Raw genomic sequence first — 72,089 nt, 5'->3', positions numbered from 1 at the left:
GCTCCCCTCCCCCTCTGGAGCCTAGCAGGCTAGGGTTCATGGTTGCTAGGGACCTTATTACACAGTGGGGTCAGCCAATCACAAGATGTCATCTTGGGTCACAGATCCCCAATTCCTGTCCCCCCCTCTCAGCCTCCTTCAAGTAGTCACAGAGAGAGCAGCAAGCTCATCTCTGTCCTGCACAATAACAGCTGGACTCATATCTCTGGGCTTGTGGGATGGTGTGCATTTGTATATTGTTCTTCATAGTTAGTTGTTACTATTGATGTATGCTGCCTCGCAGAACGTGATCCGCACATGCACAGAAGCTTCGGGAAGCTCCGGAAAAGTTACATTTACGTAATTTTGCAGACATTCTTATCCAGAGCGACTTACAGTAGTGAGTGCGTACATTTTCATACTGTTCCCCCGTGGAAATAAAATCCACAACCTTGGTGTTGCAACCGCCATGCTCTACCAACTGAGCCACACAGGACCAGTTATCTGTGCCAGAAGGGCGTGGGCCGGAATCAAACCCACGCCGACATTATAGACCTATATGTGGGCGCTGAAGGCAGTGGCCCTAACCACTAGACCACCCCAGGCCACTATTGAACTAAGTGTTGACAGTTCAATCGTAACCTTAGGATACACATGACACTTGTATGTCGTAGCCTAGTGGAGACCAATATCTAGCTTGTGTCATTAAGCTATATAAAACGATGGTTGTTGATGTGTATGGCTGCATTTCAGATACATTTCTGTACATTTGAATGTTGTACTAATAGGACCTAGGCCTACCGTTTGAGTGAGCGAGAGAGAATATTATTTTGATAGCAAGCCATGATCCCAATGACTCAACTGCCCCCACATGGAGAGAAAGAGAACTGCTCATTTTCAGAGAATCACAAGGCTCATTTCAATTTCCTGATGCATCAGGAAAATTCTCTGTGACAAAAGAGTGATCAAGTTAAGATCCGACATCTGTAGCCTACTTCAACAAGGGACTACCGTTATATATTTTTTGTTGCTAAATGTGGTACGTGGCTAAAGTATGTGGCTAAAGAGGCGGTGGCAATATTGTCTGTTTACAAGGGGCTGTTAATGACCTCGCAATAGCAGCAGCCTCTGTAGCCTCTTTAAATGAGGGCAGTGGTGTGAAGAGTTTGGTAGGCCACTGGGCTCATCATTACAACCTTTAAATGTGTGTAATTGTTTGACTCTTTGAGGTGTTCTGCTTGACTTGCATCAGTATAGGCCTAACATGATTAAGAATTCAAGAGTACATATGTGTGCAATTGCACATTTAATAGCCTCGTTAAGAATGTTGCCTAAGCAGATAAAATGTGTTTGCAGGGTAAACACCAACGCACTGAGGGGGGTTGTTAAATTCATTTGTCATTGATTGGGTTTCAGTATGTATTGGATTTATCCGGTCCATCTGGTGGATGTAAACAAAGCATTAGGGATGATCTTTTCTCTATACAGATGTGGTATCTTCATTTCATCACATCATTTTCATGTGCGGCAGGAAATTCAAATAAGCCTTGTGTTTTACCAAAATTCACTGAAAACCTCCAGTTCTCTTTCTCTCTTGCTCGCTTAAATGCTAAAGCACCAGACAGAAAAAATGTCCTACTACTTTAGATCCTACTACTGCCACATTCAAATGTAAAATGTTTTGTCTGAAATGCCAGCCTTGTCTCATAGACTAGACATAACATAGTAAATGTAAATGTGGGACACTTAAATTAGTATTATACAGTATGCTATGTTTGGTATGGTTACATAAGACAGAAGATTACTTAAGGCAAAAACGAAAGTAAGGTTGTTTGGTCGGGGTGGATGGGTGGCCATATAACACGAACGTCTAGCATCCCAAAGGTTGCATGTTTGAATCTCATCACGGACAACTTTAGCAACTACTTACTACTTTTTAACTACTTTACAACTGCTTAGCATGTTAGCTAACGCTTCCCCTAACCTTAACCCTTTAACATAACTCCTAACCTTAACCCCCTAACCCTAACCACTAGCCTAGCTAACGTTAGCCACCTAGCTAACGTTAGCCACAACAAAATTGGAATTCATAACATATCATACGTTTTGCAAATTCGTAACATATACATCAACAATTGTAGTTTTATATAGCTTAATAACACAAAATAAATACACTCCTCTCTTTATATATTGGGACAGTGAAGCTAAAACTTTTAATTTGGCTCTATACTCCAGCATTTGGATTTTTACTTTGTGAGAAAGTTACAGAGGGATAAATATCATACCACCCAAAAATGCTAACCTCCCTGTTATTGGTAATGGTGAGAGGCTAGCATGGTTTGGCAGAATGATCTTTGTGCCTCTAACTTTCTCACTTATCGTTATTTACGATTCATTCATGATTATCCGTAATCATAGTAGCATTCACATGAATGTAGATGTGTTCAGAAACATATTATATTCTTATTTACAATAAAAGTGAGTCCAAAATGACACAATACACTATTTACCATTCATTTCTATTTGGCACAACATAATCCAAAACACAACCCAAACTAACTGCAAATGCATCCAACAAGTTTGTAGAGTCACAAGCTTGATGTAGTCATTGCGTGCTAGGAATATGGGACCAAATACTACACTTTTGACTATTTTAATACACTATAAGTGAATTTGTCAAAATACTTATGACACCTTAAAATGGGGGGACTAGATACATAAAGTGATCTCAAATCCAAAAAGCTGGAATATAGAGCCAAATTAAAAGTTGTAGCTTCACTGTCCAAATACATATAGAAGGCAGTGTATTGGTCTCCACTACGACATACAAGTGTATCCGAAATGCAGCGGTAGGCTACACCTAATACAGTGAGGGAAAAACGTATTTGATCCCTTGCTGATTTTGTACGTTTGCCCACTGACAAAGACATGATCAGTCTATAATTTTAATGGTAGGTTTATTTGAACAGTGAGAGACAGAAAAATGCATGTCAAAAATGGTATAAATTGATTTGTATTTTAATGAGGGAAATAAGTATTTGACCCCTCTGCAAAACATGACTTAGTACTTGGTGGCAAAACCCTTGTTGGCAATCACAGAGGTCAGACGTTTCTTGTAGTTGGCCACCAGGTTTGCACACATCTCAGGAGGGATTTTGTCCCACTCCTCTTTGCAGATCTTCTTCAAGTCATTAAGGTTTCGAGGCTGACGTTTGGCAACTCGAACCTTCAGCTCCCTCCACAGATTTTCTATGGGATTAAGGTCTGGAGATTGGCTAGGCCACTCCAGGACCTTAATGTGCTTCTTCTTGAGCCACTCCTTTGTTGCCTTGGCCGTGTGTTTTGGGTCATTGTCATGCTGGAATACCCATCCACAACCCATTTTTAATGCCCTAGCTGAGGGAAGGAGGTTCTCACCCAAGATTTGACGGTACATGGCCCGTCCATCGTCCCTTTGATGCGGTGAAGTTGTCCTCTCCCCTTAGCAGAAAAACACCCCCAAAGCATAATGTTTCCACCTCCATGTTTGACGGTGGGGATGGTGTTCTTGGGGTCATAGGCAGCATTCCTCCTCCTCCAAACACGGCGAGTTGAGTTGATGCCAAAGAGCTCGATTTTGGTCTCATCTGACCACAACACTTTCACCCAGTTCTCCTCTGAATCATTCAGATGTTCATTGGCAAACTTCAGACGGGCCTGTATATGTGCTTTCTTGAGCAGGGGGACCTTGCGGGCACTGCAGGATTTCAGTCCTTCACGGCGTAGCATGTTACCAATTGTTTTCTTGGGGACTATGGTCCCAGCTGCCTTGAGATCATTGACAAGATCCTCCCGTGTAGTTCTAGGCTGATTCCTCACCGTTCTCATGATCATTACAACTCCACGAGGTGAGATCTTGAATGGAGCCCCAGCCCGAGGGAGATTGACAGTTATTTTGTGTTTCTTACATTTGCGAATAATCGCACCAACTGTTGTCACCTTCTCACCAAGCTGCTTGGCGATGGTCTTGTAGCCCATTCCAGCCTTGTGTAGGTCTACAATCTTGTCCGTGACATCCTTGGAGAGCTCTTTGGTCTTGGCCATGGTGGAGAGTTTGGAATCTGATTGATTGATTGCTTCTGTGGACTGGTGTCTTGTATACAGGTAATAAACTGAGATTAGGAGCACTCCCTTTAAGAGGTGCTCCTAATCTCAACTCGTTACCTGTATAAAAGACATCTGGGAGCCAGAAATCTTTCATATTACGAGGGGGTCAAATACTTATTTCACTCATTAAAATGCAATTCAATTTATAACATTTTTGACAAGGGTTTTTCTGGATTTTGTTGTTGTTATTCTGTCTCTCACTGTTCAAATAAACCTACCATTAAAATTATAGACTGATCATTTCTTTGTCAGTGGGCATACGTACAAAATCAGCAGGGGATCAAATACTTTTTTTCCCTCACTGTAGCCTACTGTAGCCTATGAAAACTAATTTCCCGTTAGAAAAAATGATTAAAAAAAAAATCAAATCAAATCCTCCTGCTGCAGGATTATTTTACTCCTGTTACGAAACTGGTCAAATTAAGATCCTACATCTGTAGGTTGAAAAGGGAATATGCTATGCATGCACATTGTACCGGTTTCTTTTGCAATAAATATTTTTTAAAATTATTAGTACACTCCACTGACCTAAAATACTTCCCCTAGGGCCAAGTGTATGAATGAACAATATTAAGGCAGAATGAGTTTGTAATAGATTGCAGATGATGTGTAAGTTGGACACCTCTTACCTTCCTGTGTCTGTCTTTGGTGGAGTTGATGTCATCCTGAAGGAACTGGGACTGGATCTGAAACTCCAGGTTCCTCAGCAGGGCATAGTCAGCCTCCTAGGAGAGGAGAGGAGAGGAGAGGAGAGGAGAGGAGAGGAGAGGAGAGGAGAGGAGAGGAGAGGAGAGGAGAGGAGAGGAGCAAAAGAGAGGAGAGAGAGGCGAGTCGATAGGTAGATATCCACTCCTCATAAAGCCTCACAAAGTATTACACTGCGGTTATTATTCATCTGAACACCACACAAAGCCTTTTCTTCACTAGTACATTCCTTCATTATGTCTAAAGCCTCTGAGATCAATTGCTTTGATTACACTAACCCAGAAAGATAGAGATATGAGAAGCAATTTTAATTCAGTTCCATCATCTCACTGTATTGTCCTGATCTCATAAACTTTGTCTCTCAGACCCAAAGTCCTATCAGGATTGCAGTTAAATGATATAATAATAATATTATAATAATATGCCATTTAGCAGACACTTTTATCCAAAGCGACTTACAGTCATGTGTGCATACATTTTTTCGTATGGGTGGTCCCGGGGATCGAACCCACTACCCTGGCGTTACAAGCACCATGCTCTACCAATTGAGCTACAGAGGACCACATAATTGTGGTTGTACCACTCTGGACAAAGCTTGTAGATTATTGACCAGACAGATTATTTATTACATATTTTTTGTTGTGCCGCATTGCAAAGCCCCTTTCATGCACAGGTGGTATGCAGAAAACTCTACTCACAAGTTGAGTTCACAACCTGTTTTTTATGGTTAGGCCGCTAACAATGCAGCATGACAGTTTAGCAGTTGTATTACAGTTTAACATATGGGGTGGTTTCCCGTGAACAGATTAGGCCTAGTCCTTGACTAAAAACCAAGTTCAATGGAGAATGTCCATAAAATTATTTTAAGTCAGGACTAGGCTTAATTTAGGTTTTTACCTTAATTTAAACAGAGGAAATTGTCATAGGACTCACACACATACCTTGTTGAGTTGTTCCAATGTACCTCGCAGCTGTTCTTGATACTCACATTCGTTTCTGTATCTTTGGAGGACAAAAACATAATCACAAAACATAAATTCAGGAATTCCACATTTATGTGTGGCCTACCTTGTATTGCTCTGTCATTTACATGAGTTTGTGTATTGAGCACATTGAGAGGATCCATTTTTCTCTATAGGCTTTTCTGACTTTACAATGTCTGTAAAACAAAACATGTCACTGCACCTATCCATGTGACAATAAAACATATTTTTTTCGTTTTTATTAACTCTTCATTGTCCTTAATCAACCTGCCTACCCCTGAGAGCACTTGAAAGGGCTGTTGGTTGTCTTTTTTCAGCACACAACCACCTGTGCAGCATTCCTCTGAGTACTGTCTTGGTGTTAGAAGGTAGAAATCCATGACACTTACCATGACTGAACTCACAGCACATGCTCATTTCCATGACAATAAACCCCTTTATTGAAGACAGACTTTCAACAGGTGGACAATGTATCACAGTGGTACAGTCAGATTATCTGGGAAACGCAGCCTTCACCAACATACAAACCGTTTACACTGCATCTGGTCTAGAGAAGGGCACCTCACCACTGCACTGTTTACGCACAGGCGGTGGCCCATGCGCACTTTCCTTCTCTCTGACCCACACATCAGTTTCAAAAACACACTAGCCCTACTGACGCACGCACGCACACAAACACACGCACCTTCAAAAGCACGAACATCACTTACTTGTTAGTGAACTCGTCCAGCATGCGGCATGAGTCCTTCAGCTCGCGCTCAAGCTTGCCACGGTCAGCGGAGAGCTCGCGGATGCGCTGCCGGTTCAGGCCGATCTGTTCGGTAAAGGCCTCCTCGAGCCCGCTAGCCTCCTCCATCCGCTGCAGCGTCTCTAGCTGTTTGCGAAACACGGCATTGCGCTGCTCCAGCACGCGTGCCCGGTTGATGTAGCGGGCGAAGCGGCTGTTGAGTTCCTGCAGGCTCTCCCAGCCCTGGATGGCCGAGGCGCCCGCAGACGCGTCAGGGCCGTATGGTTCCTCGAAGACATCGGAGCGCTCATACTTCTCCTTGCGCACCTCGTGCAGGTAAGTGAACTGGTGCATGGTGGTGGTTGTCGCTATCCCGCTGCCTCGGTTGGTGTTATTCCCGGAGTGCGTTCTCCACTGCGGCACCTTTAGTGTGTGAAAACTCAGGTGCTCACCCTCGGCTGTCTCATGCTAGACTGAAGGCTGCCCGGCCCCTGCCGGCTGCGAAATAGACCCACACAAATCTCCTGCTGGCCTGATCCCATGCAAGCTGCGCGCATGGGGCCTTCCAGAGTTTGAAGCCTTTGTGGCTGACATTACAAAAGCTCTGCCAATGATGATCGGGCAAAAATACAAAAACAAACAGCAGACAGGCGAGGGGGGATATTGCTGTGTCAAATGGACCATTATGAGAAGCCTCATTGTTTCCAATCAAACGTTTTTCTAGATCTCAGTTTGATTTATGAGGAATTTTGGACTATGGCCTAGCTTTACCACATGACAAAGTGGAAAGAGCATGCTGTGCAGGTTTTTGTTACAGGCCATAGACAATTACTAATGTGCCAAAAGTACCCTAGTAACCCCGAGAGCAGACTCTAGCTATTTTGTTCTCCTACTGGTTATTATACAAATTGGCAAGCCCTGTCACATCATTCATCACACAAGTGAATTGAATATTCATAGATGTCCGCAAACATTCAATTATTACACACAATAACCCACAGAAAGCATTGGCCAAGATCCAGCTCAAATAATGAAAATGGTCAGTCAGACATTATGCAAACCGGTCCAATTGCATAAAGATTATATGAAATTACAATCACACTGATGGGAGTCACAATAATTGACTGACTGCCCCATGGGGCAAAATACATTTTTATCAACTGCATGAGAAAAATATATAACAGACCGAAGGGCTTGGTCTTATGTAAACTGCAGATGATCTTGGAAGTTTTGGGTTAGCTCTCAACTGCTGAATATTCTGAATGTATTGACTGTACACAAATCGACAGCCTGCTTCTTTTTCACATATGGGGATTGGTGTTACTGTAATTCCTCTGTGGAATTAGCAGATTCAAGGCTAGGAGCAGCCACAGTAACACTAGGATCTGTACAAATGAGCTTTTGTTGCATCCACCCTCACCTCACAACAAAAGACCAAAAGCCACAGAGCTCTCTCTCTTCTAAGTTTATATGAGGATGGTGTTGCTGCACCCTTGAGGAAAGCTCTCAACCTGAAATACCTCAGAAAGTCAGTGAATGTTTACATAAATCGTAGAAATGTCAAATAAAACCCAGACAGCAGCTTTTTTCAGGGAGGCTCTCTGGACACTGATAATGCTTTTGCATCAAGCAACTGTATTTAAGCTGTGTGTGTGTGTGTGTGTGTGTGTGTGACCTCACATTGCAGCAGACCAGTGTTGGTTGAGTAGCACAGGTTGAGTGCATAAATGACTCATCTTGCTCAAGGGCGATAGCTGTGCTCTGCTATATGTACGTTTACATGACTTCATGACCTCAAGACCTAACCCAGCTGTGTCAGTGTATGTGTTTACATATATTGTATGTGTATATTGTTCATATGGTGTGTGTGTTTGTGCATTAGGACATTGTCCTGTGTGGTGGGTGTTCACACTCGACAGATCTAGAGGGGCGGTCTGCCCATATAAGGCTGAATGGAGCACATGCCACAATGTATTACATCAGCACTTCTGACCCTAGAAAAGCCAGTGGTCCAGAGGAAAAAACAGTTCTGTAGTGCAGGCAGCTTGAACTGGACATAGGCTCTGAGTTCTGGAAAAGATAAGTGTGTTTTACTGAGTTATAGTTCATAGAAGAAAATCAGTCAATTGAAATAAATAAATTAGGCCCTAATCTACAGTGCATTCAGAAAATATTCAGACCCCTTGACTATTTCCACATTTTGTTATGTTACAGACTTATTCTAAAATTGATGAAACAGTTTTTTCCCCCTCTCAAATCTACACACAATAACCCATAATGACAAAGCAAAAACAGGTTTTTAGACATTTTTGCAAATGTATTAAAAATAAAAAACGGAAATGTCACATTTACACAAGTATGCAGACCCTTTACTCAGTACTTTGTTGAAGCACCTTTGGCAGCGATTACAGCCTCAAGTCTTCTTGGGTATGATGCTATAAGCTTGGCACACCTGTATTTGGGGAGGTTCTCCCATTTTTCTCTGCAGATCCTCTCAAGCTCTGTCAGGTTGGATGGGGAGCGTCGCTGCACAGCTATTTCCAGGTCTCTCCAGAGATGTTCGATCAGGTTCAAGTCCGGGCTCTGAATGGGAAACTCAACGATATTCAGAGACTTGTCCCGAAGCCACTCCTGCATTGTCTTGGCTGTGTGCTTAGGGTCGTTGTCCTGTTGGAAGATGAACCTTTGGCACAGTCTGAGGTCCTGAGCTCTCTGGAGTAGGTTTTCATCAAGGGTCTCTCTGTACTTTGCTCCACTAATCTTTCCCTCGATCCTGACTAGTCTCCCAGTTCCTGCCACTGAAAAACATCCCCAAAGCATGATGCTGCCACCACCATGCTTTACCGTAGGGATGGTGCCAGGTTTCCTCCAGACATGACGCTTGGCATTCAGGCCAAAGAGTTAAATCTTGGTTTCATCAGACCAGGGAATCTTGTTTCTCATGGTCTGAGAGTCCTTTAGGTGCCTTTTGGCAAACTCCAAGTGGGCTATCATGTGCCCTTTACTGAGGAGTGGCTTCTGTCTGGCCACTCTACCATAAAGTCCTGATTGGTGGAGTGCTGCAGAGATGGTTGTCCTTCTGGAAGGTTCTCCCATCTCTACAGAGGAACTCTGGAGCTCTGTCAGAGTGACCATCGGGTTCTAGGAAGAGTCTTGGTGGTTCCAAACTTCTTCCATTTAAGAATTATGGAAGCCACTGTGTTCTTGGGGACCTTCAATGTTGCAGACATTTTTTGGTACCCTTCCCCAGATCTGTGCCTTGACACAATCCTGTCTCAGAGCTCTACGGACAATTCCTTCAACCTCATGGCTTGGTTTTTTCTCTGACATTACTGGCAAAAGTGGGACCTTATATAGACAAGTGTGTGCCTTTCCAAATCATGTCCAATCAATTGAATTTACCACAGGTGGACTCTACTCAAGTTGTAGAAACATCTCAAGGATGATCAATGGAAACATGATGCACCTGAGCTCAATTTCGAGTCTCTTTTCAAAGGGTCTGAATACTTATGTAAATAAGGTATTTTTGTTTTTAATACATTTGCAAACATTTCTAAAAACGTGTTTTCGCTTTGTCATTATGGGGTATTGTGTGTAGATAGATGAGAATTTGCATTTATTTAATCCATTTTAGAATAAGACTGTAATGTAACAAAATGTGGAAAAAGGGAAGGGGTCTGAATACTTTCTGAATACACTGTATGTATTTCACATGACTGGGCAGGGGCTCAGCCATGGGTGGGCCTAGGAGGGCATAGGCCACCCACTGGGAGCCAGGTCCACCTACTGGGGAGCCAGGCCCAGCCAATCAGAATGAGGTTTTCGCCACAAAAGGGCTTAATTACGGACAGAAATAATCCTGAGAAATCTCCCCCAGACTTGTAAATAGCAGAAACTTCCAAAGGAAGAAAACGTTCAAATGACTTTTTTTTTTAAAATTCTGACCTGATCGTCTACTGTATCGCCACACTTACATGGAGCCTATGTATCTTTAGTGCTGATTCATTCAGCTGTTGACCATTTTATCAAATGTCTACTTTCACATGTAAATGTCCCAGAGGGTTTGTAAATTGGGTAAGTAAAGAGGAAAGAGTAAAAAATATGTTATAATTTGTCTGAAAAGGAAATAATGACACAAAACACTGAACGGTGGCATATGACTCATTCCTAATGGTTAATCATCCAAAATTATGCTCTTCCCACCTTATGAAGAGTATTCTCCTCAGTCCAACGCAACCTCCAAAGAAAACTACTGGCAACAGATACTGTATATAGTGTGTATTGTCCTTTTAATTATGGCGTATTTTGCCATGTTAGCTGTCAGTCAAACTGTGCAAAAGTGAAACCGAAACATAAGTTTAGGCATACATTCCCACTAGTGAAGGTTAGCGTTAAGGTTTGGTTATAGGGGTAAACCAATCTATATATGGGTGTGCTGCTTCAGCCGCTATTTGTTAGAGTTTCATTCTCCTCTGGTCACCAATTGGATCTTCAGCCTCTGTCAGAAGGAAATTCGCACTTACGTTATACCTCTTACCTGCAGAGAGAGAGAGAGAGAGAGAGAGAGATGATGTTCAGGTCATCCAGGCACTAAATAGGACTTCACAGAGAAGGACACTCACACACAATCCAATATAGTCACCGGTCACCACACATATACTTATAGTGCACGCACACACACGAATGAGAAGACACACACAAACTCTGCATACACTCCCAAGGTGTGCCAATTGCAAAAAGATGAAAACTGATTGTCATTAACAGCGCATTGCAAAATCAGCATCCCAGAACAAAACAAAAGCCAAGCCAACAGGCTGCACAGAGCCACAGATTGGTCATTTTTACACTGGATATACTGTATATCTGTGTACACCACTGATCTCTATCCTCAAAGTGGCCATAAATGCACAAACTATCCGCAGGATTCATTTCAGAAGTAATTTATGTTGTTTGCATAATGCGTCCACGGGTGAGCAATGGGATAAGGTGCAGGCTAAGGTCCCGGACAATTGTTCTTCATATATATTAGATAACAGTAGTAGTAAATCCAGAGCCTTGCCTGAGATTAGAGAGCTGTCTGAGGTGGAAATGAGAGCCTTGTGTTTATCCTGCCCGTCAGGCCTGCTTGGCTCTAACAACAAACTGGACCTGAGGCTTTGGCTGTGTTAGTGGTGCTGTAAATGTCAAGGGTGATAAAATTAATAGAAACAGCCAGAGGCTACTTTCTTATCGTGCGTCAGGCCTTAAAAACAGTATTTCACAATACAAGAACATGACCAGAATAGGTAAGTGCACCTAAAAAGGAATCATAAAATGCTTTACTCTATAGTTGACACCCTTGTATTTTCCCCTCCTTGACTGTCCCTTGGCTTGAGAAGTCGATAAATCCAAAGGAATACGATTTCAGAGAAGGCGGCCTGCAGCTCTTGACGTCTGAGAGAGGGAGAGAGCATGATGAGCAAAGTGGGGACAGTTACAATGGCTCTCCTTCACAATCACGATTGATCTTCAAATCCCACAGCTGCCATCTGTCCGTCTGTTTACTATAGTTAAACTGCTGTTAAGGTTTTCTACAGCTTGGTCGATGCCATGCCTCCAGAGAATCAGAAAAGTTCCATAAAATATGGTATTGCAGCGAAGTCATGCATGGGGTAGTGTAGCTATATCTGGCTGGCATTGGATGTTTGGCAAAAGGCTAGCACATGAACTAATGTAATATTGTGTAAAATATAAAGGGTATTCTTACTGGAGGACCAAAATTGTCCATAACACCTGTCATCAAAAGAATGCATACAAAATATATTGTGAAACAACCTTGTGTTTACAGTTTGTATCTATTCAGATACATGTTGCTGAGGACAAGTTGAGAAAAACAGGAAGGAATATTGAAAACAGGAAACAAGACATTATCACACAGTAAAAAAAAAAAAGCTTATTTCTCTCCAATTGTGTGCACAATTTGGTTTACATCCCTGTTAGTGAGCATTTCTCATTTTCCAAGATAATCCATCCACCTGACAGGTGTGGCATATCAAGAAGCTGATTAAACAGAATGATTTTTACACAGGTGGACCTTGTGCTGGGGACAATAAAAGGCCACTAAAATGTGCAATTTTGTCACACAACACAATGCCACAGATATCTCAAGGTTTGAGGGAGCATGCAATTGGCATGCTGACTGCAGCAATGTCCACCAGAGCTGTTGCCAGAGAACTGAATGTTAGTTTCTCTACCATTAGCCGCCTCCAACGTAATTTTAGAGAATTTGGCAGGACGTCCAACTGGCCTCACAACCGCAGACCACGTGTAACCACGCCAGCCCAGACTAGCCTCCCGGACAGCTGATTAAACTGAGGAGTATTTCTGTCTGTAATATAGCCCTTTTGTATAAAAACTCATTCTGATTGGCTGGCGCTGGCTCCCGAGTGGGTGGGCCTGGCTCCCAAGTGGGTGGCCTATGCCCTCCCTGGCCCACCCATGGAAGCGCCTCTGCCCAGTCATGTGAAAGCCATAGATTAGGGCCTAATGAATTTATTTCAATTAACTGATTTCCTTATATGAACTGTAACTCAGTAAAATCTTTGAAATTGTTGCATGTTGCGTTTATATTTTTGTTCAGTATATTTTACAGGACACAGAACAAAGCAGAGAATCTAACAACAACCCACACAGAAACCAATCAGACAGTATCAGAGTTCTAAAGTAGCTCATTTCAATTTCTGAAAATGATCGCGTCCTCATTCATCAAAGCCTGATAGAGTCAGACATCCCAAAAGTAACTTATTTGCATTCCAATTCATATGACTACTTTTACGCCTCAGTATAAATGGAAAATGTGGAAAGAAGTGGAAGCCCCTCAATCAATGTGATGTCTCAGTAGAAAGGCAGAATCATTTGTTTTGGTCTGATTTGAGTCAGCAATTATATGTTCTCTGTTGAAGAACAAGATAAATAAGGAAGTGCATGAATGAACTTAAAGCTCTGCTATTGTAATTAAATCACTGCAGTAGTCATGAAAAGAAAACTTTAAAATCAAGACATAGTTACAGGACTGTAAATAGCTTGTAGCTCGCGTAGAACTTGGTAAACTGGTGCAGGCTATAGATGTGTACTTAATTCCACTTAACTACTTAATTAAACATAAGTTGAAGGTTTCTGACCCCTATATCTACTACTGTCATGTTCCAGCACAACTTATATATAATGATGGCAGCATTTCCTCGTCAAATACAGTACTTTACAGGCTTCAACCTAACCCTGAACCTGGTAGAATGAAAAATTAAGAAATGGATCATCTGGGATGACAGTAAAGTCAGACTTACAAGAACCAACATAAGACCCACTGGGCACACACTGGTTGAATCAACATTGTTTTCACGTCATTTCAATGAAATTACGTTGAACCAACGCAGAATAAACGTTGAATTGACTTCTGTGCCCAGTGGGGACAGAATCAAGCTGTTGTCCAACACAGTGAAGATGAAGACATTTACAGAGGAGCCCATGTACAGCCTCTTGAGGTATAAAGAAAGCCCTCTGGCCATCAACCAACTCCTTTGTAAACTCATGTTTGCCATTCTCTCACATCCATCATGTTCTCCAGACTGAATCTATACACCATCTAAGAGGGTGACAAACAATCCTGTTTGTCGAGTCAACAACCTTTGTGGGGGTGTAAAATATTGACCACGGTTCTTGAGTTTAAAGTGAGGTTTTAAGGGTTTCAGGGAGAGTTCACGGTCAAAACAAATTATGGCCCTCTGGCTTCACACCAAACATACATCTAACAATCAGGCCCTGGGTCATTGGTATGGATCTATTCAACTCATACAGAGCACCCTTTGACACACGTTCAATAAGGGTAAACAGCACTGGTATTGACTATAGAGAAAGACAAATTCATCAATGTGACAGTGCACATTCAGCGCTTGCCGATAAACATACATTTCATCCGTGTTAGCAAGGTGTTCCACTAAATTAAGCCTGGTTAACATAATCCTGTTCTAGTGACACAGGAAGACAAACAGCAGTGTTAACACTGGTGTCCATCAGTGGCACCGCTGATGATGATGCTGGTACCTAAAGACATTGATCCATTGGCATACTGTTGTAAAGGATCAATACCCATTGTGCACAGACATCAATTCAACGTCTATTCCACGATGGTTCAACGTCATTTCATTGAAATGACGTGGAAACCATGTTGATTCAACCAGTGTGTGCCCAGTGGATAGAGGCTGATTGTGATTGTAATCAGAGTGAATGATAGGGGGATTGAGAGAGCTTGAGAAAGGTGTTCCTAGAATAGACTTTCCTCTGCGTGTCAGTGTGGGTTAACATGGCAAAGCAGCAGGAAAGGTGTTCCTAAAATAGACTTTCCTCTGCGTGTCAGTGTGGGTTAACATGGCAAAGCAGCAGGAAAGGTGTTCCTAAAATAGACTTTCCTCTGGGTGTCAGTGTGGGTTAACATGGCAAAGCAGCAGGAAAGGGAAAGACATATTAGCATGCAGTGACTCGATCCACTTGATGGCAAGCTTAGTTAAATGAGAAGATCTCATGGACAGCCTTGCAAGCTTTGCTAGCAAGGCTCATCCCAAATCCTCCCTTTCTTTCAATCACGTTTATATCTTCTACACTAGATTTTATTTAGATTTATTAGGATCCCCACAAATAAAATAATTTTTTATTTTTACGAGAATACATGAAAGACAGTTAAAATTCCCGAAAGATGACATTTAACATTCAATGAGAGGGATCAGTATCTGTCCAGGCATATGATCGATCTCATAGATATGCTTTTAATGTTTTCTTGAATGTGAATTTACTTTTCACTTGGGAAATATGAGTTGGTAAGGAGTTACATTCAGTGATGGCTCTGTATATAACTGTTGATTTGAGGAGATTTTTCCTTAGCCTGGGTGGTATCAGATAACCCAAACTTGCCTGTCTGGTTTGGTGATTATGTCTATTGCCGGTATACACTAATTGGTCTGAGAATAATGGGGTTTCTACAGTGCATTCGGAAAGTATTCAGACCCCTTGACTTTTTCCACATTTTGTTACATTACAGCCTTATTCTAAAAATGATTAAAATGTTTTTTCCCCTTATCAATCTACACACAATACCCAAAATGACAAAGCAAAAAACGTTTTTTAGATAAAAATTTTTTGACACTTTTGGCAGTGATTACAGCCTCGAGTCTTCTTGGGTATGACACTACAAGCTTGGCACACCTGTATTTGGGGAGTTTCTCCCATTCTTCTCAGCAGATCCTCTCAAACTCTGTCAGGTTGGATGGGGAGTGTCGCTGCACAGCTATTTTCAGGTCTCTCGATCGGGTTCAAGTCCAGGCTCTGGCTGGGCAACTCAAGGACATTCAGAGACTTGTCCTAAAGCCACTTCTGCGTTGTCTTGGCTGTGGGCTTAGGGTAGTTGTCCTGTTGTAAGGTGAACCTTCGCCCCAGTCTGAGGTCCTGGAGCAGGTTTTCATCAAGTATCTTTCTGTATTTGCGCCATTTCCATCCTGACTAGTCTCCCAGTCCCTCCCTCCAAAAAACATCCCCACAGCATGATGCTGCCCCCACAATGCTTCACCGTAGGGATGGTGCCAGGTTTCCTCCAGATGTGACGCTTGGTATTCAGGCCAAACTGTTCCATCTTGGTTTCATCAGACCAGAGAATCTTGTTTCTCATGGTCTGAGAGTGCTTTAGGTGCCTTTTGGCTGTCATGTGCCTTTTACTGAGGAGTGGCATCCGTCTGGCCACTCTACCATAAAGGCCTGATTGGTGGAGTGCTGCAGATATGTTTGTCCTTCTGGAAGGTTCTCCCATCTCCACAGAGGAACTCTGGAGCTCTGTCAGAGTGACCATCGGGTTCTTGGTAACCTCCCTGACCAAGGCCCTTCTCCACCGATTGCTCAGTTTGGCCGAGTGGCCAGCTCTAGGAAGAGGTTCCAAACTTCTTCCATTTAAGAATGATGGAGGCCACTGTGTTCTTGGGGACCTTCAATATTGCAGACATTTTTTGGTCCCTTCCCCAGATCTGTGCCTCGACACAATCCTGTCTCGGAGCTCTACGGACAATTCCTTCGGCCTCATGGCTTGGTTTATGCTCTGACATGCACTGTCAACTGTGGGACCTTATATAGACAGGTGTGTGCCTTTCCAAATCATGTAGAATCATTTGAATTGACCACAGGTGGACTCCAATCCAGTTGTAGAAAAATCTCAAGGGTGATCAATGGAAACAGGATGCACCTGAACTCCATTTTGAGTCTCATAGCAAAGGATCTAAATACTTATGTAAATAAGTTATTTCCGTTTTTTATTTTTTAAACATTTGTAAAAGTGTTTAAAAACCTGTTTTCACTTTGTCATTATGGGGTATTGTGTGTGGAATGATGAGGAAAACACTTAATTTAATCCATTTTAGAACAAGGCTATAATGTCACAAAATGTGCAAAAAGTAAAGGGGTCTGAATACTTTCCGAATGCACTGTATATCTCCTAAGCCAACACTATTCATTTCCCTGTGAGCATACTTTTCCAGCATTGCAGATTGAGATTAGGGCTACAAAGGGACGTAATCATCTTTATCTCAACCTGTTTGTTCACTCATCACAAGTACAAAGGAAAAATAATACCCTCACTAACTTGCTTTCCAAACAAGATGAATCACATATGAGCTGAACATGTGAAAAACATTTAGCAAAGAGGACAATGGAAGTTGACTTTAAAGATGCAAATTCATTATCGAAACCAATGTATTACGATGTATGTGTATAATGCCAAGAGTGTGCAAAGCTGTCATCAAGGCAAAGGGTGGATATTTGAAGAATATCAAATATAAAATACATTTTGATTCGTTTCACACTTTTTGGTTACTGCATGATTCCATGTGTTATTTAATAGTTTTGATGTCTTCACTATTATTCTACAATGTAAAAAAAATTAAAAATAAAGAAAAACTCTTGAATGAGTACGTCCAAACGTTTGACCGGTAGTGTATATACAGTGGGAAAAAAAAGTATTTAGTCAGCCACCAATTGTGCAAGTTCTCCCCCCAAAAAAATCCAGAAAATAACATTGTAGGATTTTTTATGAATTTATTTGCAAATTATCGTGGAAAATAAGTATTTGGTCACCTACAAACAAGCAAGATTTCTGGCTCTCACAGACCTGTCACTTCCTCTTTAAGAGGCTCCTCTGTCCTCCACTCGTTACCTGTATTACTGGCACCTGTTTGAACTTGTTATCAGTATAAAAGACACCTGTCCACAACCTCAAACAGTCACACTCCAAACTCCACTATGGCCAAGACCAAAGAGCTGTCAAAGGACACCAGAAACAAAATTGTAGACCTGCACCAGGCTGGGAAGACTGAATCTGCAATAGGTAAGCAGCTTGGTTTGAAGAAATCAACTGTGGGAGCAATTATTAGGAAATGGAAGACATACAAGACCACTGATCATCTCCCTCGATCTGGGGCTCCACGCAAGATCTCACCCCGTGGGGTCAAAATGATCACAAGAACGGTGAGCAAAAATCCCAGAACCACACGGGGGGACCTAGTGAATGACCTGCAGAGAGCTGGGACCAAAGTAACAAAGCCTACCATCAGTAACACATTACGCCGCCAGGAACTCAAATCCTGCAGTGCCAGACGTGTCCCCCTGCTTAAGCCAGTACATGTCCAGGCCCGTCTGAAGTTTGCTAGAGTGCATTTGGATGATCCAGAAGAGGATTGGGAGAATGTCATATGGTCAGATGAAACCAAAATAGAACTTTTTGGTAAAAACTCAACTCGTCGTGTTTGGAGGACAAATAATGCTGAGTTGCATCCAAAGAACACCATACCTACTGTGAAGCATGGGGGTGGAAACATCATGCTTTGGGGCTGTTTTTCTGCAAAGGGACCAGGTCGACTGATCTGTGTAAAGGAAAGAATGAATGGGGCCATGTATCGTGAGATTTTGAGTGAAAACCTCCTTCCATCAGCAAGGGCATTGAAGATGAAACGTGGCTGGGTCTTTCAGCATGACAATGATCCCAAACACACCGCCCGGGCAACAAAGGAGTGGCTTTGTAAGAAGCATTTCAAGGTCCTGGAGTGGCCTAGCCAGTCTCCAGATCTCAACCCCATAGAAAATCTTTGGAGGGAGTTGAAAGTCTGTGTTGCCCAGCGACAGCCCCAAAACATCACTGCTCTACAGGAGATCTTCATGGAGGAATGGGCCAAAATACCAGCAACAGTGTGTGAAAACCTTGTGAAGACTTACAGAAAACGTTTGACCTGTGTCATTGCCAACAAAGGGTATATAACAAAGTATTGAGAAACTTTTGTTATTGACCAAATACTTATTTTCCACCATAATTTGCAAATAAATTCATTAAAAATCCTACAATCTGATTTTCTGGATTTTATTTTCTCATTTTGTCTGTCATAGTTGATGTGTACCTATGATGAAAATTACAGGCCTCTCTCATCTTTTTAAGTGGGAGAACTTGCACAATTGGTGGCTGACTAAATACTTTTTCCCCCACTGTGTATATATATATATATATATATATATATATATATATATATATATATATATATACACTGTATACATCTGTATATTTTCACATTTATTCAAACACTCAACACCAGTGCATGTATTTCTAATGGAAAACAATAGAATTGCTTCCAGGGGTAACATGCAGTCTGGCCATTGACATAACTGATTGCTAAAAGCTCTAATGCCATAGCGTTAAATGGAAGGACATTTTGTGATTATTCAAACTAGCTAATTTGTTAAAATGTCAGTTAGTGAATAGAAATGTCACCAACTAGGCCTATGAATAGTCTTCAATTTGTCTTTTAGAAAACATATTAAACAGTGTGGCCCCGTGAGTGAGTGAACTGTGACCTCTGCCAAGATACTGGCAAATCTCCTCATTATGTAGGCTACAAAATTATAACAGGTGCAGCACAATTCAATTAGCAAAGCCAGTGATGTCATGCTAGCTGTCAATGCATGGAACAGGACATGCCGTATCCAACTAGTGACTGAGTGAACAACATCACACATACATTACACTCATCCCGCATTCAAGACTTGAGACAGGACACCTTTATAAAACACCCTCTCAGCTAGAGCGGGAGCCTCTCCTCCGCTAGATAGGAAGAAACATTATGTGTCATATTGCCACAAGAGGGAGAGGAGGAGGAAACATTTTTTATTTATTCTCTAGGAGCACGTTGGTGGAGAGGATAAAACAGCAGGGAGGAGAGGAGCGACAGTGCATTGGGAGTGATGAAGAGGAGAGGACCTGTTGTTTTCTTACAATAGCCTACAGAAAGTAATTGCCTGGGGACGTTGGCTTCATGTTAAATACATGAACTGCTCAAGATGAGGTTGATAATGCGAGATGATGACAATTCCTGGGATCTTCTGAAAGCAAGTCAGTATTCTGGATATATTTTCAGTTTTTTATGTATCAAAGTGGTGGTCTTTTTGAGAAACAAGTTAAAATGTTACTTTCCGCAATGGTAAATCTTTGCAAAATGTAATTTACAATGCTTAGTTGAATAACGTACCCACAGTGACAGATTTATTTGGTTTTCTCTAGCCCACGTCCACTTGCTTATTTAAATCGAAAAGGTTTAATGGAATCGAATCCATTTCACATGTTGAAAATGCATATAGGAAAATAACCTGTGCGTGAGTAATCGGGTGTTTGTAGCCTATCAGTAAGGATAACTCTCCCCAACACAGTGGTGCAACTTCAGCTCATTAAATACTAAATAGGCCAATACACATTTTAAAGTTAAATCTTGAATCTTAACATTTCTGTGTGATGCTTGATTGGAAAGTGCATAAGTCCTAATTAATACTTTTTTCCATTGGGGTGAGAATGAGATCGGATGTTTTCTGCACTTGATAATTCGACATAGCCTAACAGTCTAATCATGGAAGAGCACAGATGTAAATTTATTCAGTTGGAACTCCAAAGGGGACAGGTATGCCATGGTTCATTATAAAGTAAGGCTAAATTATTCAATCTAGTCCCAGTGGTTTGGTAAATAGAGACGCGCTGGTTTGTTTAAGAAGCCCTTTCATTTAATGCAATATTCCACTTCCTCACTTTTTCTAGGTGCAATTAGTGAACTCAATTTGTATTTAATTGCATTAAGTGATTATTTAATTTGTTGATTTGCCTATATGTGTGCATGATTGTTTCTTTATTTACCCAACAGCTTTAAATTGTATTATTTGCTTGAATAAACTCTCTCTCTCTCTCTGTCCCTCTCTCGCTCTCTCACCCTCTCTCGCTCTGTCCCTCTCTCGCTCTCTCACCCTCTCTCTCTCTCTCGTTCTCTCACCCCCTCTCTCTCAATCTCGCTCTGTCCCTCTCTCGCTCTCTCACTCGCTCTCTCTCACTCTGTCCCTCTCTCGCTCTGTCCCTCTCTCGCTCTCTCTCGCTCTGTCCCTCTCTTTCTCTCCCTCCCTCGCTCTCTATCTCCCTCTCTCTCTCTCATACAATTTATATTTCTTCCCCCAACCTCTGTCACTTGCTTTCTGTCCTCCCCCCTCCACACACACTCTCTCTCCCTTACCAAGAGTGTTGCTGTTGTTTGTGGAGGGCTTGTCTATTGAGTCAGTGTTAAGCCTTTTTTCTGAATGTTTCATAACACTCTATTGTGCGTTGGATGGTGTCCAGGTTATTACAGCTGGCTCTTATTCCACGTTAATATTCTAACCCTGATGCAATGTCCATTCATGTGGATTGAAGTGAATAATTTTACAGCTCATTTGTTAGGTCTTTAACCCAAGGTTTCTCTTCGACAGAGAGCAGACTAGAGGCATGAATCTGTCATTGACCAATAATAAAACTGATGAGCAGAAAATAAATGTGTATAGCGGTTTTCATCATTATTTTACCATCTCTGCAATGTCAACAACAGCACCCACAAGATGCTACATTTATTCATGCTTATTTGATCCAGCGAGCATGTTCACTTCTGAAATCTATATTTAATTACATTCTCTGGTCTCTCTGTGAGTCATGCTAAGTTGAGAACAACTGTGTTCCAGGTCAGGTGAAGATGTTCTCTTGGCTGTCTGAGTGAAAAGTGGGATCTTCTCTTCACTCCAAAAGACCCTCCCTCATCCACCTGCATAGTTCCTGCAAGACACTGACACCATGACCCAAACACCTTATGAAATGGTTCCTGGAAGACACTAAAATAACTTATAAAGAAAACGCAAAGTATAACAAGAAACCTAAAACTTATTGTGAATTCACCATGGGAGATCACAACATCAGCCACCTGTCGGCAGTGTACGCTGAGACCCCTGACCATGTGCTGGGAGGAAGCGAGCTGGACCCGTTTACGGATAACTACTACACAGACTATGGTGTTCCCGACAACGAGATGCCCGACACTACGCAGGGTACAGCCTTCTTCGTCGCCACCATCGTCATCGCCGTGGTGCTCATCTGCATTATGCTCGTCTGCGGTGTTGGCAACTTCCTGTTTATCGCTACTTTGGCACGGTACAAGAAGCTGCGTAACCTCACTAACCTGCTCATAGCTAACCTGGCTATATCAGACTTCATAGTGTCAGTGGTGTGCTGCCCGTTCCTGGTGGATTACTATGTGGTGAAGCAGCTGTCCTGGGACCATGGTTTGGTGCTGTGTGCCTCCGTCAACTACATCAGGACTGTGTCTCTCTACGTGTCCACTAACGCACTGCTGGCTATCGCTGCAGACAGGTGGGTGGGTGCCTTATCCCCTTTTATTGGTTTCTTTCAATGACGTGTGTGTGTGAGCGTGCACGTGTGTGTGTGTCCACTAATTGCCTTGCAGTTGTATCTTTTTGAGGGCACCTTGCCCCTTGTGTCAGTCTTGTAGCAATCAATAAGGGACTTAGCTAGCATAGTCTGCCATCAAAGTCAGTGCCAATGTCTCTAAATTGTCCCCTGTACGTGTCTTCCTTCCATTGTTGCACTGACCTGAAAAAGTTGTGTAAGGTTTGACGCTCGTTCCTACTTCACAGGACAGCCTTTAAAAAAAACTTGAATGTAGTCTGTAAATATGAATCAAAATGTTAAATTACGAGCCTAGTTTAGCCAAGGAGAAAGCACTGAGCTATATAGGTAGTGTCGTGTCGCGTCGCGTCGGCTGCTGGTGGCTATTGCTGTCAACCAAAGAGTCTGCTTAAGCTGCACCGTGTTCAAAGGCTTTTATTAAAATCACGAGGTTACAACATAAGTTACAGACACGCGAAGTCTGGAGAAGCAGTCCCAAATGAATCTCAATGCTTTCTGACCCTCCTTCGTTTTTCCCCCAGTATATATAAATTCCCAAGATGTGGGTGGCTCCCTCTACGGTCCAATCCCCTGTCTGCAACCCACTTCCTGTCTGTTGTATGTGGCGTTACACTAAAACATTCCCTCTTGATACTAAAATCAACATTCTTTCAGTTCCATTTAAAAACATTTAACACCTTCATAATCTCAATACACTACATTCCCCCCTTCGAGACAAACTAAAAGTCTCGAAAACAAACAGAATAGGATTATGACAAGTAACAATTTATCTTATTGAGTATCTTTAACATTAAACCAAAATCATTTTCCTCTAGAGTGTAAATACCTTTCTTATGAAATATGAACAACTGTTTATGAAGTGTGAATACATTACTATGACATACGAACAAATCTTTATGGAGTGTAAGAGCGAAAAACTGTCCGGCAGCCATCTTTTCAGATATCCATCCATCAATCAAGACAGTAAAATTCTCTCACGGTCCTACTGCCCCAGGCAACCACCTCGGTACTCCTGATAAACTCATAAACCATGTAAATGCATTTGAAACTATGATGCAATTAAATACACATGTAAGCCCCTGCAAACAAAATCCTATCCAATAAATATCCATTGTAAGGCTGGTCAACCCATTGGACCCTACAGTGAACCTCTCCCTGCCTAAATTCCCTGTCCCTAAACATTCACGAAATAAACAAAAACATCTAAGATCCTCACATGTATTCAATAACATCAAACATCATTCTACAAAAATTAATACCTAAGAATATGACACAATTATGTATTATACATCAAATATGTCTATATTTCATAGCAGACACTGGAATGTAGTCCACTACACTTCATCTCCCCGTAGTCTCGACTTCCAATTGATTTGTTGATGATGGAATCGGCCACACCCTCCTTGTTTCATCTCCTCCAGTCATATTGTCCCTTCCCATGTTCCCCCAAATGCTTCTGGAAGAAAAGAAAAAACCAAACAGTATCTTTTGCAAAACAACACTTTCAAATTAAACATGAATATCAACTAAGAATATAAAAATGCTATATAAATGATATCAACTAAGAATATAAAAATGATATATAAATGATATATGAATCACATTATCCTCTTCCCCCCCTTGATTCATAAAATCATACTAAAAATCACACTACGATTGAAAAAATTGAAACATAATCAAATAATCAAAAAGGATATTTATCCATCAATACTCCATCCAGACCCCCTTGTCCATCTTCATCCAGATCCGGAACAATCAACAACGGCATCTGAGTGTTGTCTCCAGGCATCACAACACCAACCCATCTTAATATCATAGCTTTTGCAAAGGTCAGTAACAAAGTACAAAAGCAAAACATGACACACAACGCTATCAGAGCTGCGACTAAAATCTGAACCATCACTGCTCCTATTGGGCCTCACTGATCTTGCAACCAAGACTTCGCTGACCATCCAGCTTTCTCAGATCTCCCAAATGCATCCCTTATATTCTTCAACGCATCTATAACACTCGTGATATTATCGGAACTATCTGGGATCAAAGTATAACAATCATCCCCCGTCAGATTCATAGCCAAACATAAGCCACCTTGTTTTGCCAAAATATAATCAAGAGCCATGTCATGTTTCAACAGCATCAGTCTGTGACTTCTTTGAGTATTTGACAGAAGGTGAAACCCTCTTATTGTTTCATTCGCAAAGCCCTGCAACGTATATGTAATATTATCAATATGATCTGCTAAAAATGTTACACCATACCATGGAAAAAGACCAAGTCCCCACTTCTCTCCCAGACTTATTCTCCAATGGTAGGCTTCAAGATTATTAAATGTAGCCATGTCTCTTTTCACCCTATTTTCAACAGTAGTTTCAGATTGATCTGTGTTCGGTGCTACTCCTCTTCTAATGGTAAAAACCTCATATGGAAGCTTCAACGTTGACATGTAACAACATCCCTTCCATCCATAGGGTAAGAATATATATGCTTTATCACCACAAACCCACCAAATATCTCTAAAATTCCCAATAGTTACATTGACAGGCAAAAGGTGATCTCTCACCATCAAAGTCTTGCTCTTCTTACTACCTGGTACATAAAAAGTTACATCATATTTGTCCTCTCTAACCTTTTGTCCGTGCTTATCCAAAGTCATCATATAATCATCACAATCTGATATTCCCATGAACATACCATTCACATCATCTGTTTTATTAGAACAAAAACAATTTTTTTAGCCCTCACTGCTTTCACCTCAAATGCTTCAGGGATCGCTGTTACCTGACTCTCTTTACCATCCAACATATTCACATAGGGAAATTCATTTAACCAAGAACACTTATACCTAGGCTTAAACAAATGTTGTGACAACGACATTCCTTTATCTGTCAATGCTCGTTGATGATACAACAACCATCTCAACGCATAGGACTGACACCCACTTGATAAGGGTTGAGCGACCGTCTGTAAAATTGAACCCCACGTCTCTGGTGCTGGAATTCTCAACAGATATGGACCCTCAAGATTCCTCACTGATCTTACAGAATGAGTTAACTGCTGGAACCAAAGATTTCTCCCTGCCCATTGATCTTTAATCTTCAAAACAGACGAATCAAATCCAAATGCTTTCCATTTAGCGTCTCTTTTCCCTAACGAGCGGTATTGATCAGATGTATCTTCTGATGTTAGGTTGAACCCAAAGAACTCATCCTGTACTTCCATTATATTATCCTGTACTATTTCAGATGAACCTATATTGTTCTCTACCACTATTTGCTGAGTCATTTCTGTTACATCGTTTACTTTTAGAAAAGTTGGTGTCGGTATCATACCTCCTACATTTGTTATTGCCGTCGTACCATTAAATCCTTCCAAAGTTACCATTAAAGTAGTTGATTTAGTTGATGTATTAACCTTAATAACAGTCTTTTGTTCTAAAATTGGTGCTGGCACTATTGGTTCCCTTGTAATCGAATGCGATATATTTATGGCTTTAATAACTATCAATGTTGAAAGAGTTAAAATGCTTCCCACTGTTGTTATAACAGACTGAAGTGTTGGTGTTATCGCTGTAACTTCATCCCTAGTTTTCGTAACGTTTTGGTCTGACTTTCCTCCTAACTGGTCTAGGCCTACTTTGTCCAACTGAATCACTAGCTTCTCCTGTAACAGAGTTGCCCTTGGTGGTCTTTGCTGCTTCACATCCCACTGAAATATTCCCTGTTGCTTCTGGGACGTATTGAAAATCAATTTCCCCAAATCCCCTTTCCTTTCCATCCCCTGCATAGTCATCTCTGGCATCATCAGCAGTGTCACCATTATCAATGTTAACCCCAACATTGACAATCTCTCCCTCTTCCTGTTCTCCCCTATCTCCATCCTCTCTCTCTGCGCGTGGCACCTCTTCTGTAGGTGCTTTAACACAATGTGACAAATGATACCACGTAGGAGATCCCTTAACCTGGACAGCTGTTCCAGTACTACGAACCACTTCAAATGGTCCTTCACGACGTTCGTTATACCACTTCCTTCTGAATACCTTTACGAATACTTTGTCTCCCGGTTGTACTGTATTCCTCTTATCCTCCTCAGGCGCCTTCTGCACCTCTTCTTGTCTTTGCCTGTCAGAAACATATGTGGACAACTTTTTATGAAAATTGGCCATATATGTAACGTACGCTCTCATTTCATCTTCCAACAGGGCCAAGCTTGGACCCTTTCCGCTTGTTCGCAAACAAGGCGTAGGCATCCTTCTTCCTGTTACCAACTCATGGGGTGTCATACGTAGATCACGTAACTCACTTGAGCGACACACCATTAGTGCTAAAGGAAGCGCCGCTATCCAGTTTAGACCTGTATGTTGACAAATTTTCACAATGCGATTTTTTCAAGACACCGTTCATTCTTTCACACATCCCTTGACTTTGTGGGTGATAAACTGCTCCAAGACGTTGCTTAATTCCCAATTTTTGCAACATCAATTTAACTGATTTATCCACAAATTCACTTCCATTGTCTGAGGATATTCGATCGGGTAATCCCCACCTGCTTATGACTTCTTTACACAAGAACTTGGCAACCGACTGAGCATCCTTACGCTTGGTTGGACAAGCTTCTGTCCATCGTGAAAATCTATCTACAACCACCAACATGTATCTTTTCCCATCAACTGGTTGTATCATATCAACAAAGTCAATGACCAACTCACGCATAGGACCCCTTGGTGTAGGAATGTAACCTGGATGAACAGGTATCCCTCTTCGAACATTATTTTTAAGACAGATAGTGCACCTTCCTATCAAATAATCAATTTGTTCAAACAAATATGGAGCCCAAAAACCATATTCCTTTGTGATCTTTCTGTTAACCTCCCCCCTCGCAACATGAGCTAACCCATGTGCTTCTTGAATCATCAGACCTAAGAGGTCTAGAGGCGCTACTATCAACCCCTCATGGTTTCTCCACAGACCAGTAGCATCTTTGACCGCTCCTCGGTCTAGCCATAGCTGTTTGTCGATCATAGAAGCGGCTTCTTGCATCAAAATTACATCCCGAAGCGTAATTTTGTCTTCCAAGTCCACTACATGAGTGACCAGCAAAACTTTTCCCAATTTATCCGCTCCTGCGACGGCTTTTGCAGCTTCATCAGCAGCTTTGTTCCCTTGTGTCACTCTTGACATATCTGTCTTGTGAGCTGCACACTTAGCTATCGCTATCTCTGTAGGCTTCATCATAGCATGCAACAGTTTCATTATTTGTGCATGATGTTGTATCGGAGAACCATCCGTTTTCTTAAACCCTCGACCTTTCCATACCGCCCCAAACAAATGACATACACTATGTGCATATGCTGAATCAGTGTATATGGTTACTCGCTTTCCTTCTGCTAACAAACATGCTTCTGTTAGTCCCACAAGTTCAGCAAGTTGTGCAGATGCAGGCTGTGGTATTACTTCAGCCTTTTCAACAACAAATCCCGTCCCTCTGCCTCTAACTACTGCATAACCAGCACATAATTTATCTCCCACCCGATAGCAAGACCCATCAGTCCAATACTCCAGGTCTGCCTCACGTAATGGAAAGGCTTGTAAATCTGATCTGAGCCTCGAATATCTCTCTGCTTCTTGGACACAATCATGTGGCTCACCATCCTCTGAAGTTGGTAAACTCTCGGCTGGATTTACTGTATCACATCTCACTAGGGTGACATCCTCCTGCTCTAAGAGCCTATGATAGTCTCTGAGCCTAGGCATAGTCAATGTATATCTCCCATAGTTCAGAAGATTTCTGAGACTATGATGGGTAAGAATTGTCACTGGGTAGCCCATCGTGACCGATGATGCTTTGTCATACATTGAATATACTCCCACCATTGCTCTGTAGCACAGTGGTAACCCTAGTTCTACCTCTGAATAAGCAGTAGAGTAGTAGGAAATAGGCTGAGGATTCGTCCCCGTGCCTGTCGGTTGACAAAGAACCGCACACGCATATCTACCTCCAGTAGAAGTAGACACATATAGCAAAAAGTTATTCGAGTAATCTGGTAGTGCAAGTGCAGGTGCCTCCTGCAACCTCTGTTTGATCGTTTCAAATGCCACATGGCCTTCCTGTGTCCAAGAAAGATTGCTATGGAGTTGACCACTCTCAGTACCCCTAACCATAGCTCTCAATGGTGCCATCAAACTAGTATAACCCTCTACCCAAGCTGAGGAATAACCAGCAATACCCAGAAATGTCATCATTTCTCTGACTGTTCTAGGTTTTGGAGCCTTACGAATAGTTTCCACCTGCCTGTCCGAAATGTTTCTGTGGCCATGAGTTATGTTTTGACCTAAATATACAACTTTCTCCTGACAATATTGCAGCTTTTTCTGTGACACCTTATGCCCCTTTTCTGCCAATACCTGTAGTAATTTAATTGAGTCCCTATGACATGTTTCCTTATTTTGTGAGCAAACCATTATATCATCCACGTACTGAATGACAGTGCTCTGCAATATCTGATCTATCCCTACCAAATCTTTCTTCAGTACTTTATTGAAGATAAGCGGCGAATGCCGGTACCCCTGTGGCATTCTACTGTACTCATAGAACTGTCCCTTATATGTGAACCCAAATAAATTCTGACTCTCTACACTAAGTGGAACACTGAAAAATGCTCCACATAAGTCTAGTACTGTAAAATGTGTCGCATCAGGAGGAACTTGAGCTAACAAGGTATGAGGGTCTGGCACTTCTGCTGGAAAGTCAGTTACTACCTCATTTACTGCTCTCAAATCATGAACTACACGATAAGTTCCATCTGGTTTTTCTACAGGCCACAAAGGCGTGTTACTCCGAGGGTTTTTTGTTGTCCTTAAAACACCTGCTTCTGAAAGTCCTTCAATTTGTGGTTCAATTCCTTTGATTGCTTCATCTTTCAATGGATACTGATTTTTACATGGAGGTCTGGCTCCTGGTCGAAGTTCAACCTTCACAGGTTGGGCTGATTTCACAAGTCCAATATCAGTACTATGTTGAGACCACAACCCTTCTGGAACTTGTTGCAACATCTCCTCTTTCATAGGGTCTGAATCAATTTTCATATTGCAAATAGATTCATGTGTCATTCCTACAGCCTGTGGCTCTCCTTGTCCTTGAGCCGAAATCATTATTTTAAGAAATTGTTGATCTTCACTTCTCCAGATCGCCAAATTCTCTTTCATTGGTCTGAAACTAAGTTTCTCTGCTTCTGTCATCATTTCTCCTATTTGCTTTTGCTCATAGCCTTCCGAAACCAACAAGGTAACATGTGGCACACTCTTCTCAATATCAAATTCTCTATTCAGATAATCGTCTGTGTTTATCTTCATAGCTGCTCCTTGTGGTCCTAAAATAATGCAACTTGAGCTAAGTTGAACATTCTTCGGTTGATGACTCAACCATTCCTCTGAGTGTGGTTGAGCAGCATTCTTGAAATACTTGAGCGTACAATGGAATGGATATTCCGGAAGCTTCGCATCCGGCATATTTGCAACAATAAATCTTTCCCATATCTTAGCCTGCTTCATAAAATCTTCACTGAGATTTCCAATCCAGAATACTGAAGACGAATCCATCTCCGTCATCATCGACAATTGGTAAACCTTTTCCTTTGGCATTTCTATCAGACAGCCGTCTGGTGTACATCTTATTGTACAGTTCAACTTACACAATGCATCTCTTCCCAATAATGCAACAGGTGTATGTTCTGATACCAGTATGGGTATTGTAATTTTCTGATCTTTATAGCATAGCTCAATTGGTTCCGTAAGAGGAATCAGCTGTTTTACTCCCTCAAATCCGATTGTCCTAACGAGTTGATTGGACATAGGGAGATGTGTAGCATCTTCAGGTCGAACACAGGTGAACGCAGCTCCGCTATCCGCCATCACTTCCAATGGTCGGTTGTTTATTTTCACCTCAATTGTTGGATCTCTTTCCGGTCCTGATGCTACCAGCTGACACCCCCCTTTCGGATCATCTAGGCACCTCTATAATCCTTGCTCCGGACCCCTGTAGGGGTTCACCGGTCCTCCAGATGATCTTGACTGGCCCCTGTATCTTCCTCTAAAATTCCCTCTAATGTTTCCTCCTGACCAATTGCACTCACGGGAAAAGTGACCAACCTGTCCACAATTATAACACACCTCTGGAGACTGCGGGAAGTATGGCTTAAATCTTCCTCCCCTTTCTAATCCTTCTCGTCCTCTTCCTCTCCAATTCTGTGTCTGTCCAGAAATTGGCTGTGGATATGAACCAACTGGTGCCGCCATTGGTGGCTGGTACACTTGCGGTTGGAACTGTTCTGGTTGAAGCTGTGGCAGTGATTGTTGGTTTGGTGCACACTGACTCTGCATAACCAAAGCTTGTTTCTTATCCTTTTTATTCTCCCCCAGTTGTATTTGATTTAGTTTTCTGAGAGTTTCTTCGTCCTGCTCTTTCTGGTTGAGTTCCTTCTTCCTGTACAGATCCACTTGATGAGCTATGTGATCTGTATAGACACCTTTTGTCATGCTTCCAAGTCCAACCACTTCTGCCAGTTTGCTCCTTACTGGTGAGGGCAGTCCCATTTGCAGTTTAGCTCTCAAAATTGACTGCTCAATTTGACTCACATCTGGATCATTTCCAGTAATATTTCTCCACACTTGATGAACTCTTGACACATAGGCTCTCGGATTTTCTTGTTGTCCTAGCGGGTCAATCAAAATATTATCAGGATGCACATTTGTTGGAAATGTATCTTTCAATGCTCTCCACAGACGATTCCTACTTGCAGCCAACAATTCAGGATCGTTCACTGCAGTCCCTACATATCTAATGAGTCCAGCTCTCTGAAAGACTTCTTCCATATCTGGAATCCCAATGAGATTAGCCAACAGTCTCTTAACGTCTCCTATGGCAGACTGTGTTCCCACCGTAATTTCTTCCAATTTCGAAATCCAAGGATAGGCCCCATTTTGAAGAATAGGCAACTTCTCAAGTATATTTGACATATCGGTATTTTGCAACGGCTTATATTCAAAGTTTTGACCTCGAATGATAACTGGTATCATTTTGCTCGTGGTATCTTTCCTTGACCTTAATGCATATTTTGTCTCACCTTTTTTAGATTCTTTTTTCAGCTGTTTCTCCTTCTGTATGGTCAGCGTCCGGAGTTCTTCCTCTAGCTCTCTTACCTCTTCTGCAGTTCTTGCATTCTTCAGTTCTGATAAGCATCGGTCTATATCTCCTTCTATTTCTTCTGTGCCAGTCTTTGCAGGATAAACTCCTTTCGAATACACAGCACCTTCAGTCTCCTCTTTATCGCTGTCTTCATCTTTGCTTTCCTCAGCACTCGAATATATTGTATCCTTCTTCTTCAAACCTTCCTCAGCACTGTAATATCTTGTATCCTTCTTCTTCAAACCTTCCTTACCCCTTCTCTCCGTTCTGGCCAACCTCCGTTTGATGACAGGATCATATCCACCCATGATCCCCTCTAAATCACTCTGATCATCATCGTCCTCATCCAGTTCCATCCTACTTAACCTCATTCCACCCTTAGTTTTCAGACTTCTCGTTTTCTTTTTACCTTTGGAGCTTGGATGCATATTTTATGGTCGTTTCTGCTTGTCCTCTCTCTATTATTTGTTCATCTTCATCTCTGATGTAATAATCACCCTGCTGGAGGATCACTGGAAGCTGAGGATAAGCATCCCTAAGCTCTACTTCCTTCTCATAAGGTGGGGGTCTTTTCGCCGAATCCGTATGTGAGAAAGGTATACCGACTTCTACCCTTAGTTTCTCTGTCGACGTCTCTTCCTTTAGCCTTTTCTCCATACCTTTGCTTCCCTTGTCGTTGGTATCTTTCATCAGTTTTTGTCCTTCATCTTCAAACAGTTTAAGAACACCCAGCTCCCTTTGTCTCTTCTCTTTACGTCGTTCCTTTTGTTTTCCCTTCTTCTGATCTGCCTTGTAAATTGACAGAAGCACTTTCATGATGTTGATGACGTCAGGGTTAAGAGTCCCTTCCACTGGCCATGGTTGTTCAATGTCAGGCCAACGTTTGTTCCATTTGCCGGATAATGTCGCAATACCCTTAACTAAAGGATTACTATGTTCCACTATATCAACCGGTGTAATAACTTTCATAGCCTTGCTATCCTTTCTCCCCATTGTAACTACTGTTTTATATTCCTTTATTGTGACCTATTTTATTTTAGCCTATATAGCCTATGGCTTCCCCCCCTATAATTATTAATATAACCTAAACAACCCGAAAAAAAAAAAAAAAATCAACAAAAATATGAATCTTAAAAATGTAATCAAAAAAAAAAAATGTATTCAATTTTTTTTTTTAAATTAAAAATAAAAACCCAATTAAAAAAATTCAATTAATTTTTATTCAAAAATTATTTTTAAATAAAAAATAAAAAACATCAATTAAAATATCAATTAAAAATCAATTAAAAATTATGAATAATTAACACCAATCTTTTATTTCTACACCTATTTTACCAATTTATCAATTAGTGGCCCACTTACCTTAACGAATCCGGAAAGTGAATACCAGTAGTCAACTTCACAGCAATCACAAAAACAAGGACTTCCAATCTACAACACTACCACACCAATAAATTCCATTGTTTAATATACACCCAAGTATTTTAATATCACAGAATAATGTCAGTACCTGCTTTCCAACCGAGCCCCCAATCAAGCCCAGTAATGCACAGAGACACCAAAATGCAAATTTTATTCAAATGATCAGTCCGTTGCCAAGCGTCTGAGAGAGTGTCATTGCATCCAACATCCTATAGGGAAGATTTGTAGACAAAAAAGCACTAGCCTGATTTTGAATGATCCTCTGCCTGCGTCACACCTTGTCACGTCACGCACACGTTAGCCCCTCCTCTCTCTCCTTTGCTCTCGTTCTATAGCCTCATATGACAAGGGAACAAAACGGTACAGACAAGCATTTAAAGTTTATACACTTAACCAAGTTATCCACATTCAATATTCCCCCACTCATATTTGCTATAAGACTGAACCCAGGACTAAATAGATCGCTCAAAACATTTTTATTTTATTTTAATCCGTCATTTAATTCAATGCATTATACTCCGTCAACATATATTTAATTTATAAATTTACTACATGTCAACAAATAGTTTCATGTTCGAATAACAGTTACTTTAACGATTTAGAAGATTCGTGTCCACCTTCCCCTTATCTGTGGCTATTTCTCCCCTGCAGGGTAACCCCAAAGACCTATGACCCTTACCCACAATGCCGTGTTTTGTAGGCTTAGCACAACCGCATGTCGTAGTTTTAGCCCCGTAAAATCAAGCACATGCGCACATCCATTCAAAAATACTTTTTCACCGTGGAAGGGAGATTTTAGACCTCTCCCCAACCCAAATAAACGGTTAACAGTCCAGCTGTACCTCCCGTTTCCCCCCCGTTTCCTACAACATTTAACAGCGCTCACAAAACATATAACCTGACTTACACACACAGAGACAAGTTTAAGAGACTTTAATCCATCGCAATGGGGTCTCTAAGGATATCCGTTAGCATGTAGCATGCAACACAATTAGCATTTAGCATTAGCATTAGCCGCTATGTACAATGTAGCATGACCCACACTCCAGCATTTAGAATTAGCCTTAGCCGCTATGTACCACGTGGCCTGAAACACAATCAAGCATTTAGAATTAGCCTTAGCCTTTAGCTAATTGCGGCCTACCACACAAATAAATATCCTGCATTGTGCCCAAATCATTATCCATATCTCCGTCTAACTTTATGCTGCCTTGAGCCATGAATATCATATCGAGCGGTTACCCCCAACATATCTCCCGTCGGCTATAAGAGGAGTATAACATAGAATATAATCGTTCACGTCATAGTTCCCAGAACCAACCTGACAAAGTCTAATACGTCGCCCAGGATTTGTAGCCCACTCCTGCGAGTCGCCCCATTTCGAGGTCTTTAACAGATTCACAATGCCATAAATATGTATACGTATTCCAGCTTTTATTCACTACCAATCCATTGTTCTAGACTTCCTATTATTTACCGTTTACCCATCAACCAAATTTAGAATATTTATTTCAGCCTCCTAGTCAACAGCAATCACACCACACCAGCCCAAAATTCACACTGTACATACTATCCCATTCCCCTTATGAGCAATCGACACAACTAATGCCCAAATTGGGAGAAATCTCACCTTAGCCGGCTTGAGCAGTAGTCAACTCGACACTCAGAAAAGGAACAAAGAACGATGTAATCAGTACCCGTACTGGCCACCATTTGTCGTGTCGCGTCGGCTGCTGGTGGCTATTGCTGTCAACCAAAGAGTCTGCTTAAGCTGCACCGTGTTCAAAGGTTTTTATTAAAATCACGAGGTTACAACATAAGTTACAGACACGCGAAGTCTGGAGAAGCAGTCCCAAATGAATCTCAATGCTTTCTGACCCTCCTTCGTTTTTCCCCCAGTATATATAAATTCCCAAGATGTGGGTGGCTCCCTCTACGGTCCAATCCCCTGTCTGCAACCCACTTCCTGTCTGTTGTATGTGGCGTTACACTAAAACATTCCCTCTTGATACTAAAATCAACATTCTTTCAGTTCCATTTAAAAACATTTAACACCTTCATAATCTCAATACACTACAGTAGAAAGACAGGATCCCTCCTTGGTAGCCATTAATTGGCTGAGATAATGGACGGGCTGGACATGCAAAGAGATGAGTCCTGATTGGTCTGTCATGTCCAAGGGTTCTGTCTATAACAGAATTGGGGCTTCCCTGGTCAGTATATGGAATATTTTTGCTACTGCAGATTTTTTTAAAGATATACTGTAGCTATGGACAACTGCAAAATAGTTGCTACAACATTGCTGAATTTATCTGGTGGTATTGACAAAGCTCAGTGGGAGAAAGTGCTGTGAGACTACTTTCTGGAGGACAATGCCATGCAGACTGTCTTACTCCTGCATATTCATACTGCATCATTTCATGCATGGTGGCTTGCTAAGTGTATGACAATCAATTTGTATTGGGTTGTGGGTTCGATTCCCACGGGGGGGCAGTATGAAAAATGTATGCACTCACTAACTGTGAGTCGCTCTGGATAAGAGTGTCTGCTAAAATGACTAAAATGTAAAATGTTTAGCTAGCTAGCTAGCTACATGTCTAAACATCCACTTAGCTAGATGCTTATATGACCCATCAATTTAGCTTGGTGTGTCTGAGGGGTGATAATGGCCAGCTATTGTGGTTTATGAACTTGTTTACATGTCAAAACAAAAGAGACCCATTGACTTAACTAGATGATATCATGAACCATCAATTTAGCAGGACCAGGTTTCAGCTGATGTGAAGAGATGGGTGGGGCTAAGGCTTAAGAGGGTGTGAATGATGCTGAATGGGTGTAAACAAAGAAGAGCACTAGCACGTGTGAAAATTTAAGCAAAATCTATGAAGGGCTTTTTCTCCTACTTCTCTCCTTAATGGGTTTATAAATAGTTTATATATTTTCGAAGCTGCATTCTTTCCAATTTTTCCTCCAGTTGCAGTGTATGATATATAATTTTGAAACATTGAGTCTGTTCTTGTAAAGAAGAGTTTTTGTCAAAAAGCCTAGGATTCTGTATTATGTCACATATACAAACTTTCCACAAACCACAGGTTGGTTTGGTGGAGTTTCTTACATGCAGTTTCCACCTTTCAAATATTTTCAAAACACGTTTAGTGTTTGCCAAAAGCCATGTGGGAGACTCCCCAAACATATGGAAGAAGGTACTCTGGTCCAAACATATGGAAGAAGGTACTCTGGTCAGATGAGACTAAAATGTAGCTTTTTGGCCATCAAGGAAAACGCTATGTCTGGCGCAAACCCAACACTTCTCATCACCCCGAGAACACCATCCCCACAGTGAAGCATGGTGGTGGCAGCATCATGCTGTGGGCATGTTTTTCATCGTCAGGGACTGGGTAAAATACTATTGTATATTGTTGTATGGGTGAAATTAAACATATTTTGTGTCATCTCTGCTTTGCCCTGCCCCATTGAATAAAATGTATTTCTTATAGCCCTTTCTTTCTTTCTTTCTTTCTTTCTTTCTTTCTTTCTTTCTTTCTTTCTTTCTTTCTTTCTTTCTTTCTTTCTTTCTTTCTTTCTTTCTTTCACAGTTTAAACACATTTAGCATAGACATTGCAATTGTTATGGTAGTCTTAGGCAAACCATCTTCATTATCACAGTGACACCACGTCAGCGGAGGCTGCTGAGGGGAAGACGGCTCATAATAATGGCTGGAACGGAGCGAATAGAATGGCATCGAACACATAGAAACCATGTATTTGATGTATTTGATAACATTCTACCTATCCTGCTCCAGCCATTACCACGAGCCCATCCTCCCCAAATAAGGTGCCACCAACCTCCTGTGCTCCACGTAACACACAGACCTTCTCGGAGAAAAGTATGGCATTGAATTTGGTGGTAGTAATAGTAGTTGTGTGCATGTTTTAAGCTAAGGATCCCTTCATCTCCTGCTTCCAGACATTTCACCACCTAGATTACAAGGGTTGGATTTGCACTAAACAATTTCATGTCAGCACAAGGCATGTACAATATCTAGCATAATGATATGCCTCATGTACATTGTCTACTGGTATCGTTTTTAAATTGAGAACATATAGCTCAACAAAATGTAAACAATGTGTGAGTTAAGCTACCCACCGCACACCACCCACCGCTTCCAAGTATACTACTCGCTAGTGTTCAGTCTTTGGTTAACAAGATCGACAAACTCCGGGCAAGGATTTCTTTCCAGAGAGACATCAAGGCCAGTAACATACTTTGTTTCACGGAAACATGGCTCTCTTGGGATATTCTGTCGAAATCAGTCCAGCCAGAGGTTTTCTCAGTTCATCGCGCAGACAGGAATAAATATCTCTCCGGGAAGCAGAAGGGCAGAGGTGTGTGTTTCATGATTAACAACTCATGGTTGTAGACCTACACAAGGCTGGAATGGGCTACAAGACCATCGCCAAGCAGCTTGGTGAGAAGGTGACAACAGTTGGTGCGATTATTCGCAAATGGAAGAAACACAAAATAACTGTCAATCTCCATGCAAGATCTCACCTCGTGGAGTTGCAATGATCATGAGAACAGTGAGGAATCAGCCCAGAACTACACGGGAGGATCTTGTCAATGATCTCAAGGCAGCTGGGACCATAGTCACCAAGAAAACAATTGGTAACACACTACGCCGTGAAGGACTGAAATCCTGCAGCACCCGCAAGGTCCCCCTGCTCAAGAAAGCACATATACAGGGCCGGCTGAAGTTTACCAATGAACATCTGAATGATTCAGAGGAGAACTGGGTGAAAGTGTTGTGGTCAGATGAGACCAAAATCGAGCTCTTTGGCATCAACTCAACTCACCATGTTTGGAGGAGGAGGAATGCTGCCTATGACCCCAAGAACACCATCCCCACCGTCAAACATGGAGGTGGAAACATTATGCTTTGGGGGTGTTTTTCTGCTAAGGGGACAGGACAACTTCACAGCATCAAAGGGACGATGGACGGGGCCATGTACCGTCAAATCTTGGGTGAGAACCTCCTTCCCTCAGCCAGGGCATTGAAAATGGGTCGTGGATGGGTATTCCAGCATGAATGACCCAAAACACACGGCCAAGGCAACAAAGGAGTGTCTCAAGAAGAAGCACATTAAGGTCCTGGAGTGGCCTAGCCAGTCTCCAGACCTTAATCCCATAGAAAATCTGTGGAGGGAGCTGAAGGTTCGAGTTGCCAAACGTCAGCCTGGAAACCTTAATGACTTGGAGAAGATCTGCAAAGAGGAGTGGGACAAAATCCCTCCTGAGATGTGTGCAAACCTGGTGGCCAACTACAAGAAACGTCTGACCTCTGTGATTGCCAACAAGGGTTTTGCCACCAAGTACTGAGTCATGTTTTGCAGAGGGGTCAAATACTTATTTCCATCATTAAAATACAACATTTTTTACATGTTTTTTTCTGGATTTTTGTTGTTGTTATTCTGTCTCTCACTGTTCAAATAAACCTACCATTAAAATTATAGACTGATCATTTCTTTGTCAGTGGGCAAACGTACAAAATCAGCAGGGGATCAAATACTTTTTTCCCTCACTGTAGCTACAAATGCATTTCGATATAAGGGAGTTATACATACACTACATGACCAAAAGTATGTGGACAACTGCTCGTCGAACATCTAATTCCAAAATCATGGGCATTAATATGAAGTTAGTCCACCCTTTGTTACTATAACAGCTTCCACTCTTCTGGGAAGGTTTTCCACTAGATGTTGGAACATTGCTTCTGGGACTTGCTTCCATTCAGCCACAAGAGCATTAGTGAGGTCGGGCACTAATGTTGGGTGATTTAATCCTGGCTCGCAGTCAGTGTTCCAATTCATCCCAAAGGTGTTCGATGGGGTTGAGGTCAGGGCTCAGTGCAGGCCAGTCAAGTTTGTGGTCCTCTGTAGCTCAATTGGTAGAGCATGGCGCTTGTAACGCCAGGGTAGTGGGTTTGATTCCCGAGACCACCCATACGTAAAAATATATGCACACATGACTGTAAGTCGCTTTGGATAAAAGCGTCTGCTAAATGGCATATTATTATATTATAAGTTCTTCCACACTGATCTCGACAAATCATTTCTGTATGGACCTGGGGGCATTGCAAGGGGGCTTTGTCATGTTGAAACAGGAAAGGGCCTTCCCCAAACTGTTGCCACAAAGTTGGAAGCACAGAATCTTCTAGAATGTCATTGTATGCTGTAGCGTTAAGATTTCCCTTCATTGGAACTAAGGGGCCTAGCCCGAACCATAAAAAACTGCTCCAGACCATTATTCCTCCTCCACTAAACTATGCATTGGAGCAGGTAGCATTCTCCTGGCATCCACCGAACGCAGATTCGTCCATCAGACTGCCAGATGGTGAAGCTTGATTCATCACTCCATAGAACGCATTTCCACTGCTCCAGAGTCCAACGGTGGCAAGCTTTACAGCAATCCAGCCGACGCTTGGTATTGCACATGGTGATTTTAGGCTTGTGTGCGAGCGGCTGCTTGGTCACGGAAACCCATTTCACAAACATTTCTTGTGCAGTTTGGAACGCGGTAGTGAGTGTTGCAACCAAGGACAGACAAGTTTTACACATTACGCTCTTCAGATCTCGGCGGTCCCGTTCTGTGAGTTTGTGTGGCCTACCACTTTGCGGCTGAGTCATTGTTGCGCCTAGACGTTTCCACTTCACAATAACAGCACTTACAGTTGACCGGGGCAGCTCTAACAGGGCAGGAATTTGACAAACTGACTTGTTGGAAAGGTGGCATCCTATGACAGTGCCACGTTGAAAGTCACTCAGCTCTTCAGTAAGGCCATTCTACTGCCAATGTTTGTCTATGGAGATTGCATGGCTGTGTGCTCGATTTAAACACCTGTCAGCAACGGGTGTGGCTGATTTGAAGGGGTGTCTACATACTTTTGTGTATATATAGTGTATTATTAAAATTCCATATTATTTACTATTGTGTTAATTGACTATTTGAATCAAGTGAGCTACCTCTGGAACAGCTGGGGGTCCCTGAAAAGAGAATTGAGAACCACTGACTGATTTAGTCAACCAATCTCAATCTTGAAGCTAATATGCAGTTAGCTAGCTGGTGATATTTAATTCACTTGGCTTGCTATATTATATGTAAAGTTAGTTAGCTACTTTAGCTAGCTAACTAGCCAACATTACATTAGCAGCTCATTTGAGTTAGCCTGCACACAGTTCCTGTAACTAACCATTTTCTAAATATATTTACTTATTTGAATAGGTTCTCCCACTGCCTCCGTTTTCTGGGTCCTTAGAAAAACGAAATAATGGGCAATCTTCCCGAAGTTTACGGTGAAAGCAAAACGCAGCCAACCATGTGGACGATAGGAGGACTTTCACCAGACTGACTGGTCTTCCAACATGGCGCCTAGTGTGGTTATTTGTGATGCAAATGCAAGCCCTCTATTATTTTCAAATCTATCTTCTTCTTCAACAAGGTTTAACGGCGGTTGGCATCCAATAAATGTTGCATTACCGCCACCTACTAGACTGGAGTATAACTTCCTTATACTTTGCTTAAAAAAAGAAGAAAAAAAAGAAGAAAGAAATCAACACATACCCTACTATCTAACCCTACTATCTAACCCAAAACACTCTACTCCACTATTTAAATCTATCTAGTCCTACCTCAGGCCAACAGCCTGAAAGAATGGGACACTACCACTCAACACACCCTGTAACTCTTCTGACATCAAGTCTTGTACACCCAAATACCTCTCTGCAGCTGCCACCACAACCTCAAATTTCTGCGACTTACGTTCCATCCCTGCAGTACAGTTGATAACCATTGCTATAAACGCCAAAAATCCAATCTTACTGAAGCATATATGACTTGTTGGCCTATCCCTCTGTACTGGTACAGATCTACTACTCACACCACTCCTCTCAGGATCCCTCCCCTTGACCCATCTTCTTCTACTTTCTTCACTGCCTCAGCATAGGACAACTTCTGCACTATTCTAACCATGAAAACATCAATCTGCCTGTCTCGCACTGGACATTTCTGATCCCCAGCCCATTGGCAACCCTACAATTAACACATACCACTACTTTCCCCAATGCTACACATTCCTTTGTCTCATGCCATTCTGCACATTTCTCACACCTAGGATCCTCCCTCCTACACACTGCTGTCACATGCCCATAGGCTTGACACCTGTAACAACGTAATGTATTTGGCACAAAAGCTTGTATGGGATAAATTATATATCCTAACATCACTTTGTCAGGCAAAGACTCAACATCAAATGCAAAAGAACAGACAACAACTCTTCTGTTTCACCACTCACACCAATCTGTCTGCGTCGCACCAAACGACGAGCATCACAAACACCGGGAATCTTCCCCTTCAGTTGGTCAACTTTCACATTTACCGCTACCCAAGTAATCACTCCTTTCAATGGCACGCTTTTCTTGAGAGCAAAATAATTCACATCTCTTTTCCCCATTCATTTAATGCGGAGCGCCTGCTCCCTCTGACCAGCAGAAACAAATAATTATTACAAGACCACTTCTGATTACCTTCACTGTTTTCACCCACCCTGAAACCACAAATTGATCAGCCAAAAGGCAAGGGTCCACTTTTTCCAAAAATGTCACTCCTACCGTCACAGACTCATCTTTATCCTGACCCTCAGTGCAAGCCTCGGGCTCTGAGAACTTCACCACACCTACCACCTCCGATACTTCGCCCTCACTCACTTCCATTTCTCATCCTGTCTTCGATCCGGTTTACAGCTCACTCTGCTTTCACTTTCTACCATTCTTCTTTAACAAACAACCTCAATTTTCCCTCAATTTTTAACCAATTCAAGCTCACCCTCTTCCTCCCTCTCTCTATTTGACCTCCTCTGCCTATCTTATTCCCTCCATTCCTCCGCCGTAATCCAAGCATACGTCTCCTTATGATAATACTAGACTTCTCTTGACATACAGTGGGGGAAAAAAAGTATTTAGTCAGCCACCAATTGTGCAAGTTCTCCCACTTAAAAAGTTGAGAGAGGCCTGTAATTTTCATCATAGGTACACGTCAACTATGACAGACAAAATGAGAATTTTTTTCTCCAGAAAATCACATTGTAGGATTTTTAATGAATTTATTTGCAAATTATGGTGGAAAATAAGTATTTGGTCAATAACAAAAGTTTCTCAATACTTTGTTATATACCCTTTGTTGGCAATGACACAGGTCAAACGTTTTCTGTAAGTCTTCACAAGGTTTTCACACACTTGCTGGTATTTTGGCCCATTCCTCCATGCAGATCTCCTCTAGAGCAGTGATGCTTTGGGGCTGTCGCTGGGCAACACAGACTTTCAACTCCCTCCAAAGATTTTCTATGGGGTTGAGATCTGGAGACTGGCTAGGCCACTCCAGGACCTTGAAATGCTTCTTACGAAGCCACTCCTTCGTTGCCCGGGCGGTGTGTTTGGGATCATTGTCATGCTGAAAGACCCAGCCACGTTTCATCTTCAATGCCCTTGCTGATGGAAGGAGGTTTTCACTCAAAATCTCACGATACATGGCCCCATTCATTCTTTCCTTTACACAGATCAGTCGTCCTGGTTCCTTTGCAGAAAAACTGCCCCAAAGCATGATGTTTCCACCCCCATGCTTCACAGTAGGTATGGTGTTCTTTGGATGCAACTCAGCATTCTTTGTCCTCCAAACACGACGAGTTGAGTTTTTACCAAAAAGTTCTATTTTGGTTTCATCTGACCATATGACATTCTCCCAATCCTCTTCTGGATCATCCAAATGCACTCTAGCAAACTTCAGACGGGCCTGGACATGTACTGGCTTAAGCAGGGGGACACGTCTGGCACTGCAGGATTTGAGTCCCTGGCGGCGTAGTGTGTTACTGATGGTAGGCTTTGTTACTTTGGTCCCAGCTCTCTGCAGGTCATTCACTAGGTCCCCCGTGTGGTTCTGGGATTTTTGCTCACCGTTCTTGTGATTATTTTGACCCCACGGGGTGAGATCTTGCGTGGAGCCCCAGATCGAGGGAGATTATCAGTGGTCTTGTATGTCTTCCATTTCCTAATAATTGCTCCCACAGTTGATTTCTTCAAACCAAGCTGCTTACCTATTGCAGATTCAGTCTTCCCAGCCTGGTGCAGGTCTACAATTTTGTTTCTGGTTCCTTTGACAGCTCTTTGGTCCTGGCCATAGTGGAGTTTGGAGTGTGACTGTTTGATTTTGTGGACAGGTGTCTTTTATACTGATAACAAGTTCAAACAGGTGCCATTAATACAGGTAACGAGTGGAGGACAGGGGAGCCTCTTAAATAATAAGTTACAGGTCTGTGAGAGCCAGAAATCTTGCTTGTTTGTAGGTGACCAAATACTTATTTACCACCATAATTTGCAAATAAATTCATAAAAAATCCTACAATGTGATTTTCTGGATTTCTTTTTCTCAATTTGTCTGTCATAGTTGACGTGTACCTATGATGAAAATTACAGGCCTCTCTCATCTTTTTAAGTGGGAGAACTTGCACAATTGGTGGCTGACTAAATACTTTTTTCCCCACTGTACATCTTGTTCTTTCCCTCTCAAGGGACACCATTTTGCCAGTCTCTCTTCCCAGATGTTTTAGTGTTCCTTTCAAAAGCCTGTCCTGTGCGCCGTGCTCTTTTCTTTTCACGTCTATTACAACAAGACATCCTTTTCATGTTCAATATCCCCTATCTAGTGGGTCTTTGATATGACTGCTAGCTACATTATCTAATTACCTCTTAGCCACTCTATGATTATGACCAGGCTTGGGGAGTAAAGGATAACATGTAATACATTACATGTAACTGATTACAAAAAAACTAACTAATCTGTTATGTTACCAGCAAAAAAGATTAATCAGATTACAGATTTAAAAAAAAAAAACTAGATGATTACTTCTAGGATTACTTTTGAATTCATAAAGGATGATGGATTGCGAGATAAGAGCAGGAATAGGCTTTTGTAGGCTACAGTCCAAGCTACGTCTTCCAATGTTGAGACTGCTGTCGGCATCCAAAGATTATTCAACTTGAATAAACGGTTGGAGGTAAGGATGACAATAGTGGTGTAGCCTATGGGCGATAACCACTGGGTACACACTGGTTGAATCAACGTTGTTTCCACGTTATTTCAATGAAGTTATGTTAAACCAACGTGGAATAGACGTTGAATTGACGTCTGTCCCCAGTGGGTTCAGATATAATTTATCACTGATATACAGTGGCTTGCGAAAGTATTCACCCCCCTTGGCATTTTTCCTATTTTGTTGCCTTACAACCTGGAATTAACATGAATTAACAAATATTATTTTTTTGTGAAACAAACAAGAAATAAGACAAAAAAACAGAACTTGAGCGTGCGTAACTATTCACCCCCCCAAAGTCAATACTTTGTAGAGCCACCTATTGCAGCAATTACAGCTGCAAGTCTCTTGGGGTATGTCTCTTTGCCCATTCTTCAAGGCAAAACTGCTCCAGCTCCTTCAAGTTGGATGGGTCCCACTGGTGTACAGCAATCTTTAAGTCATACCACAGATTCTCAATTGGATTGAGGTCTGGGCTTTGACTAGGCCATACCAAGACATTTAAATGTTTCCCCTTAAACCACTCGAGTGTTGCTTTAGCAGTATGCTTACGGTCATTGTCCTGCTGGAAGGTGAACCTTCGTCCCAGTCTCAAATCTCTGGAAGACTGAAACAGGTTTCCCGCAAGGATTTTCCTGTATTTAGCGCCATCCATCATTCCTTCAATTCTGACCAGTTTTCCAGTGCCTGCCGATGAAAAACATCCCCAAAGCATGACGCTACAACCACCATGCTTCACTGTGGGGATGGTGTTCTCGGGGTGATAAGAGGTGTTGGGTTTACGCCAGACATAGCATTTTCCTTGATGGCCAAAAAGCTCATTTTATTCTCATCTGACCAGAGTACCTTCTTTCATTGTTTGGGGAGTCTCCCACATGGCGAACACCAAACTTGTTTGCTTATTTTTTCTTTAAGCAATGGCTTTTTTTATGGCCACTCTTCCGTAAAGCCCAGCTCTGTGGAGTGTACGGCTTAAAGTGGTCCTATGGACAGATACTCCAATCTCCGCTGTGGAGCATTGCAGCTCCTTCAGGGTTATCTTTGGTCTCTTTGTTGCCTCTCTGATTAATGCCCTCCTTGCCTGGTCCGTGAGTTATGGTGGGCGGCCCTCTCTTGGCAGGTTTGTTGTGGTGCCATATTCTTTCCATTTTTTATAATGGATTTAATGGTGCTCTGTGGGATGTTCAAAGTTTATGATATTTTTTTATAACCCAACCCTGATCTGTACTTCTCCACAACTTTGTCCCTAACCTGTTTGGTCTTCATGGTGCCGCTTGCTTGGTGGTGCCCCTTGATTAGTGGTGTTGCAGACTCTGGGGCCTTTCAGAAGAGGTGTATATACACTGAGATCATGTGACACTTAGATTGCACATATGAGGGTACAGCAGATCCCCTTATTGTATGGCAAACTTTTAAATGTGCTTTTAGAGGTCTTGCAATTCAACATTCATCTTTAAAACAAAAACAATTTCGGTCAAAAGAGTTCATATTAACAAAGGAAATAGAAGAAATAACAGTATAGATATATAGATAGCAATACAAACTACCATAGAGGCACATAATATGTTAGAGGAAAAAGAAAAAGAAATGGAGGAACTTATTCGGGAATGATCAAGTATTATGTATTATAAATGAAGCGAGATGCATGGGAAAATGGAGAAACATGTACCAAATCTTCAACATAGAAATGATACCAAAAATAACTTACAGAAACTTCTTACAAATGACGGAGTCATCCATGATTCATCAAATTATATTTTGAAAGAGGAAGCAAAGTACTGTACTTTAAGCATATGTTATCTTTTCAGGCTGCTCCATTTCCACTAGCTGAAGTTAACTGTAAGAATGTATTTACTAATAATAGTGTCAAATTAACATCTGTACAGAAATACTTGTGTGATGGCCAAATTGCAGAGGAGGAACTTCTTGATGCAATTAAAGCCTTTAGGCCAGGAAACACCCCAGGGCTGGATGGCATACCAGCTGAGGTATATGAAACCACTTTTGATCTACTCAAAGATCCACTATTAGCATGTTTTAAGCACTCTTATAAAAATGGTAAACTATCAGGTACTCAGCAAGAAGGTTTGATTTCACTATTACTGAAACAGGACTCAGACTGGATATTTATACTTACCACCTATCTAAAAAACTGGAGGCCCCTTACACTTCAGTGTTGTGATGCAAAAATCACTGGCAAAATGCTAGCACATAGAATGTAAAAAGGTGTTGTCGGATATTATTCATCCTGATCAGACAGGTTTTTTAGATAGAAGATACATTGGAGATAATATAAGACAAGTACTTGAAACAATAGAACAATGTGAAAAATCTTGGAAACCAGTTCTAATATTCATAGCAGATTTTGAAAATGCTTTTGATAAAGTATGACTAGAATGTACTGTATATATAAATGTCTGGACTATTTTAATTTAAGATAATCTCTTATACAATGGGTTAAAGTTATGTACAGTTGAAGTCGGAAGTTAACATATACTTAGGTTGGAGTCATTAAAACTCGTTTTTCAACCACTCCACAAATTTCTTGTTAACAAACTATAGTTTTGGCAAGTCAGTTAGGACATCTACTTTGTGCATGACACAAGTAATTTTAAAAAAAATTGTTTACAGACAGATTATTTAATTTATAATTCACTATATCACAATTCCAGTGGGTCAGACGTTTACATACACTAAGTTGACTGTGCCTTTAAACAGCTTGGAAAATTTGAGAAAATGATGTCATGGCTTTAGAAGCTTCTGATAGGCTAATTGACATAATTTGAGTCAATTTGAGGTGTACCTGTGGATGTATTTCAAGGCCTACCTTCAAACTCAGTGCCTCTTTGCTTGACATCATGGGAAAATCAAAAGAAATCAGCCAAGACCTCAGAAAAAAACGTGTATACCTCCACAAGTCTGGTTCATAATTTAAGTCGCTCTGGATAAGAGCGTCTGCTAAATGACGTAAATGTAATGTAAATGTGAAGCACGGGGGAGGCAGCATCATGCTGTGGGGGTGCTTTGCTGCAGGAGGGACTGGTGCACTACACAAAATAGATGGCATCATGAGGAAGGAAAATTATGTGGATATATTGAAGCAACATGTCAAGACATCAGTCAGGAAGTTAAAGCTTGGTCGCAAATGGGTCTTCCAAATGGACAATGACCACAAGCATACTTCCAAAGTTGTTGCAAAATGGCTTAAGGACAATAAAGTCAAGGTATTGGAGTGGCCATCACAAAGCCCTGACCTCAATCCTATAGAACATTTGTGGGCAGAACTGAAAAAGCATGTGCGAGCAAGGAGGCCTACAAACCTGACTCAGTTACACCAGCTCTGTCAGGAGGAATGGGCCAAAATTCACCCAACTTATTGTGGGAAGCTTGTGGAAGGCTACCCAAAACGTTTCACCCAAGTTAAACAATTTAAAGGCAATGCTACGAAGTACCAATAAAATGGTCTGACGGTGAAGTGGACATACTCAGTATTCATATCCCTATAGAAATAAAGGAACTTACTACAGCTAATCTTTACAGAAGGTTAGCCAAAATAGATTAAGATCTTGCTACCATGGAAAGGTAAATACCTGTCTATTTGTGGAAAAAATCACCCTGATTAATTATTTAGTTATATCCCAGTTTACCTATTTACTTATGGCCCTGCCTACGCCGAACGATTTGTCTTTTAAATTATTTGAGACAAAAATATTTCACTTTATTTGGAATGGCAAGCCAGACAAAATAAAATGTGCTTATTTATGTAATAAATATGAGTTTGGGGGGCTAAAATTATTAAATATTAAACCATTAAACCCCTCACTAAAAGCATCAGTCATACAAAAGTTATATACGTAAAATCGAACTTGTTCTCCAGTAGATTAGTAAGAATGGCTCATCCCTTTATCCAGATTACAACCTCTCACTTTCAGTTAATTGAAAATGGAACCTTTTTCAAAATATCGCCCTATCTAAAAAAAAGCCATACAAAGCTGGTTGCAATTCCAGTTCCATCCTCCAGAAAAGACAGGACAAATATTATAACAAATGATATGGTTAAATTCAAATATACTAATTGATAAAAAATATATATAAAAAAAATATGGAATACCATTTAAAAAAAGTAATTATCATTGTTAATGAAATTATGAATAGGAAAGGTGGAATAATGTCACATGTGAAGTTGACAAACATACTGTATATGGAAATGTTTTCTCTATTCAAAATTACAACCAACTGATTACAGCATTACCGCAAAAATGAAGGAGATAAGTGGAAGGGGGAGAAGGTAGGGAACATGTTTGTTTGCCCTTCATTAAAGACCAAAATGAACACAAAAACATGACAAAAAAATATATCAGTTTTACTTGGAGACCAAAATGTTGACCGTGGCGCCATACAGGTTGCAAAATAGTAGGGAAGAGATTTCGATGTGCCGATTCCATGGCACATGGTTTTTGAACTTATACGCAAAACAATGCTTGATTCAAAACGTAGAGTTTTCCATTTGCAAGTATCCTAGTAGACTGACGCAAATCTATACTGACTATTTCTCTCCCCATGCTGCAAGGAGTGGCAGTATACATACATTTCCTTTTTACTAGATTTTATGTACCTTAATACACCCTCTCCTCTGTCCTCAGGTACATGGCCATTGTCCATCCTCTGAGGCCTCGTATGAAGTACCAGACAGCCTACTGTCTGATCACTGGTGTCTGGGTCGTACCCATCCTCATCTCCATCCCCTCTGCCTACTTTGCCTCCGAGACCATGTACCCTCATGGTGGTGCCAACACCTCTCAGAACACCCACAAGACCTTCTGTGCCCAGATCTGGCCTGTGGACCAGCAGGCCTACTACCGCTCCTACTTCCTGTTTATATTTGCCCTGGAGTTCCTTGTGCCCGTTTTTGTCATGGTGATATGTTATGCACGGATCTCCCGTGAGCTCTGGTTCAAGAGCGTCCCGGGCTTCCAGACGGAGCAGATCCGGAAGAGGTTGCGTTGTCGGCGGAAGACAGTCATGGTCCTGATCGGGATCCTGAAAGCATACATTCTGTGCTGGGCACCATATTACGGCTTCACCATCCTACGCGACTTCCACCCGACACTCATCTCCCGCCAGAGGAACTCCCTGGTGGCCTTCTACATTATTGAGTGCATCGCCATGAGCAACAGCATGATAAACACCTTCTGCTTTGTCAGTGTCAAGAACAACACAGTCAAGTACCTGAAAAGGATTGTGCTGCTGCGCTGGAGGTCTACCTACGCTCCCAGTAAGACCGTGGACGAGACAGACATCCGGACATCCTCCATGCCCGTGACCGAGGAGGTCGAATGCATTCGCCTGAGATGAACGAGGAGACGACATTTTGAAACATTCAAACATGGTTTTCAGATGTTCGTGTTCCATCTGAAACTTGAGGCGGAATATCGGAGGTCCACAGGTCCATGACGGTTGCAGATTTTGTGATGTTGTCATTGAGATGTTTTGGAGTTGGTGTTTTGGCACAACAGAAACTTCAAAAAAGCTAATGTTAATATTGTTTTATGAAATCCTCACACAATCTCAGTGATATTTCACCTCCTGTTTCGGCAGCATGCAGTGAAAACACGAGTCGGCCAGCTTCTCTTAACAAACATTTGTTTAGTTTAAACTGTAAGAAGAAAAGCGATATCTTCTCCTTTATGCTGCTCAAAATTGCAGCAATTAATCTACTGATCAAACAGCTTACAAGCAATCAGTGCATATCCTGAAAACTAATAACAAACTACGGGGTTGATTTTCTCTAAACAGCTGATCAGTGACACTTCTGTTTGAACAAGCTCTGCTACACTCAATTCTGAGATTGGATGCACAAGTTGGATGTTGTTGCAAAGCTCAGAATCTCCTCTTTTCAACAATATACTATATACAGTGAGGGGAAAAAAGTATTTGATCCCCTGCTGATTTTGTACGTTTGCCCACTGACAAAGACATTATCAGTCTATAATTTTAATGGTAGGTTTATTTGAACAATGAGAGACAGAATAACAACAAAAAAATCCAGAAAAACGCATGTCAAAAATGTTATAAATTGATTTAAATTTTAATGAGGGAAATAAGTATTTGACCCCTCTGCAAAACATGACTTAGTACTTGGTGGCAAAACCCTTGTTGGCAATCACAGAGGTCAGATGTTTCTTGTAGCTCCCGAGTGGCGCAGTGGTCTAAGGCGCCGCATCGTAGTGCAAACTGTGCCACTAGAGATCCTGGTTCGAATCCAGGCTCTGTCGCAGCCGGCCGCGACCGGGAGACCCATTGGGGCGGCGCACAGAGCATGGCGTTCGCAACGCCAGGGTTGTGGGTTTCGATTCCCACGGGGGGACAAGTATAAAAAAAAATACATATCCAGAGCGACTTACAGTTAGTGAATACATAAGAGCGTCTGCTAAATGACTAAAATGTAATGTAAAATGTAGTTGGCTACCAGGTTTGCACACATCTCAGGAGGGATTTTGTCCCACTCCTCTTTGCAGATCTTATCCAAGTCATTAAGGTTTCGAGGCTGACGTTTGACAACTCGAACCTTCAGCTCCCTCCACAGATTTTCTATGGGATTAAGGTCTGGAGACTGGCTAGGCCACTCCAGGACCTTAATGTGCTTCTTCTTGAGCGACTCCTTTGTTGCCTTGGCCGTGTGTTTTGGGTCATTGTCATGCTGGAATACCCATCCACGACCCATTTTCAATGCCCTGGCTGAGGGAAGGAGGTTCTCACCCAAGATTAGACGGTACATGGCCCAGTCCATCGTCCCTTTGATGCAGTGAAGCTGTCCTGTCCCCTTAGAAGAAAAACACCACCAAAGCATAATGTTTCCACCTCCATGTTTGACGGTGGGGATGGTGTTCTTGGGGTCATAGGCAGCATTCCTCCTCCTCCAAACATAGTGAGTTGAGTTGATGCCAAAGAGCTCCATTTTGGTCTCATCTGACCACAATACTTTCACCCAGTTCTCCTCTGAATCATTCAGATGTTCATTGGCAAACTTCAGACGGGCCTGTATATGTGCTTTCTTAAGCAGGGGGACCTTGCGGGCGCTGCAGGATTTCAGTCCTTCACGGCGTAGCGTGTTACCAATTGTTTTCTTGGTGACTATGGTCCCAGCTGCCTTGAGATCATTGACAAGATCCTCCCGTGTAGTTCTGGGCTGATTCCTCACCGTTCTCATGATCATTGCAACTCCACGAGGTGGGATCTTGCATGGAGCCCCAGGCCGAGGGAGATTGACAGTCTTTTGTGTTTCTTCCATTTGCGAATAATCGCACAAACTGTTGTCACCTTCTCACCAAGCTGCTTGGCGATGGTCTTGTAGCCCATTCCAGCCTTGTGTAGGTCTACAATCTTGTCCCTGACATCCTTGGAGAGCTCTTTGGTCTTGGCCATGGTGGAGAGTTTGGAATCTGATTGATTGATTGCTTTGTGGACAGGTGTCTTTTATACAGGTCACAAACTGAGATTAGGAGCACTCCCTTTAAGAGTGTAATATAATAAAGAGTGTACTCCTAATCTCAACTCGATATCTGTATAAAAGACACCTGGGAACCAGAAATCTTTCTGATTGAGAGGGGGTCAAATACTTATTTCCCTAATTAAAATGCTAATCAATTTATAACATTTTTTACATGCGTTTTTCTGGATTTTTTTGTTATTCTGTCTCTCACTGTTCAAATAAACCTACCATAAAAATTATAGACATATCATTTCTTTGTCAGTGGGCAAACGTACAAAATCAGCAGGGGATCAAATACTTTTTTGTAAAAGTATTTAGTCAGCCACCAATTGTGCAAGTTCTCCCACTTAAAAAGATGAGAGAGGCCTGTAATTTTCATCATAGGTACACGTCAACTATGACAGACAAATTGAGATTTTTCTTCTCCAGAAAATAACATTGTAGGATTTTTTATTAATTTATTTGCAAATTATGGTGGAAAATAAGTATTTGGTCACCTACAAACAAGCAAGATTTCTGGCTCTCACAGACCTTTAACTTCTTCTTTAAGAGGCTCCTCTGTCCTCCACTCGTTACCTGTATTAATGGCACCTGTTTGAACTTGTTAACAGTATAAAAAACACCTGTCCACAACCTCAAACAGTCACACTCCAAACTCCACTATGGCCAAGACCAAAGAGCTGTCAAAGGACACCAGAAACAAAATTGTAGACCAGCACCAGGCTGGGAAGACTGAATCTGCAATAGGTAAGCAGGTTGGTTTGAAGAAATCAACTGTGGGAGCAATTATTAGGAAATGGAAGACATACAAGACCACTGATAATCTCCCTCGATCTGGGGCTCCACGCAAGATCTCACCCCGTGGGGTCAAAATGATCACAAGAACGGTGAGCAAAAATCCCAGAACCACACGGGGGGGACCTAGTGAATGACCTGCAGAGAGCTGGGACCAAAGTAACAAAGCCTACCGTCAGTAACACACTACGCCGCCAGGGACTCAAATCCTGCAGTGCCAGACGTGTCCCCCTGCTTAAGCCAGTACATGTCCAGGCCCGTCTGAAGTTTGCTAGAGTGCATTTGGATGATCCAGAAGAGGATTGGGAGAATGTCATATGGTCAGATGAAACCAAAATAGAACTTTTTGGTAAAAACTCAACTCGTCGTGTTTGGAGGACAAAGAATGCTGAGTTTCATCCAAAGAACACCATACCTACTGTGAAGCATGGGGGTGGAAACATCATGCTTTGGGGCTGTTTTTCTGCAAAGGGACCAGAACGACTGATCCGTGTAAAGGAAAGAATGAATGGGGCCATGTATCGTGAGATTTTGAGTGAAAACCTCCTTCCATCAGCAAGGGCATTGAAGATGAAACGTGGCTGGGTCTTTCAGCATGACAATGATCCCAAACACACCGCCCGGGCAACGAAGGAGTGGCTTCGTAAGAAGCATTTCAAGGTCCTGGAGTGGCCTACCCAGTCTCCAGATCTCAACCCCATAGAAAATCTTTGGAGGGAGTTGAAAGTCCGTGTTGCCCAGCGACAGCCCCAAAACTCTAGAGGAGATCTGCATGGAGGAATGGGCCAAAATACCAGCAACAGTGTGTGAAAACCTTGTGAAGACTTACAGAAAACATTTGACCTGTGTCATTGCCAACAAAGGGTATATAACAAAGTATTGAGGAACTTTTGTTATTGACCAAATACTTATTTTCCACCATAATTTGCAAATAAATTCATTAAAAATCCTACAATGTGATTTTCTGGATTATTTTTTCTCATTTTGTCTGTCATAGTTGACGTGTACCTATGATGAAAATTACAGGCCTCTATCATCTTTTTAAGTGGGAGAACTTGCACAATTGGTGGCTAACTAAATACTTTTTTCCCCCACTGTACAGTTGAAGTCGGAAGTTTACTTACACCTTAGCCAAATACATTTAAACTCAGTTTTTCACAATTCCTGACATTTAACCCTAGTAAAAATGCCCTGTCTTAGGTCAGTTAGGATCACCACTTTATTTTAAGAATGTGAAATGTCAGAATAATAGAATTATTTATTTCAGCTTTTATTTATGTCATCACATTCCCAGTGGGTCAGAAGTTTACATACACTTAATTAGTATTTGTTAGCATTGCCTTTAAATTGTTTAACTTGGGTCAAACGTTTTGGGTAGCCTTCCACAAGCTTCCCACAATAAATTGGTTGAATTTTGGCCCATTCTTCCTGACAGAGCTGGTGTAACTGAATCACGTTTGTAGGCCTCCTTGCTCACACACACTTATTCAGTTCTGCCCACACATTTTCTATAGGATTGAGGTCAGGGCTTTTTAATGGCCACTCTAATACCTTTACTTTGTTGTCCTTAAGCCATTTTGCCACAACTTTGGAAGTATGCTTGGGGTCATTATCCATTTGGAAGACCCATTTGTGACCAAGCTTTAACTTCCTGACTGATGTCTTGAGATGTTGCTTCAATATATCCACATAATTTTCCTTCCTCATGATGCCATCTATTTAGTGAAGTGCACCAGTCCCTCCAGCAGCAAAGCACCCCAACAGCATGATGCTGCCACCCCCATGCTTCACGGTTGGGATGGTGTTCTTTGGCATGCAAGCTTCCTCTTTTACATAACAATGGTAATTATGGCCAAACAGTTCTATTTTTGTTTCATCAGACCAGAGGACATTTCTCCAAAAAGTACGATCTTTGTCCCCATGTGCAGTTGCAAACCGTAGTCTGGCTTTTTTATGGCGGTTTTGGAGCAGTGGTTTCTTCCTTGCTGAGCTGCCTTTAAGGTCATGTCGATATAGGACTGGTTTTACTGTGGATATAGATACTTTTGTACCTGTTTCCTCCAGCATCTTCAGAAGGTCCTTTGTTGTTGTTCTGGGATTGATTTGCATTTTTCGCACCAAAGTATGTTAATCTCTAGGAGACAGAATGCGTCTCCTTCCTGAGCGGTATGACGGCTGCGTGGTCCCATGGTGTTTATACTTGCATACTATTGTTTGTACAGATGAACGTGGTACCTTCAGGCGTTTGGAAATTGCTCCCAAGGATGAACCAGACTTGAGGAGGTCTACAATTTTTGGCTGATTTCTTTTGATTTTCCCATGATGTCAAGCAAAGAGGCACAGAGTTTGAAGGTAGGCCTTGAAATACATCCACAGGTACACCTCCAATTGACTCAAGTGATGTAAATTAGCCTATCAGAAGCTTCTAAAGCCATGACATCATTTTCTGGAATTTTCCAAGCTGTTTAAAGGCATAGTCTACTTAGTGTATGTAAACTTCTGACCCACTGGAATTGTGATACAGTGAATTATAAGTGAAATAATCTGTAAACAATTGTTGGAGAAATTACTTGTGTCATGCACAAAGTAGATATCCTAACCAACTTGCCAAAACTATAGGTTGTTAACAAATAATTTGTGGAGTGGTTGAAAAACGAGTTTTAATGACTCCAACCTAAGTGTATGTAAACTTCCGACGTCAACTGTATATATATACAGTACCAGTCAAAAGTTTGGACACACCTACTCATTCAAGGGTTTTTCTTTATTTGTACTATTTTCTACATTGTAGTATAATAGTGAAGACATCAAAACTATGAAATAACACATATGGAATCATGTAGTAACCAAAAAAGTGTTAAACAAATCAAAATATATTTTAGATTTGAGATTCTTCAAAGTATTCACCCTTTGCCTTGATGACAGCTTTGCACAATCTTGGCATTCTCTCACCCAGCTTCATGAGGTTAGTCACCTGGAATGCATTTCAATTAACAGTTGTGCCTTGTTAAAAGTTAATTTGTGGAATTTCTTTCCTTCTTAATGTGTTTGAGCCAATCAGTTGTCTTGTGAGAGTGAAGGGGTGGTATACAGAAGATAGCCCTATTTGGTAAAAGACTAACTCCATTTTATGGCAAGAACAGCTAAAATAAGCAAAGAGAAATGACAGTCAATCATTACTTTAAGACATGAAAGTCAGTCAATCCGGAAAATTTCAAGAACTTTGAAACTTTCTTCAAGTGCAGTCACAAAAACCATCAAGCGCTATGATGAAACTGGCTCTCATGAGGACCGCCACAGAAAAGGAAGACCCAGAGATACCTCTGCTGCAGAGGATAAGTTCATTAGAGTTAATTACACCTCAGATTGCAGCCCAAATAAATGCTTCACAGAGTTCAAGTAACAGACACATTTCAACATCAACTGTTCAGAGGAGACTGTGTGAAGCAAGCCTTCATGGTTGAATTGCTGGCTATTTGACCAAGAAGGAGAGTGATGCAGTGCTGCATCAGATGACCTGGCCTCCACAATCACCCGACCTTAACCCAATTGACATGGTTTGGGATGAGTTGGACCGCAGAGTGAAGGAAAAGCAGTCAACAAGTGCTCAGCATATGTGGGAATTCCTTCAAGACGCTGGTTGAGAGAATGCCAAGAGTGTGCAAAGCTGTCATCAAGGCAAAGAGTGGCTATTTGAAGAATCTCAAATATAAAATATATTTTGATTTGTTTAACACCTTTGGGGTTACTACATGATTCCATGTGTGTTATTTCATAGTTTTTATGTCTCCACTATTATTCTACAATGTAAAAAATAGTAAAAATAAAGATAAACCCTTGAATGAGTAGGTGTGTCCAAACATATATATATATATATATATATATATATATATATATATACATACATACATACATACATACATACATACATACATACATACATACATACATACATACATACATATACATAGTGCTTTCGGAAAGTATTCAGACCCCTTGACTTATTCCACATTTTGTTACGTTACAGCCTTATTTTAAAATTGATTTTTTTTTTTTATCCTCAGCAATCTACACACAATACCCCATAATGGCAAAGCAAAAACAGGTTTTTAGACATTTTTGCAAATTTATAAAAAATACAAAACAGAAATACCTTATGTACATATGTATTCACACCCTTTGCTCTTAGACTCTAAATGTATCTCAGGTGCATCCTGTTTCCATTGATCATCCTTGAGATGTTTCTACAACTTCATTGGTCCACCTGTGGTAAATTCAATTAATTGGACATGATTTGGAAAGGCACACACCTGTCTATAGAAGGTCCCACAGTTGACAGTGCATGTCAGAGCAAAAACCAAGCCATGAGGTCGAACGAATTTCCTTAGAGCTCCGAGACAGGATTGTGTCGAGGCACAGATCTGGGGAAGGGTACCAAAACATTTCTGCAGCATTGAAGGTCCCCAAGAACACAGTGGCATCCATCATTCTTAAATGGAAATTGTTTGGAACCACCAAGACGCTTCCTAGAGCTGGCCGACCTGGCAAACTGAGCAATCGGGGGAGAAGGATCTTGGCGTGACGTGACCAAGAACCCGATGGTCACTCTGACAGAGCTCTAGAGTTCCTCTGTGGAGATGGGAGAACCTTCCAGAAGGACAACCATCTCTGCAGAACTCCATTTATCAGGCCTTTATGGTAGAGTTACCAGACGGAAGCCACTCCACTTCAGTTTGCCAAAAGGCACCTAAATACTCTCAGATTCAGATTCTTTGGTCTGACGAAACCAAGATTGAACTCTGGCTTGAATGCCAAGTGTCATGTCTGGAGGAAACCTGGCACCATCCCTACTGTGAAGCATGGTGGTGGCAGCATCATGCTGTGGGATGTTTTTCAGTGGCAGGGACTGGGAGACATGTATTTTTGTGTTGTAGTGGGGACAGTAACATTAGTAATCTGAAAAAAGTATACTTTAAGGAAAATGTTTTAAAATATAGTAAATTATGTTAAACTGACATAATATAATTAATAAGTATGCATTAAGGTGTCTGTAATATAATAAATACGGCAAACACGACAGAGATTATGCCCATATCTACCTTCAATCCTAAATCTTTACAAGACCAATTCCAATGGAAATTGTCTATGAAGAGTATTAAGTACACTCTTAGAAAAAAGGGTTCCAAAATGTTTCTTCGGCTGTCCCCATAGGATAACTCTTTTTGGTTTTGATAGAACTATCTGTAGAAAGGGTTCTACAAGGAACTCATAAGGTTGTAGATAGCAACTTTTTTCTAAGAGTGTACTTAGGAATTTTATACCCAGTAATTTAAATGATTTGTATAACTTAAACTACGTTCCAGTCATTGAAAAGGTTACCAATGAGTTGAAAATAATATACTTACTTCCTTTTTCTCTTATAGGCAGAGTTAATGTCATCAAAATATCAATATTACCAACATTTCTTTATTTGTTTCAGAATCTTCCAACTTCACATCCAGGTCCTGTATCATCCATATAAGGCGGGTGGTCTGAACTTATCTAACCTATAACTTTATTATTGGACAGCCCAACTCACCCAAGTTAAGCAATGGTTTCCAACCTGATTATGCTCTTGGGCAAGAATCCTTTGACATCTTCCCATATGAGTTGAAATATCTGCCCTCCTTTGGTTTGTAAGAGCTAAAGACATTTTGAAGTCTACAAGTTTGGAAGGCATCTTGTAAATTACTGGGTTACAATGTAGCTCTCTCCCCTTTTGCGCCCATATTGAGAGATCCTTGCTTCTCATCTTGTTTTAAGGATGATGCATTTAAATCCTGGTAGGATAAGGGAATAAGGGAAATTAACCATGTCTTGTAAGATGGTACTTTTTTATTTATTTCAACCAAGTACATAACAAATTCTGTATTCCGTCGACCCATTTGTTTTGATTTTTTCAAGTCGGACATATGGTCCAATTGAAACAGGGTTCTCTTGTGGAACCCACATCTTCTTAACTAGATGTCTTACTGAACAATGGTGAAAAAATTGTCAAGTGTATTTCTAAGGTTCATAAATTGTTGTTAGATCACATGCCAATAGAGACAGATGTTACTAGACACAAATGGGAACAACATTTACAGGTGGAAATAAACAGGGAGGACTGGTCTTACATACTACATGTTTGAAAGCCCACCAATGCTCCTATAACCTCAGACACAAACTCAAAAAATCTAAAAACCATTCACAGAGTTCACTATACACCAGAAAACAGCATGAACTAAATTAATGCTGAAATGTATTTTCTGTGCTGGCGCTATAAGAGGCAAAATGGTACTCTTTAGTGTTTTGGACATGCAATTTTATCTAAATGTTTTGGAAATCAGTGATCGACACTTTCATTATGTTACAAATGAACTGTTTATACTCCTCTTGCCTAGCTTGTGTCTGCTTGCTACTAGTGAACTATTGTAGATCCATGGAATAAGTATTAGAAAAAAATATTCCAAGATCTCCATCAAAGGCAGACCAGATTATTTCGCGAATATTTGGCATTCCCATATCAAATTCATCGCAATAAGAGCAAATCCATAATAATGGTTGACGTGTCTATATTAACTTCTATTTTGTATTGTTTTTATTTGGGGTTGTTTGATTGTTTGTCTGTATGTATTGTTGTGGATTTTGGTACTGTACATGTGTGTACTTGTAAACATGTAAATGTAGCAACTCATGGGGAGAGGAAAATAACAGGAAAATGTGAATTGTTGATGCAATTAACTGTATTTTGATTAAATTATTTATTATTTTACAAATGCAAATAAACACATACATAAAGTGATATTTCTATTGTGTATCCAATCTGAATGTACAAAAGCAGCGTCTATAAAGGTTGTTTTGTTAATATGTTACCCATGTATGATGTATTTTTAAGTGGCGTTGTACCATTTGTACTGTTATGCTACTTGAACTAACTGTAAATCTGTAGATTTTGCTGTATTCTCTAGGGTTAGATCTGAATCTGTGAAGAAGTTATCTTACATTGCCGTTCACTGCATTGTATGCTTAAGTCATTGATAAAACGTTTGCTTTTTATGTTTTGTAGTGGTATTTGATCTGATTGAAATTAATTCCACAAGAATTTCAAAATAATTTCTGTGAGCTCCAACAAACTTCTCTCACCAACAGTCTGTAATGTGAACACCCATGGGTGTCCTGAATTGAACATATTTCATTATTTTCTATTTATTATCCCTCTCACATTACCTGCTAACAAACAACACACAGGGCTTAGCTGTTTTCTTTGAAGAGAACAGGTCAAAGGAGACTCACAGCACCAACAGCTGTAAAACTTTTGGAAAACCAACTAGCTCTCAGTCTCTATCTATGTTTCTCAAATGTCAAATTTCAAATTTGTTGCAAACGTCAAATTTCAAAGTGTTTAATGTTACATTTAGGCATTGACTCCAAAATCTTAAGGTTAGGCATTCATTCCGAACGGTTAATTTAAAGGTTAAGGTTTGGGATAGTCTTAAAATAAATTCAAAGTTGCAACCTTTGGAATCAGAGGCAGATGCTTATGAAATGCTTACACCATCCACCATCCCCGTCCACAATGCCCTAGCAAAACCGAAACCTAATTGAAGGTAACAGCGCTCACTGTTGCCCCTAGTGGCCAGTGTCCTGACATCCTCAGACATCGAATACTGACTTGTATCACGGGTGACCTGGCTGTGGAAAACACAAGGCCTTGGAGGATAGAAACATTTTATCCTTTTAAAATGGGAAAATGCCTCTGTAGTTTTTTTTTGTTGTGTTTTTGTTATAGGGAATATATATATATAAAATATAATATATATATATATATATATATATATATATATATATATATATATATATATATATATATATTTGTGCTTGTTTTCTTGTCTGTGAGTGCATGTACAGTTAATAAAACATGAGTGAAAAAAACAACTGTTTCCTTATTTTACATAGGTTGTGATTATTTGTGCCCTTGATTGAATTCCATGATCCATGGAGATCTGACACAACTAGCTACCCAGTTTGTTTACACCATACTCTAGGGCGAAAGATTGACAGTAAAGATGGCTCGCTCACTCCCTTAGCACCAGTGCATAATTGATCTAAAACCAGAAATGGGACATGGGAACATATGCAGAAAACCTAAGAATAAACATTGGTGGAGAACTGTGGAGACCATACAGTAAGTGTAGACTAAAGTTGAACGTGCAGCGCAGCTACCATCATGATAAAGACATTTATTCATGAACATTAATCATTCTCTGTGCATCAGCATGCTAGATGTGTGCATTAATAATGAACAACTAGACTGTACTGTGTGAGACAGTTCAAATTAGTGATTAAAAACTGTTGTGATTTTAATTTACATATACATGGAAAACTGTTCCATACAAAAAGTAAAAGGGAACCTCAGAGCAAACGTTGCCCATAAATAGCAGCCATTACACCTTATCTTGACACGTGACATGTACAACCATTTCATCCATCTTTCACTCAAGCTGTTGTTTAATGAAAACATTTGTGCAGGGTTCACCACCTTTGCAAACACAATTGAGCTCAATGAAGATTGATACACTCAAACAAGTCCCTCCAAGAATGGGTTCTCTGTACAAGTGGCAGCTATTCTCTGTACAAGTGGCAGCTATTCTATGTACAAGCGGCAGCTATTCTCTGTACAAGCGGAAGCTATTCTCTGTTTAAGAGGCAGCTATTCTTATACTTTGTTAATAATAGTAATCATGCACAGCGAAGGGAAAAGGTGAGAGGATGAGAGCGCGTAGATGCGAGAAGTAATTATACAATGAGCAAAGTGATGATGCTGTTTGTATGTGGCTGCTGTGATAGTGAACTGTGTGTGCGGGTGATCAGGGGTGTATTCATTCCGCCGATTCTGTTGAAAAACTTTTCTTAACCGGAAGCAAGCGAATCCAGATTAGACCTATCAGAATTTGTCCAAAGTAAACTCTTGTTTTGGTTGCAAAACGGAATGCAACTGTTTAGACTAATGATTACACCCTAGAGCAGCTAGATGCAGGCAAGAGTGTGCAAGGGGTATTGAATGTTTCACTGTCTGTCACTTTGATTACTCCAATGTGTCTCTCAACATGTGCACCTACGTTATAAACTTTCATCTGTAGGCTAGGTTGTAGCAACCTCATTATGGGTATAGGGAAATTTTGAGTATCATGTAGTAACCTAAACCTATCAATGTTACATTGAGCTAGGTGAATGAAATATGAATGACAGTCATCCAATATGCTGTAACATAGATAAGGCCATTCTAATAAAAAAGAATCGTCCTCCCCAATCTTAAATGGCACTGACCGCCACTGTTACGCATGTATGAACTACACATTGACACATCCAGCCCAAAGTTTAAAAAAATATACTTACTAGTTGCCAAAGTTCTGAAGCATGTCTTTAAATGTTCACAATGTAAGCAATTTCTTTGAACAAAAATATAAACGCAACATGTAAAGTGTTGGTCCCATGTTTCATAAGCTGAAATAAAAGATCCCGGAAGTTTTCCACACGCACAAAAAGTGTATTTCTCTCAAATTCTGTGCACAAATTTGTTTACATCCCTGTTAGTGAGCATTTCTCCTTTGCCAAGATAACACATCCAACTGACAGGTGTGGTATATCAAGAAGCTGATTAAACAGCATGATCATTACACAGGTGCACCTTGTGCTGGGGACAATAAAAGGCCACTCTACAATGTGCAGTTTGATCACACAACACAATCCCACAGATGTCTCAAGTTTTGAAGGAGTGTGCAATTGACATGCTGACTGCAGGAATGTCCACCAGAGCTGTTGCCAGATAATTGAATGTTCATTTCTCTAACATAAGCCGCCTCCAACATTGTTTTGGAGAATTTGTCAGTACGTCCAACTGGCTTCACAACCACAGACAACGTGTATGGTGTGATGTGGGCAAGAGGTTTGCTGATGTCAACATTGTGAACGGAGTGCCCCATGGTGGCGGTGGGGTTATGGTATGGGCAGGCATAAGCTATGAACAATGAACACAATTGCATTTTATCAATGGCAATTTGAATGCACAGAGATACTATGACGAGATTTTGAGGCCCATTGTCGTGCCATTCATCCACTGCCATCACCTCATGTTTCAGCATGATAATGCACGACGCATGTCGCAAGTGTCTGTATACACTTGGGACTCTGAGGCACCGGAACACATTGAGAAATAAAGTGTCAAACACAACGTCACTGCAGTATGCCCACATACTTGAGTCCGAATTTCTTATAGCCTAATTTTCTAGACATCAATGTACATTTTTAGACGACACTGCAGAACACCCGCCATATGCACACATACTATAAGACCAGAATTTCATATAATATCAAGACATCAATGTAGCAGCAGAACAAATATCACAATATTGGAATATAACTTCAAATAAAATAAATCAATGTAGGCTACAGCAGAACACACATATGAGAATATATAGGCCTTCTGCCTATGTGATAATATGAAGCTCATATTCTGATTACAAACTTGTTGTAACGATCCCGGCAGTCTGAGTCGGGTCCTGTCTGTGGACTAGTTTTTATGTTCGTGATCTCCAGTTTCCCGAGGGTTCTGGAACGCTCCGGGGAGCTCTCTTGATTTCCGCACCTGCATCCCATCAGCAATCTGCACACCTGGTCCTGATCATCACCCTTCTTAGGCTCTGGCCTAACATCCATTCCCTGCCGGATCGTTAGCCATGAACATCAATCTCCCGGAACCTTCACCCAACCCCTGCCTGGTTGTCGGCGGCTGCCGACCCATTCTTGGATCTACCACTGCACCTCCACCAACTCATCTCCGCCGTCCGCTCTGTCCCCTGGATTATTCTACATCGTTTTTGGAATCTGTTAAATAAATACTCACCTTCGTTTCAACTCACCTTGTCCTGGTCTGCTTCTGGGTTCTGGCTTAGTAAACCGTGACACTTGTTCTGTGCTGTGAAGGTAAAGGAAAAACAATGTCCTACCTTAGTTTTTAAGACCTCCCACAATGGCTCTCCCCATGTCAATTCCATTTAACTCCTGAGTGAACTTCTTGCTCAAAGCCATGAGTGGGCCTGTGGCTGTGATGTTTAGCCTCCTTCTAAGGCTGTTCTGAAGACTCTGGCTGTAGTGTCTATTTTAATTTTAATTTTAGTGTTAACCTGGGTGTCCTCTTTAGCCTTGTCTACAATGCTTGCTGCCACCAAATATGCCTTGGTTCAGGCATGTTCAAAAACCTTTTTTTCTGAGGGCTCTTTGTTGTTTGTTTTTTTAACGTCTGATGCATAGGATGTTAATTTACTGTACATCCCACCCACTCTTTTGCTAGTTTAATCCCTCCAGTCGTTTCTAGACCGAAGCTCTTGTAGTGTATTAAGATTATGACTTTGATAAGGTTTTAAGTGGAACTTGAGAGGATGTTTATTTAGAAGAAAGAGAGACGTTTTTAGGGTGACGCCCCATACAAGACAGGGGATTGGACAGTAGAGGGAGCCACCCATATTTTTGTATATCTTATAAGTATAGGCTAGAGACAAAAAACGGCAGAGCAGACATTGGAATTTGGGAAACGCTGCTCTCCAGGTGATCTAGACATCTGTACACTTATGCTGAAATCTTGTGATATGAATAAAACTTATGATCAAAGTTCAGTATAAGCAGACTCCTTTGTTACAGCATTATTAGCAACATTTGACTCGACACTACAAAATGGCGTCACGAAAAGGGACGGTCTGCATCTCTCCTTTGTTCCATTCATGGGCGCCAAGCTGACTCTCGTTCCGAAGTCATGGCCAGATAAGGGTGAGTTTCTCACCACTTTGGGCATTTGTTAGTTCGGAGGCTATTTGAGTGTGCGCTGGAGAGATGTACCGTAAAGGACCGATGTGTGCTGTGTTGCTTTATTGCTGAGAACTAGGGGTCTGGCCTAACCATTCTAAATTTGTTTGCACTGGTAAACAGCGCAAAAGGGGGGAGAGTATCTATAGAGTATCTATAGAGTGTCTATAGAGATATTTTGCTTGAATAAGAGTTCAAGAACAATCGATTGAGAGAGGAATAAGGAATGAGGCCTAGGCAGATGTATGTAACTTAGAGCCGCTGTGGATCATGGACAAGCCCTGATACAGGCGACCTCTTTAAGGTGGGCCAGAAATCCTATAACGCGTTAGATGTGTTTTAGGTGAGTCCTATGGACTGGAGACCGTGGTATATCGATAATGTATGTTGCCCCTCAGCTGGCGGTTGACGAATGGCTTGTTTGATGTGATCTCTCGTATCGATTCCACAGATCTCGTGGTAGCACAAATTTAGCTAACAAATGGAATTTTACGGCACGGCCGAGGCAGAAATGCTAACGTGGCCTGCTAATTATGCTTCATGCTACATGCTAATGCGAATGCTAATGCTAATGCTAATTCATGCTATATGCCAATTTTTGATGCGGGGTTATGATTAATATTTGTTCCTTGGTGGTCCATTGGAATGGGACGAGCCACCAGAAATGTGTTTAGTTAGCTTGGGCTTGGTGCCTGGTGTCTTGTGAACTGTTAAGTGTTATTGTTTGTCTATAAGGGGTAAAAGAGAGGAGCTATAGCAGAATGCTAACATTCTGTTGTCTGGAGCTGCTTCCACGGTGAAATCGTGGTGATGAATGTACTGCGCATGCGTGTGATTATACGACACTAGATTACGACACGTGTGATTTTACGACACTAGAGTGACGTAGGGGTAAATAGGTCACTCCTCTGTTACACTGTGCTGCGGGGAGACAGACGAAGGAACAAAGACAGAGACATTTAGAGTCTAATGGTGTATTCTGGTTGTTACATCGGCTGTTGTTTGAAGATTAAACTGTTTTCTTGAGACCTATTGAATTGATAAATGAGAGAGAGATGTTGACGGATTAAAAATAAAAAATAATTAAGTAAATAAATAAAATAAAAATGTTATTGAGCTATTTATGCGATTCCTGAGTTAATTCTTAGAGCGAATGTGACTGGAGGAATATCGAATGGTTGAAGTGACTCAGTGATTGCATAAACTACTAAATTCTTGTCTGTTTCTTTGTTCTTTTGTCATATGAGAGGAAATAGGAACGATAGGAGGAAAGAGGAGAGAGAGGAAGTGCTGACGTGTACATCACGTGACAGGGTGTGACGCGACAGAGGCTGCGACAGGATCAAGTTAAATATCAGGCTAGTGCTATTCTGTTTACAAAGTCTTCCCCTACAGGATATTTGATGTTATGACAATTTGACAAAGACTTGGCAGAAGACTGATCAATTGATTAAAATAAAAATTGCGTATTGGAGTTTTTGTGCATGAGTGGGTTTGATTAGAGTTCTGTTGGGAATCGAGTACTGACATTATTCTGTAAGATTGAGGTCATTTGGTGCTTATTAAATAATTGGTTTATGAGTACTGTAGTGTTGCTGGATTATAGATATTATACATACTTTTCCTGATTGAAGGTGGTAAGATAGCCACTAATTGATGAATTAGTAAAATAGGAAATATAAATAAAAAAATATTTTTGATTATTCATAAATTTATTGATTAATTGTTTAATTGGGGGAACAAAATTATTTTTTTGATATTTTTTTAAATATTCATATTTTTTTTTTTTTTTTTTTTTTTTAATATTAATAATTAAAGGGAGGACACTATAAGCTATATATTCTAAAATAATAAAAATAATTCACATTAAAGGAATATAAAAGAGTTGTTACAATGGGGAAAAAGGATATCAGGACTATGAAGGTAATTACACCTGTTAATATAGTACAAAATAGTAATCCTCTAGTTAATGGGATTGCAAAGTTATCTGGCAAATGGAACAAACGTTGGCCTGACATTGAACAACCATGGCCAGTGGAAGGGACTCTTAACCCTGACGTAATCAAGATAATGAAAGTGCTTCTGTCAATTCATAAAGCAGATCAAAAGAAGGGAAAAAAGGGAACAACGAAAAGAAAAGAGACAAAGAGAGCTGGGTGTTCTTAAGTTGTCCTTCATTCTCAGACAAAAACTGATGAAAGATGTCAGCGATAAGATAAACAAAGGTATAGAGAAAATTGTGAAACAGGGAAAGGCGACAGAAAAACTAATGGCAGAAGTCAGTACACCTTTCTCACATACGGATTCAGCAAAAAGACCCCGACCTTATGAGAAAGAAGTAGAGCTTAAGGACGTCTATCCTCAGCTTCCGGTGATCATTCAGGAGGGTGGTTATTGCATCAGAGATGAAGATGAACGAATAATAGAGAGAGGACAAGCAGAAACTACCATAAAAATGAATCCAAACTCCAGAAGTAAGAAAAAACCGAGATGTCTGGAAACTAAGGGTAGAATGAGGATCAGGAGAATGGAACTTGATGAAGACGACGACGATGATGATGATGATGATGATGATGATGATGATCAGAGTGATTCAGAAGAAATCATGGGTGGATATGACCCTGTGATCAGACGGAGGTTGGCAAGAGCGGAAAGAAGGGGTGATGGATGTTTGAAGAAGACAACAAGAGATTCGAGTTCTGATAAAAGCGAAGATGAAGACAGCGATAAAGAGTGGGAGAGTAAGGGTGCTTCATATTCAAGAGGATTTTATCCAGCAATGACTAGCACAGAAGAAATAGAAAGAGATATAGACCGATGCGTCTCATGCCTGGATAAAGTGACTAGTTTAGAAGAAGTAAAAGAACTGGAGGAACAACTCAAGAAGCTGAAGATAAAGAAAAAGAAGCTGCTGAGAAAAGAATCCCAAGAATCTGAGAATAAATATACATTGAGGCCAAGGAAAGAGGGCACTAGTAAGAAAATTATGCCGGTGATCATTCGAGGTCGAAACTTAGAATATAAGCCTTTGCAAAGTACCGATATGTCAGATATACTTGAGAAGTTGCCTACTCTTCAAGATGGAGCCTATCCTTGGATTTCAAAATTGGAAGAAATTACAGTGGGAACACAGTCTGCTATAGGAGACATTAAGATACTTTTTGCTAATCTCCTGGGAATTCCAGGTATGGAAGAAATTTTTCAGAGAGCGGGACTGAATAGATATGTGGGGACTGCAGTGAACGACCCTGAATTGTTGGCTGCAAGTAGGAATCGTCTGTGGAGAGGATTGAAAGATACATTTCCAACAAATGTGCATCCTGATAATATTCTGATTGACCCACTAGGACAACAAGAAAATCCGAGAGCCTATGTGTCAAGAGTTCATCAAGTGTGGAGAAATATTACTGGAAATGATCCAGATGTGAGTCAAATTGAGCAGTCAATTTTGAGAGCTAAATTGCAGATGGGACTGCCCTCACCAGTAAGGAGTAAACTGGCAGAGGTGGTTGGACTTGGAAGCATGACAAAAGGCGTCTATACAGATCATATAGCCCATCAAGTGGATTTGTACAGAAAAAAGGAACACAACCAGAAAGAACAGGACCAAGAAACTCTCAGAAAACTCAATCAAATACAGCTGGGGGAGAATAAAAAGGAGAAGAAGCAAGCTTTGGTTATGAAGAATCAGGGTGCACCGAATCAACAATCACTGCCACAGCTTCAACAGGACCAGTTCCAATCGCAATTGTATCAGCCACCAATAGCGGTTCCAGTTGTTCCATATCCACAGCCAGTTTCTGGACAGACACAGAATTGGAGAGGAAGAGGACGAGAAGGCTTAGAAGGAGGAGGAAGGTTTCAGCTACACTTCCAGCAACTTTCAGAAGTGTGTTATAATTGTGGACAGGTTGGTTACTTTGCCTGTGAGTGCAATGCGCCAGGAGGAAACAACAGAGGGAATTTCTGAGGAAGATAAAGGAGCAAGTGAAGATCACCTGTCCTCCAGGTGAACCCTTAAAGGAGCAAGGATTCTAGAGTGCCTAGAAGATCCGAAGGGGGGTGTCAGATGATAGCACCGATTAGGGAGAAAAAAAAAATCTAACAATTGAAGTGAAAACAAAGGACTAGGAGAGGTGAATAGTGGAAAAGCTTTTATCTGTGTTGAGCCTAAAGAGGTTAAACATCTCACTATGTAAAATTAACTAATTAGGATGGGGATTTGAGGGAGTAAAACAGTTGATTACTCTTAAGGAACCAATTGAGCTCTGCTATAAAAATCAAAGAGAAATTAAAATACACATACTGGTATCAGAACATATACCTATTGCATTGTTGGGAAGAGATGCATTGTGTAAATTGAACTGTACAATAAGATGTACACTAGACGGCTGTCTGGTAGAAGATTTTAAAAGAGTAGGGTTTTGGGGAATCTATTAGACTGCCTATTAGACAATCTGTCTGAAAAATAAAGTTAAAAGGGGTGACAGTTATTCTTGGTTACATTCCTACACCAAGAGGTGCAAGAGATTTCAAACTAGGCTAAAAGATGTTCGATCGTTTGCCAAGTCTGTGTGTAAAGAAGTCTAGACAGGGGATTACCCAATCACATATTCAAAAAATTGGTGGTAAAAGGATTTTGTGAATAAATCAGTGGAAAGAGTTTTTAAAAGTTAGGAGAAAAGATTAGATTAAAAAAGTTAGGAGAACTAGGGTTGAAGGAACTCTAGGACAGTAAGCTAAGTTTCAACGTTAGTTAGTAGGAAGAGAGAGACAACTAGTGGTGATAGATGGAAATACAAGTAAGGAGTTACAAGTCTTAGGGAGAATGGATGAAGTAACAACAAGGACATCAACACTTCAGCCTATTAAAACAACAGTGTGAAGCAATTTAACTCTTTCAACATTGATAGTTATTAAAGACATAAATATATCGCATTTGATTACAAGGGAGCAGATAGCTCCAGCATCAATTTTAGAGGAATTTCATAGTCTAGGAAGCCTATCATTGGAGGATAAGTCTAAGAGAGAAGTGGGGATTTTTCCATGGTATGGTGTAAAATTTGGGAAGATCATATTGATAATATTAGCTATACTTTGATTCCAGATAGTTCAGATAATATCACTAGTGTTATAGATGCATTGAAGAATATAATGGATGCATTTGGTAGATCTGAAGGAGCTGGATGGTCAGTGAAGTCTTGGTTGCAAGATCAGTTAGGCCCAGTGGGAGCAGTGATGGTTTAGATTTTAATAGCAGCTTTGATAGCACTGTGTGTGATGTTTTGCTTTTGTAACTTGTTACTGACCTTTGAGAAAGCTATGATATTGAGATGGGTTGGAGTTGTGATGCCTGGAGACAACACTCAGATGCCGTTGTTGACTGTTCCTGATCTGGATGGAGTATTGATGGATAAATATCCTTTTTGATTATTTGATCATTTTTCAAATGTTTTTCAATATTAGTGTGATTTTAGTATTTTGTTATGAATCAAAGGGGGGAAATAGGATAATGTATCATACATCATTTTATATCATTTTTTATATTCTTAGTTGATATTGATGTTATAATTTGAATGTGTTGTTTTGCAAAAGATACTGTTTGGTCTTTTCTTTTCTTCCAGAAGCATTTGGGGGAATATGTAGAGATTGAAATACTCAAACAAGGACAATATGAAGGGACAATATGAAAGGAGAATATGAAGGGACTGGAGGAGATGGAACAAGGAAGGTGTGGAAATGTTCCAATTCCATCATCGAAGATGCATTGGAAGTCGAGACTGCTGAGGAGATGAAGTGTAGTGGACTACATTCCAGTGTCTGCAATGAAATATAGACATATTTGCATGTGTAATACATAATTTGTGTCATATTCTTTCTGTATTAATTTTGTAGAATGATATTTGATGTTATTGAATACATGTGGGGATCTTAGATGTTTTTGTTTATTTCGTGGAAGCTTAGGGACATGGAGTCTAGGCAGGGATAGAGATAATCCACCGTAGGGTCCGATGGGTCGACCAGCCTTAGTGTGGATATTTTTTGGATAGTATTTTGTTTGCAGGGGCTTACATGTGTATTTAATTGCATCATAGTTTCAAATGCATTGATAAAGATTTATGAATTGATCTGGAGTACCTAGGTGGTTGCCTGGGGCAGAGGGGCCGTGAGAGAATTTTACTGTCTTGATTGATGGATGGATATTTGGAAAGAAGGCTGCCAGACAGGTTTTTCGCTCTCACACTCCATAAAGATTTATTCATATTTCATAGTAATGTATTCACACTCCATAAAGATTTATTCATATTTCATAGTAATGTATTCACACTTCATAAAGATTTGTTCATATTTCATAGAAAGGTATTTACACTCCAGAGAAAAGTGTTTTGGGTTTATTGATAAAGATACTCAATAAGAGAAATTGTTACTTGTCATAATCCTATTCTTTTTGTTTTCGAGACTTTTAGTTAGTCTCGAAGGGGGGAAATATGTAGTGTATTAAGATTATGACTTTGATAAGGTTTTAAGTGGAACTTGAGAGGATGTTTATTTAGAAGAAAGAGAGACGTTTTTAGGGTGACGCCCCATACAAGACAGGGGATTGGACAGTAGAGGGAGCCACCCATATTTTTGTATATCTTATAAGTATAGGCTAGAGACAAAAAACGGCAGAGCAGACATTGCAATTTGGGAAACGCTGCTCTCCAGGTGATCTAGACATCTGTACACTAATGCTGAAATCTTGTGATATGAATAAAACTTATGATCAAAGTTCAGTATAAGCGGACTCCTTTGTTACAGCATTATTAGCAACATTTGACTCGACACTACACTCTCTACCTTTTTGCATGTTGTACAGCCCCACTTTGAATTCTGCATGACAAGCCAGGGGTTATACGTTTGCTTGTTCTTGAACTGCAAATTGCACCTGCTCCGAGCACTTCGTCGGTGGATGCACTGCCCCCCTCCCCCCGAGCTCCCTGTCTCCCTCTCCCGCTGAGTCTGACTCGCTAGTAGGCCTACTAGCTAGTGGAGGTGCCGGTGGTGTTTACATATCTTGCACTACTCATCTCATATGTATATACTGTATTCTATTCTATAATATTCTACTGTATCTTAGTCCATACCACTTTGTCATTGCTTGTCCATATATGTATATATTCTTAAATTCCATTCCTTACTAGATTTGTGTGTATTGGATATATTTTGTGAAATTGTTAGATATTACTTGTTAGATATTACTGCACTGTCGGAGCTAGAAGCACAAGCATTTCGCTACACCCGCAATAACATCTGCTAAGCACGTGTATGTGACAAATAAAATTTGATTTGATTTAGTGATGCTGAACTGGCGGTATTAGCATCGCCATCAGTAACAGTTTGCCCCTCACTCCTCTCCTCCGGCACAGTTTTCTGGCTCGTTCTGGGTTCGAGTCACCATCTTTCTCTGGATTTTTTTACTTGAAAAATGTTAAACTCGATTGCCTTTTCTTATAAAAAAATTATTTGGCTTTCCCACGATTCTAATTCAGTAGGGAGACGACTAGACTAGGCTACGTGACGTGATTACGTAGGGACCTCTTCACTAGCTGACTACCACACCACTAAGACTTGTGTCAAGATCAGTTACTTACCCTCACTGGCCCTTCCCATAACCTCTATGTATAAATAAGAGAGCAGGTCTGGAATCAGTGTGGCAGGAGAGGATGATCACATAGAAGGATCACCTCGCTTTTACATGATGGTCTTTCTGGAGGGCGGGAGAAATAACGAGAAGGCAACTTGATTTAATGCAGATCACTTTTATTAGAACATCCACAGTGCG

The 72,089-nt window shown here is 41.0% G+C and overlaps 2 protein-coding genes across 3 annotated transcripts in view; one reads left to right on the top strand and one right to left on the bottom strand.

The window, feature by feature from the left end:
• Nucleotides 1-7,089, bottom strand: part of LOC121553419 (filensin) — a 14,946-nt gene extending 7,857 nt beyond the window's left edge. For both annotated transcript variants that reach the window (XM_041866514.1, XM_041866515.1), the window contains exons 1-3: nt 6,524-7,089; nt 5,772-5,832; nt 4,755-4,850 (exon numbers count right to left, since the gene is read on the bottom strand). In XM_041866514.1, the coding sequence (XP_041722448.1) occupies nt 4,755-4,850; nt 5,772-5,832; nt 6,524-6,894 (528 nt within the window). In that variant the 5' untranslated portion in view covers nt 6,895-7,089. The remainder of the gene's footprint in view (nt 1-4,754; nt 4,851-5,771; nt 5,833-6,523) is intronic.
• A 14,667-nt stretch (nt 7,090-21,756) lies between these two features.
• Nucleotides 21,757-49,452, top strand: prokr1b (prokineticin receptor 1b). Its single transcript, XM_041866878.1, has 2 exons — nt 21,757-22,300; nt 48,741-49,452. The coding sequence occupies exons 1-2, from the start codon at nt 21,831-21,833 to the stop codon at nt 49,450-49,452; spliced, it is 1,182 nt and encodes a 393-aa protein (XP_041722812.1). The 5' UTR covers nt 21,757-21,830.
• The last annotated feature ends 22,637 nt before the right edge of the window (nt 49,453-72,089 follow it).

Source organism: Coregonus clupeaformis, chromosome 37 (genome assembly GCF_020615455.1).
Source record: "Coregonus clupeaformis isolate EN_2021a chromosome 37, ASM2061545v1, whole genome shotgun sequence".
Lineage (NCBI taxonomy): Eukaryota > Metazoa > Chordata > Actinopteri > Salmoniformes > Salmonidae > Coregonus > Coregonus clupeaformis.
The sequence above is the reverse complement of the archived record's forward strand: the minus strand, read 5'-3'. Positions and strand labels throughout refer to the sequence as shown.

What these genes read in the sequence shown, in the direction of transcription:
- prokr1b (XM_041866878.1), top strand. Translation starts at nt 21,831, where the DNA reads ATGGGAGATCACAACATCAGCCACCTGTCGGCAGTGTACGCTGAGACC. An exon ending in CTGGCTATCGCTGCAGACAG is followed by an intron (nt 22,301 to 48,740) that starts GTGGGTGGGTGC and finishes CTCTGTCCTCAG; the next exon opens with GTACATGGCCATTGTCCATC.